The sequence below is a fragment of the Podarcis filfolensis genome, assembly GCF_964270895.1.
Source record: "Podarcis filfolensis genome assembly, chromosome: 2".
Classification (NCBI taxonomy): Eukaryota; Metazoa; Chordata; class Lepidosauria; order Squamata; family Lacertidae; genus Podarcis; species Podarcis filfolensis.
In genome coordinates this window covers 16,650,639-16,719,522 of record NC_139605.1, presented here as the reverse complement: position 1 = coordinate 16,719,522, position 68,884 = coordinate 16,650,639, and the positions used below count along the sequence as shown (strand labels likewise).

The following is a 68,884-nucleotide window of genomic DNA, read 5'->3' as shown; positions in this document are numbered from 1 at the left end:
ATTTGAAGAGCCTCTCCAGAATGCACAGGCTAAGCCATGCTGCCTAGGGATGCATGACTGACATCAGCATAAAGGAGTCCTATAGGCCATCTGTCATGGATGCTTTAGCTGAGACTCCTTCATTGCAGAGGGTTGGACTAGATGACCCTTGGGCCCCTCCCAACTCTGATTCTATTATTCTATACAGGTGGCTGCCTCCTTGGGGATGGAAAGCCTAAATGAGCCCATGTCTTCTGCAGATCCCATTCATGCACTCAGTTGCCCAGAGTACCAAAATGCCTGAGTGGGATTTACATTTTCATCAACTGCCTATCACACCATTTATTTTTTTCTTCAGTCAGTTTTGTCCCAATGAACAGCTACGTTGTGAATAGTTGTGTTAAGGAGCAGGCCTAGCTGAAACTGTTTCTAAGGCATGATTTTCCCCATTTCAGAGCTTCCCTTTTCACTTGCTGCAAGATATTTCCTTTTCTGCCTTTCTAAGTTTCTGTCGCACTGTTCACATCTTTCTCCAAAATAGATGAAGCAGGAACTTCTGGAGATTTTTCTGCGAAAGACAAAGGTGGGACAGAGGGAAAGAACGGATAAGCAGAAGGTCAAACAACTATGCATGCAGAAGATTGCTCAGTCTCCTGACTTTTGTTTTTAAGCAAAAGCAGAATCCCCACATTTTTATGGTACCCTTCATGCCCCACTGAAGATGGGGTCTTAAGCTGCTTCAGGGGCAAAGCTCTCAGAGGTGGCTGAGGGGAACAGGTGTTCCTTTCCCCCCCTCACTTTACCAATTTATTTTTTTAAAAAAAAAAACCCATTACCGCTACTCCTACAATGACAATAACAAGGTTTCCTTTTCCACAGCATGCAGCCATCATGTCTCCTGTACCAGAATGCTGTGGAAACTGATGAGGCCTTTTTTAAAAAGCAGAGGATGGGGAACCTGTGGCCCTCCAGATGTTGTTGGCCTGTGGTGATCATCCCTGACCTGTAGCCACTAAAGATAGACAAATCTGCCAATTTTGGTTCTCCCAGTTTCTCATTTCTTCATTCTTAAATTCAGTTCCTCATATTCCTGCAGCTGCCGGCAATTTAGGTGGAAAAGGACTCATGAAAATATGTGTGGAAGATCATTTATCTATTCGTGTCGTTTTGTTAGGTTGTTTAATGTTCTTGCTGTTTTAATATGTTTCATTGGCCAGTCGCCTGGGAAAACAAGGAAAAGAATTGAATTGTAAGCAAGTGAAGGCTGAGGGTTTAGGGCAGCCTTGGCACCTGTTGCTAAGGGATTTGTGGTGTTGGGAGAATGACCTTTGGAGGGTGGTTAAGCCAGTGAGGGGAGAGGAGAAGAGGAACCTTGGAGTACTGAGGGAACAATACTGTTGTGGGGGGTTTGTGGAGAACCTTTGATAAAAGAAAACCTTCCTCAATTTCTTGAAGTGGCCATGAAGAGAACTGAACAGGACCGTGATGTGAGAAAGAACAGCTAGATGATGATCCGCTTTCAGCATTGGTGCCTGGTATGCTGAGGCAACTCTTTCTTAGAAAGGGACATATTTGGGCCTTGTTCTAGAACATTCTGGGCTCACAGAAGATAGCACTGGTTCCAAGTTTCGGAGGGCCCTTGAACAAAGCACACGTCATGAGGCCCCTTCTCTTACCAAGTCAACTGCCACTCTGGCATTTTCACCGGCTGGTATTATTCACCTTTCTCCTCATTGCTACCACCGGCTTGTTTGCCAGATGGAGAGGCAAGCAGACAGGGACATCCACTGCTTTGCCTTTTCACCCACCCACCCATTGTCTGAGCCAGGGTGACAGGCAGGTGTACAAGCAGGTTGCAACGGTGAAGAAGAGAAGCAGGTGGGGAGGGATCCTGTCCGTGATCCCTCTCCTGGGGTGTGGGCCCAGAACATATGCCCCACAATGCCACCTCTTTGTGCAGCCCTCACAGAAGTATTGCCTACTTTCAGTGATATCCCTTCTCGTAGTGGTTGCACTGGGGGCATGGTTCTGATCACGCCAAGGCCACGTCTCATTCCCTCATTCCCTCACGAGCCACCTGCCTATTCCTCTATTGCAGGGGCTTGCACTAAATGATCCTTGGGGTTTGTTCCAGCTCTACGATTCTGTGATTCTGTTCTGTGATTCTAATCCAGAGCCGGGAACTGCATATGGTTCCTTTCCAAAAAGGGCCCTGATCACACCTGTTTGTGTGGCCTTAGAACGCAAGGAGCTCAGGAAATCGCATTGTGGGCTAGGCGACATCCGTTTGAGCTGGGCTGCCACATCTGTGCCAATGTGGAAGAACTTCTGCTCTGCGGCATCGTAGACAGGCCACTGTGCCTCATCTCCCATGGACCCAGTGGGATTCCTGTAGAGGAAACAAAGAAATCAGAGCCATATCTCAGCTTCGCATTGGCTTGCAGGGTGAAGCTTCCAGTGTTGTATAATGTATAATAAACAGAATAAACACCAGAATTTAAATGCTGTCTAAACCCTGCTCCCAGTGCTGCCGGGAGTGCTGTGCCACAAATAAAAGTTGCCCCATAGCCAACATCAGAAGTGGGCAGCTGTGCAAGGATTCCAGTTGCTGACAGCAATCCTGTATATGGGCAACAGATTCTCATTAGGAAAAATGACTGTGTTTCTCAAAATGGTGCCCTCCAACCCAGGATCACACATGCTGTGGTAGAAGCTTACTCACAGGTGCAGTCAGGCATTGTCCATGATAACTACAGCAGAGGTGGAGTACGCCATTCAGAGCAGGGGCCAAATTACCTCATACATAAGCTTTAGGGAGCCAAAAGTGGGCTGGTCAATGGATGGGACTCTTGCCTTGTACAATACGCTACATTCCTGCCATGAAAACATCAATCTCTCCATCGAGGCATGCAAGAAATATTACCTCACTTTAACGACATATTCCAGTCTGGGAAAAGCCCTCAGGGATGACACAGATCCCAGCAGGTGAGAGAGGTGCACTGGGGAGGGAGACGCCCAATGACTGGACAGAAAGAATCCCACCCGTCCTCCACAAAATGGAAGCTTTTTAGCAAAGGAAACATGCTGGGAGGTGGACAACCCACAACATTCAAGCTGAACCACATTCACAACCTGTGCAAAGGTGCCATCAATGACACAGATGATCTGAACAAAAAAAAATTTTTTTTCTTCCAGTAGCACCTTAAAGACCAACTAAGTTAGTTCTTGGTATGAGCTTTCGTGTGCATGCACACTTCTTCAAGTGTGCATGCACACCTCTTTCAGATACAGATGATCTGAAAGTGTTTGATTAATGCCTTACCCACTTCTGGCAAATTCTGCCCAGTATCGCATCACTTGGCGGCTCAATTCGGCTTCAGCGGCCTTCACCTCCGACCGGTTTGTTTGCAACACTAATTCCACGCTTCCAAACAAGTAAGGTACCTCAGCTCCATGAGGTGTCCCCGCCCATTCAGGCCAAATAGAGTCGGGATTGCGGTGGTCGAAGGAGTAAACATAAACTTGGTTCTTATCTTTCCCCACCTTCTCAGCAAACTCAAGCAGAGGGCACACAAAGAAGTAATCTCCCATATAATGACTCATGGCCAAACGATATTGTTCCGACCCATGGCTACCTTCAGTGTACTTCTGTAGCACATCCTGGTCAACATTTTGTTTGGTTCCTCCTTTGAAAGTTCCATTGACTGCTTTAAGGGCCTGCTCCCGGGTCAGTATTGCATCCTTCAATGTCATGTTAGGAAACATAAAAAATACCATAGTTGACCCTTCATCAGCAGTGACGCCAGTGAGAATGGGTTTGCCATGAACAAGGCCACTCTCCAGCAGCTTTGGGGGATCATCTGGGAGGAACTCCCCATCCGTTGTCAATGAGAAGAAAGTTTGCAAGGCATCAAACATTTTGCTGTTCATTTCCAACCCCTGTAGGCAGCTTATCATAGCACTGTGGTTAGCTTTAGGGCACCCCACGAGGCCACTCACCATCGCTGAATCTCTTAGGGCATTTTCAGGATTCTTCCAACCCCAGGGGGCATTGGGAACTCCACTCTGAAGCACAGCACGGGCAAAAAGGGGTTGGCTTGCCGGTGAAAGCAGGTGGAAACCAACTGCGGCTCCTCCAGCACTTTCGCCAAAGAGAGTTATCCGAGCTGCATCACCGCCAAACACAGCTGCGTTCTCACTCACCCACTTCAGAGCCAGATGTTGGTCCCACAAGCCAACATTTCCTGGGGCATCTGGCGGCATGTACAAGAAACCCAGGGTCCCCACGCGGTAATTCATGGAGGCCACAATGACATTCTCTGTAGCTGCTAACAAGGCCCCATTGTACATATCCAAAGAGGCTGTGCCAATGATGAAACCCCCACCGTAGATCCAAAGGAGGATGGGCACTGGTGTGGCTGGCCGTGGATGGGGCACCCAGATGTTGAGGAAGAGGCAGTCCTCTGAAAGTGGTGTGTTAGCAGCAAATAGCTCTGCAAATGGCATTTTTTCAATGTTTACCTGAAGGCAAGAATTGCCAAAGCTGGTGGCCTCCAAGACCTGGCTCCACGGCTGATGTGGAACTGGCTTCTGGAAACGCAGTTTGCCTATGGGGGGCTCAGCATAGGGGATGCCCAGGTAGGCGGTCACAGAGCCAGGGCCAGCCGGGAGTCTTTTGCCTTTAATGGGACCGCTGCTGGTGACCACCACCGTATCATCTTCAGAGGCAGAGCTTGAAGCCAGGAGGAAGAGGAGGAGGCACAAGGAGGAGGGTGACGTCCAGAAACGAGGCATAGTAGCTGTAGCTGAATGAATCAGAAATAGGAGTGGCATGGGAAACACAACATAAATATTCTATTTTTCTTCTTGGGGTGCCTACTCTAAGACAACCATGTAAAACAAGATTGGGAACCTGTGGCCCTCCAGGTGTTGTTGGACTTCACTTCTCACCAGCTTCAGCTAACATAACCTACAGGCATGTGAGGAATACAACTGGGCCTTGAAGATGGAAAGCAGGGACCAAGGCCAGTTCTTTTTTTCTAGAAATAATGTTCAGGAGTACTCAAATTCCACACTGCTTCACACATTAAACGCTCGCTTCCGTCTGAGACTCAGGAAATACCATGACAGGAAATGAGGCCGCCATAGCAACAGAACTGACAATTCACTGTACTAGTGAAGAAACTAATTTAAAGAAAAATAAATAGTTTCTTCTCCCATTAGATTAACAAAGCTGCACATAGCGGCTGCAGCTGAACGAATCAGAAATAAGGGTGGGGTGGGAAACAATAGAATATGGGACATTTGAATAATGCAACCAAGCCTGAATTCAAGAAGAAACCCAAATGGAAAGCTCAGTATCAAACAAATCTGCTTTTTGTATGTCCCTTCCTACAAAAGAACACAATAAAACACACAATAAAAACTCTTTAAGGTGCACATCTGTCCATGATAAGGTGTAGCTACAGTACACCTTAAATGGAGACACTGAGAAGTATCTTCACCTTGCTCAAATCTCCTGGGGAATCAACACCTGGATACTCAAAGCATCTCCAAACTGTACTTCAGCTATTCCACAAATAAGGTTTCTCCAGATCTATTGTTGTACAGTTTGACAGAAGGGGTTATCACTGAAATTGCCAAAGACAAACCCAACCCAGAAAAAGGTAAAAACAGCAACAACATTGACACCGCTAGAACTCAAGTTTCTGATTTCCTTTCCTATGGCAGGTCTTCTACCTGTTCTACAGAGAACATTTCCCCATTTTGTCAGGAAAGCATTATATAATGTCTGGATTAGGTACAAAGATCTGCTGGAGAACAAAACTCCCAGGTGGTTGTCCCCAATGGAGGCAAAGGCGGTGAAAAAACTTAATATGGAGACTAAATGGCCGAAATACTGGGAAATTTTGGAACAAGAAGGGGATGTAATGAAATTGCAGAGTTATGAGAAATTGAAAGATAAAGTGAGAGATTGACTCCACTACTACCAAATAATGGAGGTCTATAAGTTAGACAGGAAAATTGGCTTTCAGGTGGAAAAATCAAAATTGGAGACAGAACTATTAGAATCCAAAACTAAGAATTTGTCAAAAATGTATAACTTGCTGCTGGAATGGAATACACAGGACGAAATAGTTAAATCAGCTATGATCAAGTGGGCACAAGATATTGGTCATAACATTATGTTTGAGGACTGGGAACGGTTGTGGACCACCGGTATGAAATTTACGGCATGTAATGCCTTAAAAGAGAATATTATGAAAATGATTTATAGGTGGTACATGACTCCAGTCAAGCTTGCAAAAATTTACCACTTGTCTAATAATAAGTGCTGAAAATGTAAAGAGACTGAAGGTACATTCTTTCACCTTTGGTGGACGTGCCCAAGGATTAAGGCTTTCTGGGAAATGATTTATAACGAAATGAAAAAGGTATTTAAATATACCTTCCTGAAGAAACCAGAGGCCTTTCTCCTGGGTATGGTCGGCCAATTGGTGCCAAAGAAGGATAGAACTTTTTTTATGTATGCAACAACAGCAGCAAGAATACTCGTCGCAAAGTATTGGAAGACACAAGATCTACCCACCTTGGAAGAATGGCAGATGAAAGTGATAGACTATATGGGACTGGCAGAAATGACCGGCAGAATCCGAGACCAGGGAAAAGAGACAGCGGAAGAAGATTGGAAGAAATTTAGGGACTATCTTAAGAAACATTGTAAAATTAGTGAAGGCTAGAACGATGTTGATTCAGAAACTAAGGAGTTAAAAGCTGTAATGATTATGTGATTAAGAAAAGAAAGGTAAAAAAGTACATAGAAATTAGGGAAAGGATTTGCTGAATTGACTTAACTAGAGAATAGAATACAGAAAGGGGAGGTATGAGGAGGTCGGGAAAGTAAGTTTTATGAATATAAGGGAAGGAAATTATACCTGTTTTGTATGTATGTTTTTTCTTTTTTTGGATGGTATGTATTGTTATTGTTTTTGTTTTATTGTTTTGTTTATTCTGTTTTATATAAATCCCGAAACTTTTAATAAATATATTATAAAAAAAAGAACATTTCCCCATTCTCATCCATTTTAAGAGACACTCTGATTTGTGATCTAGAGTTGCTGTGGTTCCAGTTTTTGGTAATGTTCTGAGTTAACCCCCATGGCCAGCTCACATCGCATTTCTGTTCCTTACAGACTCACCCTGATGGGGTTCTCCTGCTCCTCAGTATCCCCTGCAGCTCACTCTGAAGAAGAAAGTTAGGTACTGCTGAGGATCCAGAGACTCTTATGAAAAACACCTGGGTGTGGTAGCATCTGCCCATCTGTACGTAAGCAAAAGTCAATGACCAACTGGCTTTGCTCACCCAGTGGGAGGAGGCTACATCTTGGCAGGATCCGAATGTATGTCAGGGGTCAGAGAGACTTTGCTTTTACATAAATTGGGGGAAGGTCAGGGGGAAAGACAAAGGGCTGCCTCCAAAATAAGTCATACTCAGAGGAGACCCACTACAATTAAAGGACATGACTATGATAGGACCATTGATTTCCATGTGTCCACTCTGAGTAGAACTTAAAAGGATTCAGCCCAAAGTTATTTCAATCCTTCTGTCCTTTGGCCATGGAGTGATGCAAATGTCCACAAATACAGGGAAAGAGCGACCTGGAACTCCAATTTGGATTTTTCAGAAGCAGCTTTCCAAGAATATACACCCATTCCTAAGGCATGTGCAGGCAATGAGATTTATTCCACTAACAACTAGTGGATCAGCAACAGATTAAGAAAATAGGGATTAATACACAAATAGATTCTAATCTAGAATGCTCCAGCTTCTCCAGAGGTCCAGATGCGCCAATGGCAGCCTGTCCCATCAGGCTTTTTTCACAGTCAGTTTGGTGATGCAAACAATGAGTAAGGCCCTTCTAGATCCATAATTTGATAGCAGTTTAGCAAGGAACTCCAACCAGCAGGTGGCAGCAGAGATGTTGCAATAGCAACTGGGGTGCATTGCAAGAGGGAGCTCCAGCTAGGGTTGCCAAACTTCAAAAAGTAAAATTCATGACACCTGGGAGTTCCTAACAGCTTTTTGAGCTGTTACCACTGCTTTGCCCATCTGATGCCATTTTTAAACCCGAAAACCAGGACATGTCAGGAATTTTCCTGACGTATGGCAAGCCTAGAATTGCAACACTGGGAGAGGTTTACTGCAGTGCCCAGAATTGTTTAAGCGAAGAAATGTGCTTTGAATGTGCTTCAGATGAATATTTTATGCGCACCTTGACTGTGTGTATGAGTCCCTATCCTGAACTTCCTGGGTCTGCCAGGAACCTTGACTCTCTTTTTTTCCATACAATTTTTATTATTTTCATTAATAAAATAAAAACATGAAATATAACAACATTATAATAGCCATTTCTAAAACATTTGCTCCACCGAGCTCATGACTTCCCTCCCTCCCTTCAACTGGTTTCTAATTTCCTGATAAATTATATACACATTTCTGCTGTCAGTTTCTGTCCTTCAATATATCTCAAGTCCTTCTATTATCCATGGTCAGATACTATTTTTATTTTATGTGGCAAGATTCATATCAATCCTGCTAGTGTCTTCACATTTTTGCAATAGTCTCTTGGGTACTCAATAAATTTACTCCAAACAGTCTCTAGAATTTCTGATCGACTTGGTGGGTTACAGATCCTCACAGTCAGTTTGGCTAACTCCGCATAGTCCATCATCTTCATCTGCCACTCCCCGATCATTGGTAATTCTTGTGATTTCCACCTTTAGGCTAAAAAAATTCTTGCCGCAGTTACCGACAAAAGAAGAATGGAGGATGAAACTGATGGACTATGCAGAATTAGATAAATTAACAGGAAGAATTTGAAACCTGCGGGACCAGAGATTCACAGAAGACTGGTGTAAATTTATGGACTATTTGAAAAGTAACTGTGATGATCAGATTACGCTAGTAGGTTTGCAAGAAGTTTTGTAAGGTGAACTATTTGAAATATTGCAAAAAAAGGTAATGAGGAGAATTGTTAGTTAAGATAATTAAAGGCAATATGAATATAAGAAATGCAGAAGTGATAAGAATGGAGGATCATCAGAGGTGCTGATGGAAGTCCAAAAAGACTGTATAAGAAGTGAAGTTCTATTGTATGATTGACAATCAATATGTTGAAATTAATAAAAATTATTATTAAAAAAAGAATTCTTGCTGCAGTGGTGGCATACATAAACAGTCTTTGGTCTGCTTTTGTAATCTCTTCTCCCATCAACCCAAGCAAAAACACTTCCGGTTTTGGGGGGAAGGTATATTTTTAACTTGACTCTTGCATTGAACCTGAACTCTTGCTGGAGACTGAATCACCATCTGAATGTGACCACCCTCTGGAAGATAATAGCCACTGTGCATTTGAGAAGGACAGTTAATGCCTTACCGGGCAAACTCCGCTCAATATCGCATCACTCTGCCATATATGTTTGTTTATAAATGCTCTACTAAATAAATAAGTAAAGCAGGCAGTGTTCCACTAAAAAATAATAATTATCTAGTACATATCAGTAGAGCATGAAACTCTTGATCTCAAGGTTGTGGGTTCGAACCTCACATTGGGTGGAAGAATCCTGCACTGTAGGGGGTTGGACTAGATGATCCTCATGCTCCTTTCCAACTCTATGATTCTGTTCTATGACTCTCTCTCTCTCTCTCTCTCTCTCTCTCTCTCACACACACACACACACACACACCAGCTTAAGCAAAAAAAAATTTTTTCCTTCCAGTAGCACCTTAAAGACCAACTAAGTTAGTTCTTGGTATGAGCTTTCGTGTGCATGCACACTTCTTCAGATACACTGAAACAGAAGTTGCCAGATCCTTCTATATAGTGAGAAGGTGGGGAGGGGTATTACTCAGAAGGGTGGTGGGAATGGGTGGTGGGCAGATAGCTGTGATAAGCCTGTTGACGACTCTTAACGACTGCAATAGGTCTTACAGGAAAAAGCAAGGGGTGAGAAGGTGAAAAATGGCTTTGTCATGTATAATGAGATAAGAATCCAATGTCTTTGTTCAGACCAGGTCTCTCCATGGTTTTAAGTTTGGTAATGAGTTGCAATTCAGCAGCTTCTCTTTCCAGTCGTTTTCTTGCATATTCAGTGGGATACGTGGATTGTAGAGGGTTCTTAATTCTAAGACCCTTGGGTATAATGTCCAGGTTCTTGCATTTAGTAAGAAAGAAGATATCAGTCTGTACCTGTGCAAGTTTCTTGGTGAGGTTGATGGACTTCCATTTCATGCGGCTCAATGTGGTGCCTTCCATAGTTCCAGTTACACCAGCTTAAATAAATGTTCTTGCACCACACCGCCAAATTGTGTGGCACACATATTTGTCTATAACATAGCAACCACATTTATTATAAACTTCCCCTTTTTCAGTTAAGGGCACAGTAGGAGGGTGCTGTTCCCTTGGCCTCTCTCCACTGCCCAACAATTCCCAAAAGAGATTTTTTAAAAAGCTGTTCTGCTAACCAGCACGAAGAGTACAGCTCTCTTTGCTGACCTTGGGGTTCTTTCAGCAAACAAGCTACAGTCATTCACCTTCGGGACCCTGGCTTTGAACACGTTCTGTTTTCTCGGAAAATGTGAGTTGCTGATTGTTTGTTTTTAGGTTCCCTCCCCGGTACGGCCCAGTTCTTTCGCACATCTGCCTCAAGGATAGGGAAACCAGCCAAGCTGGATCCATAAAGGACTGTAGGTGGGGCTAAGGTAAAGGTAAAGGGACCCTTGACCATTAGGTCCAGTCGTGGCCGACTCTGGGGTTGTGGCGCTCATCTCGCTTTATTGGCCGAGGGAGCCGGCGTGGCCAGCATGACTAAGCCGCTTCTGGCAAACCAGAGCAGCGCACGGAAACGCCGTTTACCTTCCCACCAGAGCGGTACCTATTGATCTACTTGCACTTTGTTGTGCTTTCGAACTGCTAGGCTGGCAGGAGCAGGGACTGAGCAACGGGAGCTAACCTTTGTCACGGGGATTCAAACTGCCGACGATCGGCAAGTCCTAGGCTCTGTGGTTTAACCCACAGCGCCACCCGCGTCCCTGTAGGTGAGGCTACCCAACTCTTAATCACCTGACATCAGACATCATGGTGGTGGATGTGAAGTGTTTTCCTTTGCCTGCAACCACATGTCTTCTATGCAGACTCCCAATATTAAGCCCAAAAGGATTTCAAGATCTTTTTGCTAGAGTTATGGCATGAATATGTGTTAACCTTTTCCCCACAAGAAAACTCATACACAAGAGGAGCAAAGAAAGACTGGTTTATTGCATGAAATGAAAGTTTCAGAATATATGGATGCCGCTTCAGACAGCAAAATTACCCTATAGGCAAGCAGCAGCTCTTGCCACACCAACACACCTTGATTTAAAGAGTAAAAGAATCCCTAACTATTCCCAAAAGTCTGCAGAAAATGTGTGTGACAATATTGCCACAGAACTGACACTGAAAGTAAAGTAAGAAAGGGAAGAAGAGGGGCATCTGTGTCCTGAAGCAAAGCACGCTTTGGTTCCTTGAGGGTATTGAGTTTATTACTGGAGTTTGGAGAGCTAGCTAACCATTGAAAATCAAGTGGCTTTGTAATCATTTTAGCCAATGCATCCTAAAGGAGAGGAAAGAGGTTGAGCAATTTCTTATAACACCGACATGGATTTGTTCTATTGTCTCTTTCCCACAAGTTCCTTTCTGTTTCCTATCTCATTTACTTTGTTCCGTTGGTTGGTGAAAGAATATAACCCTAGTGAGAAATGGCTAAACTTGTGATCTTTGTTTCCTGAAGCCTGAAGGTTATCTTACTGTGAAAGAGGCATGGCATTGTGGTATGTATTATGATTATTATTTGGGGGGAACAGGTGGAAGAATGAAGTTGTTAGCTTTGAACTACAGGAATCAAACTATCACTCATCAGGACCAAAGCAAAAGTAACTTTAACTTTGCTAATATCAAAAGGAAATGTATATTAGATGTTTCAGGAATATACATCTGCCAAAGATATTGAAACCCACTTCTCAAAACGGCAGAACAGTTACTTTGCTAGAAGTTCAAAATTTCGCAGACACATAAAAGGTGTGTTTTCAATTGGTTGTGAGCATGTTAAGATCGCAGGAAGCAGTGGGTCTTTATCAGCATGGAAGTCCCAGAATATCTTGTCAGGTTGTCTTCCAGGTCACTTGGTATTGATGCTTTATACTTGAGGGACACAGAGTCAAGCAACACCTGTTGAAAAGATGAGTGTGGTTTGGTCAGAATGCAGTATAGGCATGAATGAGAGAAATGCATTTAGCCAAAAAAAATGTGTGTGTTAGGCAAAACTGCAGACAAAAAAAAGTGTATTAGAATAAATTAGCACTATAATGCAGATGAATTTTCATGAGGAGATTATATATATATATATATATATATATATATATATATATATATATATTGCAAATTGATGTGTAAATGTATGGCAAAGGCAAAGGTAAAGGTAAAGGACCCCTGGATGGTTAAGTCCTGTCAAATCAGACTATCGGGTGTGGCGCTCATCTCCGCTTTCAGGCCAAGGGAACCGGCATTTGTCCACAGAAAGCTTTTCTGGATCCTATGGCCAGCAGGACTAAACCACTTCTGGCACAACGGGACACCGTGACGGAAAGCAGAGCACACAGAAACACTGTTTACCTTCCCGCCACAGCAGTACCTATTTATCTACTTGCACTAGCATGCTTTTGAACTACTAAATTGGCAGGAGCTGGGACAGAGCAATGGGAGCTCACTCTGTTGTGGGGATTCAAACTGCCGACCTTCTGATCGGCAAGCCCAAGAGGCTTGGTGGTTTAGACCACAGCACCACCCACATCTCAGCATGTGGAAATGTGGAGAGCTGAGGAAGAGGGTAACAGGAGAAAGCACTCGTCTACTTCAGCTCCCTTTGGGCTGCAGCACAAAGCCTTCCTGATGTGGGGAAATGGACAGATGTTCATGTTCGCATTTAAAACATGGTTCCAGGCACAGGTTGCAGAAGAAGGCATTTTAGCTGTGGGCCATGCAAACCATTAAGCTGGATGACAGAGAGGGGAGAAAATGTCCTCCTCTCAACTGCTCAGTATTGTCTACCCATTCATTCTCTGTTCATTCATTCATCTCTCTATACTCCCCAGCTCCAACATTTCCTCTGTAGTCCTAATGACCTTTCATGGAGATGCCCTCTATTGGGTTGTGGATTCCTTTTTCCCGTCCTCCTCCTTGTGTGAAGCAGCAGAATCCTCTTTCAATTTGTCTGTAGAAGAAGGAAGAAGAAGAAGAGGAGTTTGGATTTGATATCCTGCTATATCACTACCCGAAGGAGTCTCAAAGCGGCTACCATTCTCCTTTCCCTTCCTCCCCCACAACAAACACTGTGAGGTGAGTGAGGCTGAGAGACTTCAGAGAAGTGTGACCGGCCCAAGGTCACCCAGCAGCTGCATGTGGAGGAGCAGGGAATCGAACCCGGTTCACCAGATTACGAGTCTACCGCTCTTAACCACTAGACCACACTGGAAATGAGATGTTGAAGACTCTAGAACCCAGCTCTGGTTTCTTCTCATAGAAGTGAGAGAGGAAGTGGGAAAGAGTCTCAATCTTCCAGCTTCCTCCTTCAGTTCTTGGCTTTTCACAGGACAATAGGTAACCTCACTTACCATCTTATGGCCAAAGGATGGAGGGGTAGAGAGTACAGCCATGGGTACCCACACCATTGCATCCATGGTCATCACATTGGCAATCCCTGTTCTAGAAGCCCAGGGCCAGTAGCATCTCATTTCAGCTGTAGGTGATGCCAGCTACAGTACAGTCATTAGAAGCATTTGTCTTATGAGGTCTTAGCCCCCACCACAGTCCACTCACACCCATACTGCAAGGCAAAGAACAGAGCTCACTTATCAGTGTATTGAAGAAAGTGCAGTGTTGCACAGGTGACCTGTCCACAACCTGGGTTGACTCAGTGCTTAGGTGGAAGAAGTTCTGCTGTGTGGCATTGTAGAGCGGCCACTCTACCTCGCCGGCAGCTGACCCCGTTGGTTTCCTGCAGAGGGTGTAAAACAAATATATAGCTCTAAACACCAATATACTGCTCTCCATCTTCCATCCAGGCAAAAGGCATTATCAGAGTTTGGGGATATATCCCAGTCAGGCAAAAAAACACTTGAGGAACAAAACAGAGCCAGTGAGAGCTGGAGAATTCTGAAGGCCAGATATTCACAGGAACACATTTGGACCTCATCAGATTTGCAGATGACACCAAACCAGGAGGGTTAGCTAATGCCACAGAAGACATGATCAGAATTCAAAATGAGCTTGACAGATTGGAGAACTGGGCCCAAGCCTACAAAATGAATTTCAGCAGGGAGAAATGTAAGGTTCTGCACTTAGGCAGGAAGAACCAGATGCGCAAATATAAGATGGGGGACACCTGGCTTACTAGCAGTGCATGTGAAAAGGATCTAGGGGTCTTAGTGGACCGCAAGCTCAACATGAGTCAACAGCAGCACACAAAGAAAGGCTAATGCTATTCTAGGCTACATAAACACAAGTATAGCGTCCAGCTCAAGGGAAGAAATAGTACCAATAGTATCTTAGTCTGACCACACCTGGGATACTGTGTCTAATTCTGGGCACCACAATTTACGAAGCTGAGGTGTATGAAGAGGAGGGCAACCAAGATGATCAAGGGTTAGGAAGTCAAGTTTTATGAGGACCAGTTGAAAGAGCTGGGTATGTTTAGCCTAGAAAAGAGGAGACTGAGAGGAGAGATGATAGCAAGCTCTCTTTTTTCTTTCTTTTTTCTTTTGTTATTGATACACCAAAAAAGAAAAAAGAAAACCAAGACAAGAAATACAAACTAAACCACGATATAGACAATATTAGTTAGAAATCAATAAAACAAAAAGCGGTCCTTTGACTATAGACCCGACCTTCCGTCCATTCCTTATTTCAATTATCTATTATCTGTTGCCAATACACGTTTTTGTCTTAAATTAACTAATTATTGATTTATCTAAGGTTTCATATCTTTCTTAAATCTACTACTAAAGTTATTCAAAGGCTGCAACAGAGTTTAAGCTTCTGTAATTGTTTTTCAAATGAACTTTATAGACTTCCCATTTTGAGATGAAGATAGCAAGCTCTTGTAAAGCGAGGCAGGGCTGGCTCAGGGAGAGTGGTGGGAGATGTGCCACCCCCCCAAAAAAAAAAATGTGCCTGAAGCGATTGCCCCAGCAACCACAACCACATACAACGCCTCTGCTTGGGAGGTTCTGGTCTCTCTTTCCTTGGAGGCTGCTAAACAGTGGTTGTGTGGCCATCTGTCATGGATACTTTAGCTGAGATTCCTGCATTGCAGGGGGTTGAACGACCCTTAGGGTTGCTTCCAACTCTACAGTTCTATGATTCTATGATCTCATTGTACACTTCCCAAACCTGGTGATCTCCAAATGTTCTCAGTTACAACTCCCACCGGCTCCATGTTCAATAGGCATAATAGGAATGGCAGTCAAAAACATATTGGAGGGTATCAGGCTGGGGAAGGTAGCTTTTGTGGGAATGTTCTGGGGTGCAGGAGAGGATATATTGTGAGATTATATCCTAATCCAACTTGTGCTAACAAGTTCCCAAAATATCAGCAGAGTTTATAGACATCCCCCTTTAAGTTCGCAACAGTAACGTCTGCACAGGTTCGCTAGAACCTCTACAATAATTACTCTGGTAGTTTCCCCTTCGTTCCCTCTTAAAATACAAGACACGACACAGCCTTTATAAAAGTATAAAAGAGTTTACTCACGTTCTGTTCACAATATGATCCCAGAAGGCAGACAGCTTTAAAAAGGTAAAATATACTCAGAATCTATCTTATAGCAAGATAGTCCTTTCCTAGGGCACGCTTAGATGTTTCCTCATTGAAGGAAGATGGCAGAGAGAGGCAAGAGAGACAAGAGAGAGAATGGCTGCCTGCCCTGTGCCACACCCACCTCTGGTCACATGCGGAGGAAGTCCGTCCCCAGGAAGTTTACCTGCTTGCGGGACAGACATCCCTCCCCATGTTCTAACATGTACACTCTAGGAATGTTGTCATTGACTGCTCCTGTGTTTTACATCCCACAGCTTTAAGGGTTGAAAGGGCTTGCCTTCTGTATAAAGGTGAAGGGCAAGCGAGGAAAAGGTAATGCCTTACCCACTTCTGGAAAACTCTGCCCAGTATCGCATGACCCTGCGGCTCAGATCAGCCTCAGCTTCTGTGTAAGTTTGATTGGCGGCCAAAGCTTTCTCGAGGGTTCCAAACAAGTAAGGCAGCTCCGCATCATGGGGCGCCCCAACCCACTCAGGCCAAAAAGAGCCTGAGGTGTGGTGCTTGAAGTAGTAAGCGTACACAGGACTCCCAACTTCTTCCAGCTTCTTAGAGAATTCATCCATTGGGCACGAAAAGAAGTAATCGCGAAAGGACTGTGACAAGGCCCTGTAGTACTGAACTGGATCCTGGCCTTCCTTGCTGTACTCCAGGGCCACAGCCTGGACAGCTTCTTCCGTTGCATTTCGTATTGCCATCCGTATCCCTTTCAGAAGTAGCTCGTGAGTGAACTGCTGGCGCTCGATGCCAGGAAAACTAAACGGCATAAAGGTGTTCCCTTCGTCGGAGGTAAAACCAATGAGAACTGGCTTGAGTTTGATGTGCCCAGGCTCCAGAAGTTTCTGAGGGTCATCAGGCAGGAAATCTCCATCTGTTGTTGGTATCACAGGAAGATCGATAAGATATTTGCTTTTCTCAAAGAAGAGCATTTCCTGTGGAGAGAATTCTGCGGCATCTTTCGCCTGTAGGCAGCTCAGCACAGCGCTGTCATCTCCATCAGCACAGCCCACCAGCTGGGCGATAGCGAGGGATTTTTGCTTGGCTTCCTCAGGACTCCCCCAAGCCCAGATGGCACTGGGAGATCCACTCTGAATCACAGCTTGGGCAAAAAGGGGCTGGCTGCCTGGTGAAAGGAGGTGGAAACCCACTGCTGCTGCTCCAGCGCTGTGGCCAAATATGGTCACCCGAGTCGGATCTCCTCCAAAGGCAGCGGCATTCTCATGGACCCATCTCAGAGCCAGCTGTTGGTCTAGCAAGCCCAAATTTCCTGGAGCTGCTGGTGGCATGGAGAGGAAGCCTAGCATCCCCAGGCGATAATTCAGGTTGACAACTATCACTCTCTCGGTAGAGGCTAAGGATTCCCCTTTGTACACATCCAGGGAAGATGTCCCACTGAAAAATCCCCCTCCGTGAATGAAAACAAGGACAGCGGTTGGTGTAGAGGGACGCGGGTGGGGAACCCAGATGTTGAGAAAGAGGCAGTCTTCTGACAGTGGCGTATTGGGTGCCCACACGTCTGCATCAGGGATGCCAGAAAGAATAGACTGGTGGCAAGAGTTGCCATAGCTGGTGGCTTCCAAGACTTGGCTCCATGGCTGATGTGGAAGGGCCTTCTGGAAACGCAATTTCCCCACAGGGGGCTCAGCATAGGGGATACCCAGGTAAGCCGTCACAGAGCCGGAGCCAGCTGAAACATGCTTGCCCTTGATGGGGCCACTTTTGGTGACCACCACAGTGTCATCGCCAGGGGCAGAGCCAGAGGCAGGTGAAAAGAGGAGGAGAATGTAGATGTAGGGGAGCGAAGAGAGGATACCAGGCATTGCAGCAGCTAGAAGGAGATTTTAAAAGTTACATTCAATAAAAGGCAGGTCATTTCTCTCTCAATGATCCGCTGCTCTGGCCTGCTCACATCAAGCCCTGCTCTGCGGTTCTTGCCCAAGGTGCCACAAGGGCAACACAGATCATGGACCTTGGATGCCTTCTGCAAACAAGCCATGAGCTCCCTCACTTAGCAACCTGGGCTGACTCAGCACCGGGCTCCGTTTACATTGTTAGAAAGGTGGAAAATCAAACAAATTTAACACATTTTCTCCAGGTTTATGTGTTCCAATGCTCAGCTATTCAGGAGGTTTGGGAGACCAGTTACTCTAGCCATTTCCTGCCCTATAGTCCATTTTTCTGTCTAGGAATCAAATTTAACCACCCATTTCTACATTCTTTATGTATGTCGATGTTCCTATTTCCCCCCTAAATTGCAGCAGGGATGCAAATATGCTTGGAAGTGCATCAGGTGAGGGTCATTAATTTAATCCTTTCACTGCAGATCAAGAGACCAATGAATATTGCAAGGTTTCAACTCCCCCTTTGGAAATGTCCTTTGGATTCCATAACTCTTAATATAACTTGTTTATATTGATAAAAGCTCCATTGAACGCAGTGAAACTTATCTCTGAGTAAGCATGCACAGGGATTGCCTTGTACATCTATCCACAAGTTTGAGTTCTGACTCTGTGTGTTCCCTTGATGCAGTTGCTGTTTTGCTTTCTCCAGTGTTCCCAATGTTTCTTAAAGCAACAATTATTTTTCCAGAACAAGGCTCTTTCCAGAAATAGAGGCTGATGGTGGGTAGGTAATAGAGAGCCTTCATTAACATTTTTCATCCAGGACTTATGTCACAGGGACATACTAGGCTGTCTGATGGCAAAATGCCCCCGGAAACTCAGCTGGACTTTTGAGTAAACATACATAGATGAAAGCTGTACCTGTGCATAAGCCACATTAATTCAGTAGGACTTACTCCTGACTAGACATGGTTAGGATTGCAGCCTTTGCCATATCACAGGGATGTTGTTGGGACCCATTTCTTAGGAATGGAGGAGAAATTCTGTCTATCCAGTATGCATTTAAAGTTGAAACACAGCTATTCTGAATTTTGTGTCTGAATTTTGTGATACAGTTATCTAACCCAACAATGCTTACATAAATGGATGTATTAATGGAAAGTGGAAGGAAGAGTGAGGATCTTAGTGAAAATAGCATAAAAATGCATTATATTAGGCAAATTGTTTCCCCCAAAAAATGCTAATCAGTCAAAACTGCTTATAAATATATGTATATATATATATTATGAGAAATTCTTACTATGCTGCTACTTAATTTCCGTGGCAATGTCTTTATAAACGCAAATGGATGCAAAATGTGGAGAGCCGAATTTATGGTTGGAAAAATGAGAACCAGAGAGAGACTGATATGGACAGACTCACCATCCCTATTCAGAAGTAAGATCTTCTGGGATTGATGGCACTTCCTTCCTACTAAGTGTGATTGGGAGTGCAACCTAAATAACCCACCTGAAGCAAAATAATTCAAGACCAGGTCACTAGACCTTTGGAAAACCTGCAAAGAGGGGAGGACTTCTGGGTCCTAAATGACAGAATGGGCATCACATCCCTCTTTCCCCTCTTTCTCACACCCACACCCCAAAGGCTTCGGTTAAAGCTATGTGTAGCTGTTGTAGTTCAGAAAAATAGCAGTCCAAGGAAAAGATCAGCCAGGGTTGCCTTAAATACAGGAATTGCATAGATTCCTGCAATAGACTTGAACAGTCAACCATTCACATTGTTTCAGAATTAGATGCATGCAGACCTAAATCCAAATCAATTCTTCAAAAGCAAATGGGTTTTCCTAATTGTAAGGACTCACCTCCCGTCTCCTTCATGAGTTGTTTTCCACTCCTGATCCCAGCTCAGGCCAAAGGGGAGAACAAATTGCAGAAGGGATCAGTGTGTTCCCTGCAATGTTCACAAACAACCACCAGCGACAGAGGGTAACTGTGCTAACTGAAAAGAGCATTGACCTCTTGGGCTCTGTCCAAAGAGTGGGAGGATGCTATAGATTGACAAGGTGGAAGTTCATGTCTTGGATCAAGCATATGGGGAAATGGAGGCTTTGCTTTGCTACGGAGTGATAGAGCAGATTCCCAATCCTTGATATGCAACCTTGTGGCTTTGGGAGAAGAAGAGTCCCTGTCTAAGGCTATCAGGGGAATGGTGACTATGCTGTCCCCCACATACACACACTAATGGGGGCAGTGGGACTCTGAATACCAGGTGGGGGGAGCATTATTGTGCTCAGGTCCTACTTCGGGGCAACTGGTTGGCCACAGTGAGAACAGGATGCTGGACTAGATGGGCCTGGGGCTTGATCTGGAAGACTCGTGTGTTCATAAGAGTGTGTCTTAATTTATTCTAAATATTGTGGCATGCCACCCCACTCTTGAAGCAGTGCAACATTCCAGGGGTTTCAGGCACCGACCCAGAGTTTGTGTTTCCTTTCAGAAATGAGGTCAAGCAGAGACTGTGGTGTCTTTATGATGTATGGTTTATTTACATGTACAGTGGTACCTCGGGTTAAGAACTTAATTCCTTCCAGAGGTCCATTCTTAACCTGAAACGGTTCTTAACCTGAGGCATGCTTTCGCTAATGGGGCCTCCTGCTGCCGCTGCACCGTTGGCGCACAATTTCTGTTCTTATCCTGAGGCAAAGTTCTTAACCTGGATCAACCACTTCCTGGTTAGCGGAGTTTGTAACCCGAAGCATCTGTAACCTGAGGTACCACCGTATCATTAGAATCTTAGAATCATAGAACTGGAGAGTTAGAAGGGACACAACCTGAGCCTACGATGGAGGGGTTCACAGCATCAGCAGCCCAAAGCAGTCTTGATTCTCCCGTATCCACAGCCTTGCACTGACAAGGTGGAAATCCAGTGCTAGGATCAAAGGCGTTGGGAAACAGAGACTTAATTTGATGTGGAGTTTGAAGGGAGATCTGCAACCTCACAGCGCTCAGTAGAGAAGGGTTCCTGAACATATTTTGGTTCTTTACTTTAAATATTTTTATTCCACCTTTCCTATTGGCTTTTGGCGGTGTGTTAAGTAACATTAAAGCAAGCAATTGGCTGCTGGCCCCTAGGCTTGCTGGCCTTCCACCAAGTTGTGTCACAAGTTTATTTGTACTTACACTCTCACTTCTAAGAAAAAGAAGCAATGAGACCTGGGTAAATAAATGCTACTGCCCTGCTATCCATTGGATAGCTCAGTTGGTTATAGCGTGGTGCTGATAACGCCAAGGTCGCAGGTTCGATCCCCGCATGGGACAATTGCGTATTCCTGCATTGCAGGGGGTGGGACTAAGGTGATCCTCAGGCTCCCTTCCAACTCTGCAATTCCATGATTCTATGAATCTGGGAAAGGCAATGATGGAGCTGCAGGAAGCCTCACTTCTGGTAACTCCATGGCACACAGCGAGAATTGATGGGAGGAAATAGGGTTACCGTGGTACCTCCGGTTAAGTTCTTAATTCGTTCCGGAGGTCCGTACTTAACCTGAAACTGTTCTTAACCTGAAGCACCACTTTAGCTAATGGGCCCTCCTGCTGCGGCCGCACCGCCGCAGCACAATTTCTGTTCTCATCCTGAAGCAAAGTTCTTAACCTGAAGCACTATTTCTGGGTTAGTGGAGTGTGTAACCTGAAGCATATGTAACCTGAAGCGTATGTAACCTGAGGTACCACTGTATATCTGATTCAAGAGAGAGAAGCAGCTGAGGGAGGCTTGGCAGGAATTGCTCAGGGGGGACCAGGCAGTGCCTGGGTGCAAGAAGAATTCTGACACAGCCCTGATTGGCTGAATGATCTAAAGGCGTCATGTGAAGTAAGAGGGAGAGTCCCCCAGCAGAGAGCAGGAGGAAATCCAAGCTGAGGAACAGGGAAGCAAGAGGCAGAAGTATTTGCAGAGAGTGAGTGAAGGGCAGGAGAAATCCCTGCATGAATCGGAGTGAAGATGTGGCCTGTAAATGGAGGGTTGTTTGTTTTGGAGTGTCTGTCTGAAAGAGGAACCGAGAAACAGGAAGAGCAGGTGCAGGAATTGTAACTTCACTTCGCAATTTACTTTTTTTCCCTTTTTAACTGGAAAAATTGTTGGTGGATGGATAATAAAAAGGAAAATAATCACCAGACTCCAAAAGTTCTCAAAAGTTGCTGCTGGCTTCTTTTATTTGTTTGTGGCTGTGGAATCTTAGAGCAAAGGCTGAAATCATATTTTAAAGCTGCTGTTAATGACTGAATGCATCTGAAAACACTTCTTTCTCTCTCGTTTGTCTTTGAAAAGTGAGATCCTCAAGATATTCACACACAAAGTAAAATCGACCTGCCACATTGCTTGGCTGAGATTCGGGATAGTTGAAGAACGAGGATAGTTGCATTTTTAAGGGAAATCTACATCATCCATTTCCAGATACTTTTACCAATCAGAGTCACTTTCTTCATCCATCAGCTCAGAGTCTGGAAAACAGGAAGGCATGTTTGGGTAAAGGAAGCTGCAGTAGGAAAAATGCTGGGGTTGCAAATCATATTCCCATTTGCATTGCAGGGCCAGTTATTCCTGATATAGAACCATTCTGAAACTAATGGAAAATTGGGGGGCACCTCTCCCCATACCAACCCTGAGATGGATAGGAGGGGGCGGGCTCTGCTTGTGCCTCCACCAATGAATGTTGTTCATTCTGCAGGGATAAAAATGAGAGTCTTTTCTGTGGTGGCACCTTAGTTATGGACACGCACACCCTCCCCTTGGAAGCATAACAACACTAACAGGTTTCTTGCGTTTGGTGAAACCCCATTTCTGACCTCTCTACTTGGAGGACCTAAGAGGTTGTCTTAGGCTGTGTACATAGACCTACAATGTCAGGAAGTCTGCCCCAATAGGAGGTGACCTTAGAAAGCACCATCTGCATATGCAGGCAGGCAGAAATGAGGATGATATTTATATGCCGCCCATCTGACTGAGTTGCCCCAGCCACTCTGGGCGGCTCCCAGAAAAATATTAAAAACACAATAAAACATCAACCATCAAAAACTTCCCTGAACAGGGATGCCTTCAGGTGTCTTCTAAAAGTCAAATAGTTGTTTATTTCCTTGACATCAGTTGGGATAGCATTTCATAGGGTGGGTGCCACTACCAAGAAGGCCCTCTGTCTGGTTCCCTGTAACCTCACTTCTCGCAATGAGGGAACCGCCAGAAGGCCCTCGGAGCTGGACTGAGGTCCAGTGTTTGGGCTGAACCATGGGGGTGGAGACGCTCCTTCAAGTATACTGGGCTGAGGTCGTTGAGGGCTTTAAAGGTCAGCACCAACACTTGTTGTGCTTGGAAGCGCAGCCTCGTCATAAAACAGATTATAACTTTTCCAGAAGAATACGCTTTAGATCGGCAAATAAGACAGGGGTGGCATATGGGATGTAAAGGTAAAGGTAAAGGGACCGCTGACCATTAGGTCCAGTCATGACCGACTCTGGGGTTGCGGCGCTCATCTCGCTTTATTGGCCGAGGGAGCCGGCGTACAGCTTCCGGGTCACGTGGCCAGCATGACTAAGCCACTTCTGGCAAACCAGAGCAGCACGTTAGGATATTTCCGTTCCACCTTAAAAGGGAGCAGGCTTTGTGAGTCACAGAGTCTGCGTATTTCCTGTCTCACAGGATGTTTCTGTTGTGTCGTCGCTTTCGTTTCCTTGTTGTTGCCTGATCAGACCGGAGCAGGCGGTCATGGTTTCTTTGTTCTGACCAACGCTGAATAAACTGTAAATATGCTCTCCTGCTGTGCATCTTTCGCTGTGTGAATTCTGCTGATAGAGTGTGCACCAGCCTAAGAATGTGGCAATCTATTCTGAGGCTTCGTGTCGCTAAGAGCTGATACTGCGTGTCTACGGGAGATCGATGGATCGTCCGGCAGGAGCTTGGGGGCTCAGATGGACTTTGTCTCCCTGGCAGTATCCCAACAACAAGGTTTCGGGCCCAGATTCACGGCACTTACAGGAGAGTAAGACTGCGACAGACTGCTGAAACGTATGTGTTGGAAAAGCGAAAGCAGAGGCTTTTCTGAATGCCGTGAAAGAGTCTTTGAACTCCGGCTGGCTAATTGGCCTGGGAGCACAGCCAGAGGCATCGTGATTAATGGGCTGCCGAGATAAGACGTCTTTGAAGGCATAAAGGCTCACGGCTCAAGTAAAAAGCTGGAATGGAGTTTTTCCAAGCTTCTGAGGCCACTGAGTGCCCAAAGTTAAATCGGCACAATTATGAGACCTGGGCAAAATGGTGTGAGAGTTTGCTGCATCAGTTTGGAGTGTGGCATACTGTGTCTGAAGCCGCTCCAGTTCCTCTGACAGAGAAATGGAGAGCCCAGAATTTGAGGGCCATAGACGTAATAGTCTTGTCCGTCTCTCTGGAGGAATTAAACACGCTTGCTGGCAGCGTGACGGCACGTAAGATGTGGAATGCTTTGAAAAAAGCCCATCTGCCAATCATCCCAGCCCAGAGTTTGAATGCATCGGAGGTCCTGGCTGTTTCCCAGAATGCGAGTGAATGCAGGGATGCTGAGGGCACCGGTTGCAAGCTGCAGGGGGAGCAGACTGTCACGTCATCCCAGGCAGCATTACAGCCTCCAGGGGGAGCCAAGGAGTCGGCAGCTGAGAGCCCTGTTTCTCGTGGGAACCAAGGTCATACTCAGAAGTTTTGTCCAAAGACTGAAAATAAACAAAGGAAAAAGCCTGCAGATGGCCAGAAGCAGAGGGAGGGTGAAGAGTCCACGCCAGTGGAAAACAAGGCTTTGTTTGCTGGCACAGCTTCACCAAAGGCTAAAGGCAAGCTGCAAAAGCCCACGCCGTTGGAAAACAAGGTTTTGCTTGCTGGAAAGTCTGCTTCAAAGGCTAAGGCCAGGTTTGTTATGGACTCTGGTGCCAGTCGCCATGTTTCAAAGGACCGCCATCTGTTTATCTCCTTCACACCTCAAGATGGTGAGATCCACCTGGCTGATGGAAGGACTTTGCAAATTGCAGGAGTTGGGACTGTGAAACTTGCAAGTCTGCATACTACCATCAGAGATGTTCTTTTTGTTCCAGGTGCTGCGGACAATTTGCTTAGTGTCCCACAGCTGACTGGGCGTGGTTTTGAGATATCCTTCAAGAGGAGCGTCTGTGTCATCAGGAAAGGCAAAGAGGACATTTTGCATGCAAAGTTTATGGATGGTTTATTCTGTATAACTTATGATGACAATGCTGTTGCTGTCTCAAATGCTGATTCTTGTTGTGTTGCACAAACTAACAAGGTTCTTCATGCAGGATGTATTCATGATGCACATCGAAGATTTTGTCACCTGTCTTGGCAAGCGCTGGCCAAGATGCCTGGGTTGGTTGAAGGTTTGAACATCAAACCCTGTAAGTTTCACATGAAATGTGTATCTTGTGCAGAGAACAAGGTGAAGGTTGCTCCAAAAGGCAAGGAGTCTAGCAGGCAGGCTTCCAAACCCTACCAGCTAGTGCACGCAGACCTGGTTGGTCCTCTTGCACCCTCTTTGGGAGGAGCAAGGTACTTCATGGTTCTAATTGATTCTTTTTCCAGGTACATTCATGTGTTTATGCTCGAGCAGAAATCGCAAGCATTTCCTAGGTTCAAGGCATTCTGTGCTTGGTTGGAGAATGCTCACGGTAAACGTATCGGCTGTCTGTTTACTGATCGAGGCGGGGAGTTCACTTCTCAGCAGTTTGAAGCTTTCCCGACTGAGAAGGGAATCCAGCATGACTTCTCAACGCCTAGATCGCCATGGATGAATGGGCTTGCGGAGCGAGCAAATCAAACGTTGCTGCAAGGAATGAAAACCTTGTTGCATGATGCCAATCTCCCTGAGAAGTTTTGGGGGGAGGCTCTCGAATTTTGTTTACACTTTTAACAGGAGGCTGTCATCATCAAGCACATGAGAATCTTTGGTTCTGACATGTGGGTACACACCCCACAAAGCAACAAGCTTGGGAAGCGTGGGGCACATGGTTTGTTCATGGGGTACGAAAAAGGTGCATACAGAGTATGGATGACTAACTCTAAGTCCATTAAGTTCACAAGGAGTGTTGAGTACAATCCTAAGTGGGGGGGAAATGTGGGAATTTTCCAGAGTTACCCAGAGGAGGATGAAGGTGATGTGAAGAAAGCAGATCATGCTGAGAAAGCTGAGGAAACTGAGGATGATGATGATGATGATGATGATGATGATGTTGATCAGAGTTCGGATTCCAGTTCAGTGGGCGGCGCTGCTTCTGGTGTCAGCGACAGTGATGACACAGCAGACTACAAGAGCGCAAAGGCCTCAGTCAGACCATCTGATGCGTCTGACAATGAACTGGAAGAACCACTGTTCACCATTGGTCACTTTTCTCCTAAGAAGGAGGAGATGAGTCCAGAAGACTTGCGTCTGGTTCGCAGGTCTGAAAGGGCGACCAAAGGCAAACCTCCAAAGAGATTTGCTGATGAGTTTGCTAAGACGGCAACTGCTGTTCTTAGTAGCTCAGAGAAGGTGTGGGAACCTTCAAGCTTCAAAGAGGTTCAGGAGTTAACCTCTAAAGATGCTGAGCCTTGGCTAAATGCCATGAAGGCTGAAGTTGATTCCTTGAACAGGAACCAAACTTGGGAGCTGGTACCGGAAGTCCCAGGGATGAGACTGGTTGGCAGCAAATGGGTCTTCAAGGCCAAGACAGACCAGAATGGCAAGGTTGTCAGACACAAAGCCAGATTGGTTGCCAGAGGTTTTTCACAGGTACCAGGACAGGATTACCACGAGACCTTCTCGCCCACCATCAAATATGAGAGCATTCGGAAGACGCAAGACCTACCCACACTGGAAGAATGGCAGATGAAGGTGATGGACTACATGGGTTTGGCAGAAATGACGAGCAGAATCCGAAACCAGGGAAGAGAAGCAGCGCAAAAAGAATGGAAAAAGTTTAAGGACTATTTAAAGAAATACTATAAAATTAATGAAAGCTAGAATGATGTTGGACTGGAAGTTAAGTGGTTGCTATTAGTAAAGGTTAAGACAAGGAGAATAAGGAAGATTAGATCAAATGTAATTGAAAATAAGGGAAGATTTGCTGTGTAATTGATAAGAATTTGGAATACAGAAATGGGAGGCATGAGGAAGTCGGGGAAGAAAGGTATAAGAAATTAGGATATGAAATGGTACATGTTTTTTGTTTTGTTTATGTCTTTGTGTGTTTATGTATGTTATGTTTGTTTAAAAAAAAACTCTTTAATATAAAAAAAAAAACAAATATGAGAGCATTCGGCTGATGCTCAAGATCGCTGCGGAGGAGAAACTGCATGTTTCCCATCATGACATTAATACAGCTTTTTTGTACGGGGTTTTGGGGGAGGAGCTGTACATGCTTCCACCTGACGGGATGCAGATACAGAAGGGAATGGTCTGTAAACTGCGGAAATCCTTATATGGTCTCAAGCAGAGTGCCAGGTGTTGGAATACAAAACTCACTGAGACGTTGCTTTCTCTAGGTTTTCACCAGGGCAAAGCTGATCCATGTGTGTTTGTCAAGGAGGAGGGGCAAAACAAACTGTATTGTTTACGTTTTGTTGATGATCTTCTGATGTTTTGGAAGAATCAGGCTTTCTACCAAAGCACCCTAGCTCAGCTGAAGGAGCACTTTGACATGAAGGATCTTGGTGAGGTATCCAACTATCTTTCTCTGCAGGTGGAGAGGGACCAAGCAGGTAATTTTCTGGTACACCAGACACAGAAAATTGCTGATGTATTAACCAGGTTGAATTTGGTTGATGCAAACCCAGCAGATACACCAATGGTGACAGGTTACCAGGTAGATAGTACTGCTGAAGCGTTTTCTGACACTACGCTGTACAGATGTATTCTAGGCAAGTTGAATTTCATTGCTAGATGTTCAAGACCTGACATTGCTGTAAGCACTAACCTGCTTAGCAGACATGCTAACAATCCTACTGTTCAGGATTGGAAAGCTCTGAAGCGCATAGCCCGGTATTTGAAAGGGACTGTGCACTACAGGCTGAGGTTCACCAGTCAGAAGACTGGAGGTCTTGAAATCTTTGCAGATGCGAGTTTTGGAAGTGACACCACAGATGGTACAAGCACTTCTGGAGTATGCTACATGTACAACCACTGCCTGTTTGACTGGTTGTGCAAAAAGCAGCCTAAGTTCCTGTGAAGCAGAACTCAATGCTCTGTCATTTTCACTCATGGATTGTGAATGGTTGATGCAACTGTTTAAGGACATCGGGATTTCTGTGAAATGTCCTATACAAGTGTATCAAGACAATAGATCTTGTTTGGCTTTGCTGAACTCGGAGAGTTGCAAGCAAAGAACCAAGTACTTGCAGATTAAGGTACATCGTGCAAGAGAGTGTATTCAGAAAGGACTCATTCAGGTGTCCTACATGCCAGGAAATGAAATTCCTGCTGATCTGTTGTCTAAGGTTGTTAACCAAGAACAATTTAAGGTATACGTACAAAGGTTGCAATTGGGTTGAACCACAGGTACTACAGGTTACACGGAAAGGGGGAGGATGTTAGGATATTTCCGTTCCACCTTAAAAGGGAGCAGGCTTTGTGAGTCACAGAGTCTGCGTATTTCCTGTCTCACAGGATGTTTCTGTTGTGTCGTCGCTTTCGTTTCCTTGTTGTTGCCTGATCAGACCGGAGCAGGCGGTCATGGTTTCTTTGTTCTGACCAACGCTGAATAAACTGTAAATATGCTCTCCTGCTGTGCATCTTTCGCTGTGTGAATTCTGCTGATAGAGTGTGCACCAGCCTAAGAATGTGGCAATCTATTCTGAGGCTTCGTGTCGCTAAGAGCTGATACTGCGTGTCTACGGGAGATCGATGGATCGTCCGGCAGGAGCTTGGGGGCTCAGATGGACTTTGTCTCCCTGGCAGTATCCCAACAGCACACAGAAACGCCGTTTACCTTCCCGCCAAAGCGGTACCTATTTATCTACTTGCACTTTGACGTGCTTTCAAACTGCTAGGTTGGCAGGAGCAGGGACCAAGCAATGGGAGCTCACCCCGTCGCGGGGATTCGAACCACCAACCTTCTGATCGGCAAGTCCTAGGCTCTGTGGTTTAACCCACAGCGCCACCCGCGTCCCTCATCATGGATGAGGCCATGTGTACAGCACCCCAAAGCAGCACTTGCACCCAACACTTGGTGCACATTATCACGGAGTGTGCTGGTGCCTATCAAGTGACCGGCTGGCATGGGCGGGGCAAGACAGTGTCACAGACAGATCCTCCCGAATTACATTGAACAGAAGGGTTATCTGACTGGGCTGTGGTATCTTCCAACTCCCCCCACCCACCGGCCCGAAACCGTGCTCTTCCTGACCCTTAAATCCTTCCGTGGCTAGCCACACCCAGAAACCACAGTAATGGGTGGGTGACACCTCCTCGGCTTGAGCTGGCTCTGTGGTAATGCGGAAGAAATTCTCTCCTGTGTAGACAGGCCATGCTCCATCATCAGGAGACCTGTGAGGGGAAGCAAACATCGCCAATCAATAAAAGGAATAAGAATGAGATAAAAATCAAGTGCAGAAATGTAATAAAATTCCACTAGTTAAGCGGCACAATCAGCACAGCCATGGAAGTTGCTCTGTGACAAAGTGCAAATGGGCGGGTCTTTCCTCAATCCCCTGTCACTCAGCTGCCGGGTAGGACAACGGTAGCCAGAGTTGTGTTTGAGGAGGTTGGAAGCAGACTGGAAGCTGTAGACACAGGACTCAGCTACACAGCTGCAAATATAACATTTTAAGTGTGTTTCAAGCGCATTATACAAATATGCCACTAGATGGCAATGGTGAGCTTTATGCAAATGCCATATATTTTTCAAGACGCCTTTTTAAAAAAGGTATTTTCACAGCGTTTTTTATAAGTATCTAGAGTCCACCACCAAGTCATGCTTGCTCTGTGCCTGCGAAGAAAGGAGAAGCTTGACCTTTTGAGGGGTGAATGCTGCAAGCCCCTCCATCTTGTGCTCAGGTTGTATAGGTTTATCCTAAAAACGCCACAGTAGCCGCTGACCTTCACTCAAGGAAACTGAACGCCACCATCTAAATCAACATGCACTGCTGCTCAAAAGCAAGGCCATGTTTAACTTTTTGCCAGTTTGCTTTTCCTGGCCTTGATAAGATAACATGGGATGTTTTGAAGAACATAACCAAACCCATTTACGATCCTGCGATACTCTCAATACAACAACTCACAATAGTAAGCTCAGAGCTTTTTCAAAAATACATAAATAAAACGATGACCCTTCCTTCCTCCTTATTTTCTGTTTTTAGAAGAAATGCTGATTCCCCCCCACACACACACACTTCTTTACTGTTGTAAGCTACTTTGGGTAAGCTTTGCCTGGAAAAGTGGCATATAAAATGTGGGGAGGGGGAAGGAAAGATTGTTGCTGTTCTGCCAATTCAGGCAATCACTGGTTATGATAAGCAAAGCCAAGAAATTTGGACTGCATGCACACTCTACATTTAGAGCACATCTCCTCCCCCACCTGGGAACTCTAGTTTGTTCAAGGTGCTGAGAATTGGAGCTTAAGTGAAGAGTAATCTGCGGCTCCCAGGATTCCTTCTGGGGAGGTGCTTTGAATGTTCAGTGCGTACGAAGTCTTGTTCTCAAAATGAAGAAGAGTGCCCAAAAGGGAAGCTTGCTATTCAAAGAGAACAAGGACCAGCTCTTCTGTTGGCGGTGCTAAAGACTGGAGGGATCACTTACCCAGTCCTTATAAACTGTCCCCAGTAGCTCATAACCCTTTGGCTCAGGGTCCCCTCAGCCTCTGTGTATCCTGACGTAGACAGTGGGTCACCAAACAGAAAGGGCAGCTCAGCACAATGGGGCACTCCAACCCAGTCGGAGACGGTTACAAAGGAGGGCTGGTGAGTGAAGGCGTAGGCAAATGCTAGACTTTGGGCTTCTGCCATACGGGTGGCCGCCACAGCCACAGGGCACAAGAAAAAGTAGTCTCCAGAAGCTTTGATCAAGGCGTTCCGATATCGTTCTTCCCCCTGCTCCTCCTGACTGTAGATGGTTGCTGCGGCTTTGATGATAACCTCAGGTGCCTCTGGGACCATCAGACGGAGGCCTTCCAAGAGTTGCTCGTAGTTAATCAGGCTGTCGTTGTATAGGCTGAAACCAGGGGCATTTCCTGCGAGGAAGATGGTGCTTTCATCATGGGTGAAGCCAGTCAGGATGGGTTTGTCCAAGAATTGCCCAGCTTCCAGAAGTTTAGAGGGATCATCTGGAAGGAATTCCCCATCGGTCGTGGGCACGAAAGGGAAACTCAACAAGGTTTTATGACTGAGGATAGGCCAGTCCTTCATCATCTCCCCTGGGTCTTTCTTCCGCAGGCATCGCACCACAGCCCTGTCATCACCCTCGGTGCAGCCCAAAAACCGGCCCAGGGTTCGCCCTCTGTTCACAGCCTCCTCAGGCATCACCCAAGCCCAGGGGGAAATCGCGGCGCCACTTTGTAAAGTGGCCTGGTCGAATAGAGCCTGACTCGCCGGTGAGAGAAGGTGGAAACCAACTGAGGCGGCCCCGGCACTCTGACCGCCCAGGGTGAGCCGGGTTGGATCCCCTCCAAAGGCGGCCATGTTTTCCCTCAGCCAACTCAACGCCAGGTGTTGGTCCCACAAACCAGCGTTCCCCGGAGCCTCTGGGGGTAGCAAGAGGAATCCCAAGGCACCTAGGCGGTAGTTCATAGAAGCCACGATGATATTCTCAGTGGCAGCTAGGAAGCTCCTATCGACGGAGCCAGACCCATTGAGAAAACCCCCTCCATGGATCCAGACGAAGGCAGGAGCTGGCGCAGAGGGTCGGGGATGAGGCACCCAGACATTGAGGAAGAGGCAGTCTTCAGAGAGGGTGGATTCCGAGTTTTGTTCCGCACGATAGCCGGGAAGTTCTATACTCCCTTGGTGGCAGGTATTGCCAAAGCTGGTGGCGCTCAGGGTGTGGTTCCAAGGCTGGTGAGGACGGGGTTTTTGAAAACGCAGCTTCCCCACAGGAGGTTCAGCATAGGGGATTCCCAAGAAAGCTGTCACCGCGCCAGAATCTGTCATGAGGCGTTTACCACGGATGGGACCGCTGCTTGTGATCACCAGAACATCTTCCTCAGAGGCGGAACTGAGGCCCAGCAAAAACAGGCATGAAAATACTCGGCACAACATCATGGCAACTGAAAGGAATTAGTTTTTTATGTAACTTTTTTTTTTATGACTGCTTTAGACTGTTAATAATAATAATAATAAAATAATAATAATAATAATAATAATATATAATATAATAATAATAATAATAATAATAATAATAATAATAATAATAATTTATTTATACCCCGCCCATCTGGCTGGGCTTCCCCAGCCACTCTGGGCAGCTTCCAAAAAAATATTAAAATACTATAACACATCAAACATTAAAAGCTTCCCAGCTTAACAGCTTAGAGGCCTTTTGTTCTAGTAAGGAGTACAGTGGTACCTCAGGTTACATACGCTTCAGGTTACAGACTCCGCTAACCCAGAAATAGTGCTTCAGGTTAAGAACTTTGCTTCAGGATGAGAACAGAAATCGCGCCACAGTGGCACGGCGGCAGCAGGAGGCCCCATTAGCTAAAGTGGTGCTTCAGGTTAAGAATAGTTTCAGGTTAAGAATGGACCTCTGGAACGAATTAAGTACTTAACCCAAGGTACCACTGTATATAACTCATATATTTTTATTTGGACATGAAAAGCAACAATAACATACAGTGGCACCTTGGTTCTCAAACTTAATCCATTCCAAAAGTCTGTTCCAAATCAAAGTGAGCTTTCCCATAGAAAGTAATGCAAAATGGATTAATCCATTCCACACTTTTAAAAACAACCCCTAAAACATCAATTTAACATGAATTTTACTATCTAACGAGACCACTGATCCATAAAATGAAAGCAATAAGCAATGTTCTGCAGTCAAACAATCAATCAGTAACTGAACTGGGTTCCACACAGTCACACACACACACACACACAAAAAAGAGCTGCAAAAAGAAAAATGCAAAATAAATAGCAAAAACAGACATACCCAGCGTAACACTCCAAACAGAAGTGTGGCACTCAAAACAGAGCACATTCGACTTCCAAAAATTTAGCAAATCAGAACACTTACTTCTGGGTTTGCAGTGTTTGGGTTCCAACTTGTTTGAGTACTGAGAACTAAGGTACCACTGTATTGCAGGAAAATAACTTGCATCGAAGCAACAGACACAAACCAGCAAGGAGGCCGTTTGAAGAAACACAGAACAAGGAGCAGAAAAGGAACCAGATTATGCATCTTGAGAGCCATAAAGACAAGAAGGCATGAAGAGCTTAAATGCAGAGCTGGCAGCGGGCAAAAGGAACGTCTGTGAGAAAATTAATGAATATTTCCAAATGAAACAAGGATAGCCAGATTGGTGGAGCATGTGACTCTGAATCTCAGAGTCCTGGGTTCGAGCCCCACATTGGGCAAAAGATTCCAGCTTTGCTGGGGGTTGGATTAGATGACCCTCATGGTCCCTTCTAATTCTACAAGTCTATCTTTTCTATGAAGTCCCACTTAACTGGAATGAGGACTGTACCGTAGCCTCCAATGTTACTTAATCCTTTTGCCAGCAGGTGGCAGCAAAGTCCATCTGTTTAGCAGTACAGAGGGTGAGCTTTCTCAGGAGGGTGCTGGCATCTGTCTCTCCTCTCCTCTAAAGATAAAGGTAAAGGGACCCCTGAGCATTAGGTCCAGTCGTGGCCGACTCTGGGGTTGCGATGCTCATCTCGCTTTATTGGCCGAGGGAGCCGGCGTACAGCTTCCGGGTCACGTGGCCAGCATGACTAAGCCGCTGCTGGCGAACCAGAGCAGTGCACGGAAATGCCATTTACCTTCCCGCCGGAGCGTTACCTATTTATCTACTTGCACTTCATGCTTTTGAACTGCTGGGTTAGCAGGAGCAGGGACCGAGCAACAGGAGCTCACCGCGTCACAGGGATTCGAACCACCGACCTTCTGATCGGCAAGTCCTAGGCTCTGTGGTTTAACCCACAGCGCCACCCACGTCCCTCCTCTCCTCTAAAGGACTGCCCAAATGTTACATGCTGAAAGCACATAGCAGTTGCCTTGGCTCCCTGCCCCTACCTACCCCAGTACCTCCAACTTTTAAAAACACATTCTTGGTGCATGCAAACCATCTATTCTGTTCAGAAGTTCGGCTGAAGGAGAGAGCTGGTGTTGTGTTGTGATTAGAGAGTCAGACAAGGACCTGGGAGACCAGGGTTCAAATCCCTACCTGGCTATGAAACTCACTGGGTGACCTTGGGCCAGTCACAGTCTCCCAGCCTAAATGGCCTCACAGGGTTGTGGAGGGGATAGAAAGCACTGAGGAAAGACGTTGCGCTCCATAGAGCTGCTATTTCATAGAATCATAGAATCATAGAATTTGCCCCAAGGACCAAAAAAATTAAAACAAAATAAAATAAATCCCTAAATAACCTTTTTTTTTCAGCTGCCAGAGTGGGCGAGAAAAACTATTGCAGGAGTGAGGGTTAATTCCCCCACTTCCTGAGTGGCTGCACGGAGCCTTTAAAACAGGAGATCCAGTGATGGAGATCCAGTCATGGATCTCCATCATCACCTCCCTTGTTTGGCCCTCAGCATTTAACCCTTCCTTGGGTGGTGGAGCAGAGCAGAGACTCACCTCTTTGAGCCATGATGAAGTTGTGGGTTTGTGGTTCTGAGCCGAATTCCCGGTTCGGTTTGGAAGCAGCCGGATTAGCGACAGGTCGGCTATTGTTGACTCGGGAACAAGCGGGAAGTCTGTGGTTATGATCCTGGTGTCTCTTTGCCTCTTAGCCAGATGGCATATCTCTGTGGAGATACCATATCAGCTGTGCCCCAGTGGAACCCCAGAACGAAGGTCAAAAGCTTAGGAAAACATGCACCTCCTCTGATTAAAGTCTCTGGCAATATCTTGAGATGAAAGATCTTCATCTGACCTATGATCGCTGCACGCACACGGCACGCCGAAAGCACATCATTTCCCCCAAAGAATCCTGGGGATCTCACGCAGCTACAATTCCCAGCACCCTTAGAAAACTACAGTTCCCAAGATTCTTTGGGAGAAACAATGTGCTTTAAATATATGGTAATTGCCCCATTATTAGGCTGCTAACACTGAGCACAAAGGCCCGTATAGTTAAAGCTATGGTTTTCCCAGTAGTGATGTATGGAAGTGAGAGCTGGACCACAAAGAAGGCTGATCGCCGAAGAATTGATGCTTTTGAATTATGGTGCTGGAGGAGACTCTTGAGAGTCCCATGGATTGCAAGAAGATCAAACCTATCCATTCTGAAGGAAATCAGCCCTGAGTGCTCACTAGAAGGACAGATCCTGAAGCTGAGGCTCCAATACTTTGGCCAGCTCATGAGAAGAGAAGACTCCCTGGAAAAGACACTGATGTTGGGAAAGATGGAGGGCACAAGGAGAAGGGGACGACAGAGGACGAGATGGTTGGACAGTATTCTCGAAGCTACCAGCATGAGTTTGACCAAACTGCGGGAGGCAGTGGAAGACAAGAGTGCCTGGCGTGCTCTGGTCCATGGGGTCACGAAGAGTCGGACACGACTAAACGACTAAACAACACCAACACTGAGCACAGAGTGTGTTCCTCAGAACACATTGGAGTTTGGTTTGGTGTCCTTAGGTATGGAGCTTGCTTGATAGTAAGGGACAATTGTCCTATGGGGGCGGGTTCTGTACATCTTTTGAAGTTGCTTTGCAACTTTTCTGGTCCAATGTTTACAACATTAACATCTGGAGGGCCCTGGCTCCAATAGTCGGAGTTCTCAGACAGCGATCGAATTGCGGCATCCTTTTCAGGGGGACGTCACTTGAGCCTGGCTTAGCCATCCCACCTGCTTCTTCCTCCCACTCTGAAACCATTCCCTCCCATTTTGGCACTGGATTATGACGGCGTTCCTTGTCAGGATTCCCGAAGATCCGGGGGGGGGTGCGGATAAACCACATCTGGCTTTGTCCTGAATCCATCCATCACCCGATATTGTCCCACTTCAAGAATACTTCCCATGGGAAAGTCTCTGAGCAGCGTCCCTTAGCTGTTTAAAACTTTTCAATGGTGCCTGCTGTTTCTGAGGGACCCTGTGCACACCTGGCGCCTCGACTCCCATTTGGTGCTTCGATGTTTCTTTGCATTAATCCACACTAGACTGAGAGCGGACTACATTTCCCAGATGCCTTTGCTGCATCAAACCAGGAAGAGGATGCACGCGGACGGCTTGATTGGAGAAAGCGATTGATTCGGAGGTGCCTCTTTGCGTAAGTTGTGCTGATGGGGTAATAATCTGGGGGTGCAAAAGGTAGGATCTTTTAGGGTAAGTCCAGGAGAGAGAGAGCAGATTTCCATATAAAGGGGATTTAATGGATTAGCACGCTGCGGGAGAGCCCTTGTATCTTATGCATGTTTATCTGGATCTAACTCACTCTACGTTTCATGGCGCTTCCTGCAATTTATTTGCAGCACGGCTCAGTCTTGCCATCTATTTTCATTGCCAGGGAATTTCCCTTGCACGTTGTGGAATCGAGAAAGAACTTGTTTTAAAATAAGAGCAGGGTGATTTTCCTTAACTGCTTGCTTTAAATAATAAGAATGCAGAAATAAATATACTCGCATTTCTCCGAGTGTTTTCCACATTCACCACTCATATTTTTTATTTTTATTTTTACACATTTTCTCAGGTTACAATAAAGTATATTGGGTTCACAGTTTCACCCATTGATGCGATTGTTTTTATTTTTGGCCTACGATGAAATAGAATATACAATTAAGATCCAGCAAAAATAGAAGCTGAAGACATTGGAATAGCCCTGTGAGATTGCATGACGTAGGTTGCTGTTTGCTACAACTGCTGCCTGTTTTTTTAAAAAAATAAATAAATCCCTGTTTACTGCAGGCTTCTCTTCTCTTGTGTCAGCACCATCACTAAAAAAAAATATTGGAACAATTCCCTGTGTCAGCCATGATAAAAGACAAAGAAGCATTTCAGAGGCTCAGCTTCCTCTACCAGGTAAGGGAGAGTGTTCCTTGTACACCAGTCGTATTTGCTAACTACCACGTTGTTCACAAAATACTGTACTTGCAGAATCCTTACCCTAAACTGGCTTTCTTGTGCTTGGCCTTTTGGCTTCACTTTTATGATTTCCCCGCCTGCCTCTATACCTTTTGCATCACTGGCGGAGGAAGAGGCGTGCGGGGGGAGGACACTGCCCCCAGCAGTGCGATCCCCATGGCCCCCCCCCGGCCTGCGCTAGGTGCCACGCCCCTATGGGTGACACCACGCCCCCAGGATGTGTGCCACGCCCCTACGGGCGGCACACCACGCCCCCAGGACACGCACCGGCCCCGCCCTGCCTGATCCCGCCCCCCGGTGCCGGAGAATGAAGCTCCGCCACTGTTTTGCATGTGTGTGTCTGGCTCTGTACTTAAAAAACAACACCCCGTTTTGCAGCACTTGCAAAGGCAGAGTGATGTATAAATGGCATAAAGTGTTCAGTATTCCGTCTGAGCAGATCCATGGTTATCCTCAGCTGGCAAGTACGGTAATAGACACAGTGGGTGCAAGTGGTGGTGGGAACAGTGAGCGGAGTTTATATAATAACAAAATACAAACAGTGTACAGTGGTGCCCCGCAAGACGAACGCCTCGCAAGACGAAAAACCCGCTAGACGAAAGGGTTTTCCGTTTTTCGATGCGCTTCGCAAGACGAATTTCCCTATGGGCTTCCTTCGCAAGACGAAAGCCCATAGGGAAATCTCCAGGACAGCGGGGAAGCGCAGTGCGTCTTCCCCACTGTCCTCAGACCTCCTCCGAAGGCTGGCGGTGGGGTGTAGAGACCTCCTCCCGCCGCCAGCCTTCAGAAGGCTCCTCCGAAGGCTGGCGGTGGGGCGTAGAGACCTTCTCCCGCCGCCAGCCTTCAGAAGGCTGCTCCGAAGGCTGGCAGTGGGGCGGAGAGACCTTCTCCCTGCGCCAGCCTTCGGATGGCTGTCCTGAAGACTTGCGGTGGGAGGAGGGTTTTCCTTCCCACCGCCAACATTCAGAATGCTGTTCTGAATGTTGGCGGTGGGGAGGAAAAACCCTCCTCCCACCGCAAGCCCCGGGAACAGAGGAGAAGCGCTGCGCGCCTTCCCCTCTGTTCCCGGACCTGTCCTGAAAGCTTGCGGTGGGGAGAAAGAGCCCTTCTCCGCACCACCAGCCTGGCAAGCGGTCTCCATAGGAACACATTAATTGATTTTCAATGCATTCCTATGGGAAACCGTGCTTCGCAAGACGAAAAACTCACAAGAAGAAAAAACTTGCGGAACGAATTAATTTCGTCTTGCGAGGCACCACTGTAGTTTGCAATGATTCAGTTAATTCTCAAATGTATGCCAGACAAGCGCAGTGCCCATCAATAACCGCTGCAGTCAGTGAAAATAGCACTATAGTTTTCACATAGCTAAGTAAATTAAAACCTGGAGTGGGACAAACTGCCTAACTATTTTATCCTTCTGCCACTGTAAGCTCTGGTCCATAGAAGCTTATGCTATGGTATGTTTGGCCTATAAACCGCTGCAGGACTGTACTGTTTTTTCCATAAGAGACTTAATAAGTTATGGGTGCTGCCACTGGCAAGGACCTGTTGTGCAGGAAAACCGTGCATTTATGGAATCTGTATGGCCCCGAGTTCCTCAGTGGGGTGGGGGTGGGGGGTGATGCCAAGGATGTTCAACTTACTTCCATTCCCCTGCAACAGGCAGCGCACTGCGTCCTTCGGCAGAACCCAGAGAACCAGGAACTGGCTCGCTTTTATTGCCACACGCAGAACAGCATCAGCCGGCGGCTCGTGTTAAGACAGTGAGTACCCATAAGCCCAAGCCACTGGCATTCACAGACATCCTGCTTCTGATACAGGGACGCGGGTGGCGCTGTGGTCTGAACCGCTGAGCCTCTTGGGCTTGCCAATCAGAAGGCCAGCGATTCGAATCCCCGTGACAGGGTGAGCTCCCGTTGCTCCGTCCCAGGTCCTGCCAACCTAGCAGTTCGAAAGCACGCCAGTGCAAGTAGATAAATAGGTACCACTGTGGCGGGAAGGTAAATGGTGTTTCCGTGCACTCTGGCTTCCGTCACAGTGTCCTGTTGCGCCAGAAGCGGTTTAGTCATACTGGCCACATGACCCGGAAAGCTGTCTGCGGACAAACGCTGGCTCTCTCAGCCTGAAAGCGAGATGAGCACCGCAACCCCATAGTCACCTTTGACTGGACTTAACCACCCAGGGGTCCTTTACCTTTACTCAGTTGTCTGACACGTTTGCTACTTAACCTTCATTTCCCTTTGTCTTGCAGGGATCCATCTGTGAAAAGAACCATCTGCAAATCTTGCTTCTCACCTCTTGTCCCTGGAGTCAGCTCCACTGTGCGCCAGAGAAGTGAGTGGCCCTGTCTCTTCTTCCTCCTCCTCCTCTGTGGGTCTACGTGGGCTGTTACTCTGTGCTCTGGAACGGCCCCTGGGTCTGGTGCAGAGGTTCCCCTCTTCACCAACGAAGCCGAGAATGGGCTACACCAAGTTGGGAAGGCAGGAAGGACAAAACAAGGGAGTCTTTCCCCTTGAAAGATGTACGGGTGGCACTGTCTACAAACTGAATTACCCTGAGCATTCCCCCAGAATGGTGGCGGACCAGTTCACACATTCCTACTTGCAAGTGTAGCATGGCCTCCCCCTGGGAATGTGGATCATATGCTGCATAGGGGCTAGGTGCCCATGTCTTTGGCTGGCCAGACAAAAGCACCCGAGGGGGTGTGGTAGCAGGGTTGGTAAGGGGCGGAGCCTAGGGATAATCACGAGGGCCTGATGGAGATTTGTGGAGGGCCAAATTCAGCCCCCAAGACTTGGGTTCCCAATAGCTGCTCTACAGGGAACCAGTGACCCTCCAGATGTGGCTGAGGTCCATCTTCCATTATCCCTGTCCATTGGCCATGTCAACTGGGACTGGTGGGATTCAACAACATCTGCAGGGTTCCTCATCCCTGCTTTTTTGGGATCCTCCTTTATTTCTTCTTCGGAGGAAGTAGAGACCACTGGAGAATTAATATTTCTTCCTAACTTCCCTTTATGTACAGATTATTAGATTGAGAGATGGATTGTTGGGGTTGTGAGCACAGAAACAAGTGAGGCTGGGCAAAGAAAAAGTGAGGGAACTGATGATATAGCTGAAAGTTTGGGAGGAAAGCTGGAAATAGCAGGGCAGGGAAGAAGAAGAAGAGTTTGGATTTGATATCCCGCTTTATCACTACCCTAGGGAGTCTCAAAGTGGCTAACAATCTCCTTTCCCTTCCTCTCCCACAACAAACACTCTGTGAGGTGAGTGGGGCTGAGAGACTTCAGAGAAGTGTGACTAGCCCAAGGTCACCCAGCGGGGAAGCGAACCCGGTTCACCAGATTACAATTCTACCACTCTGAACCACTACAGAAGGAGTCTGACCCACTGTTTTCCAGGCTTCTCTGACTCATTTGCTCCTCGCCTCTCTCACCAGAGCGCCGTCATCAGCGGTGGACCATTGTGCGTTGTCTCACCTGTGGCCTCACCAAGCGTTTCCTCAGCAACCCCAACTACAAGTTGTGGTCGGAGCAACCTGAGGCGTTGCTGGAGAAGCAGACGCCCCCTAGTGAAGGAGCAAAAGGTGAGTGAAGATGTTAAGTGTTTTTAATATAATCAGTGGTATAATTATATATATATATATATATATATATATATATATATATATATATATACACACACACACGTTCCTCCCCTTCGAGCTAAAGATTTCCAGGGTGGTAGACAACGTTTCATCAAATAATAGTACAGTTTGTTCTAATACAAGACAGTAGTTGCCATAACATTTTATAACCGGCAGGCATTGTCGTATTATTAAAACAGTAAGTAACAAAACATGATAAGGAAGAGCAAAACAACCAATCGTTTAATCTGCCCTTTTCTGAAAGCTGTTCCTTGGGGAGGGAGGGGTCAGCTGTATCTCCAGTGGCAGGGAGTTCCATATCCAGGGCGCCATGGCAAAGAAGGCCCTGCCTTGGGCTGTCATAAAGTGAAATGCACCTGTTGATGGAAGTATAGTACAGTGGTACCTCGCAAGACGAATGCCTCGTAAGACGAAAAACTCGCAAGACGAAAGAGTTTTTCGTTTTTTGAGTTACTTCGCAAGACGAATTTCCCTATGGGCTTGCTTCGCAAGACGAAAACGTCTTGCGAATTTGTTTCCTTTTTCTTAAAACCGGGCGCATTGCTTGAAGAGGTGCAGTTCCGTGCTTCGCAAGACGAAAAATTCGCAAGACGAAAAAACTCGCAGAACGAATTAATTTCGTCTTGCGAGGTACCACTGTAAACACTTTTCCAGTTGAACTTAAGCCAGTGCTTAAGCCCCAATGCCTTGAATAAAGGGCTTGAGTTGTTGGGAAAATATGATAGGGAAACGTTTGGATAGTTTTCATACAAAGGGAAGGAACTTTGCACAGACAAAGAGGGGCAATTGTTGCAGTGGCGGCCATTTTAAGGGTCTTGGGAAAGTTGAAGGGGAGTAAAGGTGTGGGCAGCAAAGGTTTGGAGGCCCAAACTAGGTGTGGAGAACGTAGCTGTGGAAAACATTTTTAGGAAGAAGCTTCAACAGGCTGTTTTTCTTTTCTTGTGTCCAGCTTCAGGCCAGACCCCCAGCTCAGTGCAACAGCCCCCCAAGGCCTCCGGAGCAGAAAAGGCAACACCACCTGCAAGTTCTGGACCTCACAGCCGTGCCTCTGAGGAGACGACAGCAGGCACCAAATCTAAAGGGAAGAAGGGGCAACGAACTCTTCCCAGTCAGGCAGGCAACTGTGGCTTGGTAGCAAACACATAAGCCCCAAGTCGGGGCAGAAGAGTCAAATGTGGTTAATACGATTATTGGCTGTGGAGAAAGGACCCTGGATTGTTTGGAAACCAAAACCTAACTGGCTAACCTGTGGGGCTTGAATGGCTCAGGTGATTTGAGTTCAGTGATAATGGCCCTCTTTTATAGCGCAACTCGCTTTGAGGCACCAGTAAGAGAGGGGCGGCAGCCCATAGCGGCCTAGTGAATACTACGGCCTGCATTTCTTTTCTCCCACCATCTCCATAGCTTGAGGTTCATTTTCCACCTGGAGGGGTGTCTCCACTTAGGAGCTGTTGGAGACCAGGAGATTTTGTTGAACTCTTTCCTATTGGAACTTGAGGTGAAGCGATGATGGGGAAATAGCTTCCCATCCGATCTCATGTACAACGCTACGTAAAAACGTGGAAATAAAATTTTGTTTCAACAGGATCATTCTTGTGTTGTGTTCTGAGTCATGCAGAGTAATAGAGCAGCTTCACCCTCAAATACCTAGTGATGAAGTAAGACTTTGAAGGTGGCTCTTTAATTGTTGTTTTTGTTTAGTCGTTTAGTCGTGTCCGACTCTTTGTGACCCCATGGACCAGAGCACGCCAGGCACTCCTGTCTTCCACTGCCTCCCGCTGTTTGGTCAAACTCATGTTTGTAGCTTCGAGAACACTGTCCAACCATCTCGTCCTCTGTCGTCCCCTTCTCCTTGTGCCCTCCATCTTTCCCAACATCAGGGTCTTTTCCAGGGAGTCTTCTCTTCTCATGAGGTGGCCAAAGTTTTGCAGTCTCAGCTTCAGGATCTGTCCTTCCAGTGAGCACTCAGGGCTGATTTCCTTAAGAATGGAGAGGTTTGATCTTCTTGCAGTCCATGGGATTCTCAAGAGTCTTCTCCAGCACCATAATTCAAAATCCCTTCATGGATCACAGCCTTGCCGTGGCGAAGGGGCTTGAATAACTCAGAGAAGCTATGAACTATGCCGAGCAGGGCACCCAAGATGAACAGGTCATAGTGGAGAGTTTTGACCAAACGTGATCCACATGGAGGAGGAACCGGCAAGCCACTCCAGTATCCCTGCCAAGAAAACTGCATGGACAAAGACAACAGGCTCTTTAATTGCAGGATGACAACTATGACCAGCAGTATCATACATACACAGTGGTACCTCGGGTTAAGTACTTAATTCGTTCCGGAGGTCCGTTCTTAACCTGAAACTGTTCTTAACCTGAAGCACCACTCCTGCTGCCGCTGTGCCGCCACTGCGCGGTTTCTGTTCTCATCCTGAAGCAAAGTTCTTAACTCAAGGTACTATTTCTGGGTTAGCGGAGTCTTTAACCTGAAGCGTATGTAACCCGAGGTACCACTCTATATATTAAGTCCAGTGCAATGTGTTTCACTCTCTTGAGCCCAAGAGAGGGTCTTCTTGCTTCTAAAACTGCTTTGAAGCAGCCCATAAATGATACCATTGACCATGGTATCCTTCTGGAGCGACTCTCTGAACTAGGGGTGGGTGGCACCGCTTTGCGGTGGTTCCAGTCCTACTTGGATTATCGTTCCTAGAGGGTATTGCTTGGGGAATGCTTTTCAGCCCCATGGAACCTTCAATTTGGGGTTCCGCAGGGCTCAATCCTATCCCCCCATGTTGTTTAACATCTACATGACACCACTGGGTGGGGTTATCCGGAGGTTTGGAGTAGGTTGTCAGCAGTATGCTGATGACAGCCAGCTCATATTTCTCCTTTACATCTGCAGATGAGGTAGTGGAAGTACTGGACCAGTGTCTTGCCTCGGTAATGGACTGGATGAGAGCCAACAAACTGAAGCTCAATCCAGATAAGAGTGAGGCACTGTTAGTGGGTGGTTCCCTAGACCAGATGGGTGGGAGATCGCCTGCTCGTGATGGGGTTACACTTCCTCTGAAGGAGCAGGTTTGTAGCCTGGGGGTCCCCCTGGATCCTTTGCTGTTGCTCGAGGCTCAGGTGGCCTCAGTAGCCTGGAGTGCCTTCCTTCAGCTTTGGATCATAGCTGTCAACGTTTCCCTTTTTTTTAAAGGGAAATCCCCTTATTCTGAATAGGATTCCTCGCAAGAAAAGGGAAAAGTTGACAGCTATGCTTCAGATGGTGGCCCAGCTACACCCTTATCTGGACAGGGATAGCCTAACTACTGCCTCTGAAGACTGTTCAGAAACTTCAGCCGATGCAGAATTCAGCGGCCAGGTTGCTCACCAGAGCAAGATGGCTTGAGCATATTACACCGATCCTGGTCCAACTGCACTGGCTACCAATTAGTTTCCGGGCCCAATTCAAAGTGCTGGTTTTGACCTATAAATGGCTCAGGACTGCAATACCTCAAGGATCACCTTTTTCCATATGAACCTACCCGGATCAACTTCTGAGGCCGTTCTCTGTGTTGCTCCTCCTCGAGAGGTCCGGAGGATGGCAAGAGGAGAACAGGGCCTTCTCTGCAGTGGCTCCCCGTCTGTGGAATGCTCTCCCCAGCGAAGTTAACCTGATACCTTCGTTATATACCTTTAGGTGCCAGGCAGAAACTTTCCTTCTTAACCACACTTTTGGTTGATTTGATTGACATCCTATGCCCTTTGAAAATGTGGTGGGTGTTTTTTGGGGGGGTTGGGGGGTTGTTTATATTTTGATTATGTATTCTGTGGTTTTATATTTTGATTTTATTTTGTGAACCGCCCTGAGACCTCCGGGTATAGGGCAGTATATCTGTTGTTGTTGTTTAGTCGTTTAGTCGTGTCCGACTCTTCATGACCCCATGGACCAGAGCACGCCAGGCACTCCTGTCTTCCACTGCCTTCCGCAGTTTGGTCAGACTCATGCTGGCAGCTTCGAGAACACTGTCCAACCATCTTGTCCTCTGTCTTCCCCTTCTCCTTGTGCCCTCCATCTTTCCCAACATCAGGGTCTTTTCCAGGGAGTCTTCTCTTCTCATGAGGTGGCCAAAGTATTGGAGCCTCAGCTTCACGATCTGTCCTTCCAGTGAGCACTCAGGGCTGATTTCCTTGAGAATGGAGAGGTTTGATCTTCTTGCAGTCCATGGGACTCTCAAGAGTCTCCTCCAGCACCAGAATTCAAAAGCATCAATTCTTCGGCGATCAGCCTTCTTTATGGTAGGGCAGTATATAAATTCAATAAATAAATAAACTAGAGTCCACCTCTCTGCCATCTGCTCTACTGGTCCCAGTTTTGGGGGCTTTCTGTTGACATTGCTAACCATCCTCTACAGTTTTCTTTGCATTTGAGTTGGGAGATTTTCATTTAAATTCGGAGTCTTCAAGCTGGCGTTCAACTTAACTGCTTTGCAGAATCAATGAACCCAAGTTAATTAGGTCTATTAATTTCAATAGGTTTACTCAGAGTAGAATTAGCATTGACTACTGCCCCCACTTATGCCAGAATATTTCGTCTGTTGATAATTGGGGGGAAGGAGAAATAATTCTGGAGAAATGGTAGGGTGTGTGTGTGTGTGTTGCTCAATGTTTCTGCTGTTCTCTCCCTTTGCACAATCTCCCTTTCCTTGGAAAGAGACGTTTTTACCCAAAATCATCATCATCATTGTGGTCATCTTTGTAGTAGCGAGGATTAGGATTGCAGCCTAAATGTGTGTTTGTTGCTCAATTCCCCATTTACCATATTTTTCTGTGTACAGTGGTACCTTGGGTTACATACACTTCAGATTACAGACTCCGCTAACCCAGAAATATTACCTCGGGTTAAGAACTTTGTTTCAGGATGAGAACAGAACTTGCGCAGCGGCAGCAGTGGGAGGCCCCATTAGCTAAAGTGGTGCTTCAGGTTAAGAACGGTTTCAGGTTAAGAACGGACCTCCGGAACGAATTAAGTACGTAACCAGATGTACCACTGTATTAGACACCCCCATGTATAAGATAAACCCCTATTTTGGGGGACTAAAAATTAAGAAAATGGGGGGAGATTGCCAAGAGTCTTCTTTGGGAGACAGTTAGCAAAAAAAACACCCTACAGAGCACCACTTTCAATCGCACGTGTCACTAAAGCAACCTACCGTCTGCCCGATCAGCAAAAGCAGACACAAGGCACTCCCGATTGACGCAACACCAGCCAATACACAGCAGACGTTGCCGCAATCACCTGTCACCTGCCCAATCACCACTGACACTCTCCTGCTCGCTGCAACAACCAATCGCACATCAAAAAAAAAGGCACTACCCATGTATAAGGCAACCCCCCCATTTTATACTTTATTTTTGGGTAAAAATGGTTGTCTTATACACAGAAAAGTACGGTAATTCGGAGCAGGTGGTGTTAGCAACAACATCACCATCATCGTAGTAGAAGCAGTGGAATTAATATTGCAACCTGTGCGTGTTGCTGGATGCTTTTGTTGCTGCATCATCATCACCCTAGCACGATATCGTCCTCTTTCAACTCAGCGTTGTCGAATGAACGTGTTGTTATCATTATCATCATTCTTCTTATGATCACAGCACAGTCTAGGTCACCTATTGAAACTAATGGCCCTAACTTAGCCATGGGTCTTAACTCTGAACAAAATTTACTTGAATACCACCCTTAAACGTGCATGTGGGTTTTTATTTACAGTGGTACCTCGGGTTAAGTACATAATTCATTCCAGAGGTCAGTTCTTAATCAAAAACTGTTCTTAACCTGAAGCACCACTTTAGCTAATGGGGCCTCCTGCTGCTGCCGCGCCACCAGAGCACGATTTCTGTTCTCATCCTGAAGCAAAGTTCTTAACCCGAAGTAATATTTCTGGGTTAGCGGAGTCTGTAACCTGAAGCGTATGTAACCTGAGGTACCACTGTATTTCATAGCTATTGTCATAGCACCAGGATAGGACAGAATCCCAGCAGAAGCGCTGACAGAAGGCCTCAATTCCTCCCTCAAAACACACCTGCACAGCCTCCTCTTCCGGTGTCGGGAACAAGAATCTGTGCCACAAGGCATGTGCAACCCCAGCTTTGTGACTTTCTACCAGAACTAAGGTGACTGCCATGACTGACAACCAGTGTTCAAAACTCCCATTATTCTAGGTGTGTTTTGCGACAGGGAATTTCATTAGCACGAGCAGTTTCTGAGCTCTGGGCACAGTACTGCGCCTAAGAATTCAGATTAAAACGGTAGAGTGGAAGGAAGGGAGGGCCTTTTTCTGCCTCCCCACTTCCAGCTACTCTCTGAAAACTGGAGAAGAAACCCTCTTAAAGGGGGGTGGGGCAGGGGAAGGACTAGACCATGTGAAAAATGAACATAATAGCTGCAGTTCAATTTCAGCTTTGTATTCTTGTTATTTAAAAAGCGTGCCTAGACATTCTGTTCTTGCTCCCATAACCTCTATGGTGCCATTTAGCTCCTAGCTTTCAAATCTCAGTTTCTAACACTGCTGAGATCTCCCTGTTGAGCACTGTAAGGGAAAGCCTTTGCCTGTGTAGTTCTCAACAGACTACAGTCACTGACAGCATCTGTTCTAAGCCACAGTGTGGCTTTAGAGCTGGGAGGTCAAGAATCAACATGATTTTCTCACCGTGCCAGCTGCAGGAGAAATGTTGAGAGCAGAGACAATCCTGGTACATCACCTTCCTGGACCTTACAAAGGCCTTTGATCTTGTCAGCTGAAAAGGACTCTTGTGTTCTCGCCTCATCTCTCTTTGGCACATTCTTCTCCCTATTGCTCTCAGATGCCTTCGGCTCAACTGAAGATGGTGTGTTCATCCATTCAAGGAGTGATGGGAGTCTGCCCAACCTGGCACGTCTCCACTCCAAGACCAAGGTGTGGCAGGTCCTCATCTGAGAGAGGTTGTTGGCAGAAGACGCAGCCTTGACAGCGCACACCGAGGAAACTCTACAGAGACTCATCGGCCGTTTTGTCCAAGCCTGCAGGGAGTTCGGCCTACCACCAGGCTGGTGAAGACCAACATTCTGAGTCAGGACATCGCCAGCATCACCACTGGTGATCATATGCTGGAGGTGGTAGATGATTTTGTCTACCTGGGTTCCACCATAACCAGCAATCTCTCCCTTGAGGCTGAACTGGACAAGCCTATTGGCAAGGCAGCTATGGCAATGGCTCACCTCTCCAAAAGGGTTTGGGGGAATGTGATGCTAACATCCAACACCAAGAAGAAGCTCTGCCAGGCTTGTGTGCTGAGCACGTTGCTCTATGGAAGTGAGTCATGAACTTATAACCATCAGGAGTGACACTTCAGTGCCTTCCACATGCGCTGCGTCAGGAAGATTTTGAATTGTCGCTGGACAGGAAATAATAATAATAATAATTTTTATTTATACCCCGCCCTCCCCAGCCAAGACCGGGCTCAGGGCAGCTAACACCAGATATAAAAACAATTGATTAAAATACAACATTAAAATGCAGCCTCGTTTCAGTAGAAACTCAAATCAAAAACTTTTTTGGTGATGAAAACGTCAAGTCTTCACCAAGGCTAACTATCCCGACTGGTCCTACATGGGCCAGAAAAAAACCAGGAAAGTCCCCAAATAGGAGTTCCATCACAGAAGGAGAAAGGAAAAAAAGAAAAAGGGCTAGGGGATCAAGTTGATTCCAAGCCAAAGGCCAGTTGGAACAACTCTGTCTTACAGGCCCTGGGGAAAGAAATCAGATCCTGCAGGGCCCTGGTCTCATGAGACAGAGCATTCCACCAGGCCGGCACTAGTGTAGAAAAGGCCCTGGCTCTGGTTGAGGCTAATCTGACTTCCTTAGGGCCCGGGACCTCTAGGGTGTTGCTATTTATGGACCTTAAGGTCGTCCGCGGGGCATACCAGGAGAGGCAGTCCCGTAGGTCCGTGGATCCTACCAGGAAAGAGTTTCAAACAAACGTGCTCTCCCAGGCCCACATTCCCAGCACGTTTGCACTCCTGTGTCAGCAATGTCTACGCTGGCTTGGTCATGGCCATACAATGGAAGATGGCAGGATCCCCAAGGATATGCTCTATGGGGCTTCAGGTACCAGGACCATTGGCAGACCGACTGCGTTACAAAGATGTCTGCAAATGGCAACATCAACCCTGACATGTGGGAATCCCTTGCAGATGACCACAGTGCTTGGAGGCAGACAGGCAGGTCATTTATTCATAGCAATGGCCAGAGGAGAATGACCTCTGGGAGGAGGGCAGAGAGAAGAAAGGCCATGTGCATCTGCAGGAGCATAACTGGACGCCTTCGTCTTTTCCAGCTGCAACAAATGTGTATCTCTCGTATTGGTCTCTGCAGCCACAGTAGGTGCTCCAACCTTCCAACAGTTTGACTTCACCCCAGAGGCTCACTCCTCCATCATCTCCTGAGACTGACAGGTGCCAATTTAGTGCATCATGGATCCTACCCATCTGGATACACAGGAGTAAGTGGGTAAGTACTGGCAGCAACTACCAGAGAGTAAGACACAGTGGCAGCCCTGCAGGGCTCTTGTATTGCACTTGGGCAACAAAGCGGTATAAGAGGCTCTCCTGGGCTTCTCCCCGTCCTTCGTTCCAGGGTGGACCTAACAATGGCAGCAGTTCAAATGTTGTGAAAGAGGCAGTTCTTAACTGAAAACAGTATGGAATAAAAGCAGCTTATGCACTCCCATCAAATCTGGCATGGTGCTCAGTAATTATCATCATCTCCCCTCTGGTCAGTTCCAACACATATAAAAACACAATAAAACACCAGAGGAATGGCTTATGAAACCGATGGACTATGTTGAAATGGCTAAATTAATTGCCAAACTAAGAACTGCCAAACTACATGTATCACCCATACATGTAGTTGCAGGCAGGATTTGAAATATAAGCAGTTACTGGAAGATTTAATGATAATGAAGTTTAGATAATAAATACATATGAATTGTAAAACAGCTAATAAAAAGTAGTAAAGTACAAACTTCAGGAAAGGAGAGATAAATATCGCCAGATAGGAATATCGCCAGACAGGACACACACACACTAAAACATCAAACATTAAAAACTTCCCAATACACTCTTGCATCTTGCGTACAAAAGGATCTCATGCCTTGTGGCAGAGAACTCTTGCACATGAATTATTATTATTATTATTAGTAGTAGTAGTAGTAGTAGTAGTAGTAGTAGTACACCACCCATCTGGCTGGGTTTCCCCAGCCACTCTGGGTGGCTTCCAAGAAAGATTAAAAATACATTAAAACCCCTTTCTAACATTTCATTTGTTCTGTAGTCTCCTCCCACTCTGTATATATAACTTGATGAATCACTGTTCTTGGAATCTTTGCAACCAGTCTCTCGAATCCCTTTCCAAGGGAGCAAGGGAGACACCGAACAAGCTGAGAAGGATAAAAAAATAAAACCCACCAGGAAAAAGAGAGAGAGGTGAGTCTGTGCTGTCTTGGGAGATGCACACCTGCCTCAGGTGAGATATCTCACCTAGAGGATGTGGCACGGTTGGTCCATTTAGCTTAGTCTTGCCTAAGCTACATTGACAGGCAACAGCTGCCCAGGGTCTCTAACAGGAGTCCTTCCCAGGTCTACCTGAAGATGCTGGCGATTGAACCTTGGACCTCCTGCATGCAAAGCAGATGCTCTTATCATTGAGCTACAGCCCTTCCCTTAGTGTGGGTGGCAAGGTGAGGAAGCAGGGTTGGGGAGAAATAAAAGGGGATTGCAGAAAGGGAGATGGAGAGACACCCTGCTTACTTTTGGCTCCAGCCCTGATCACTGCTGGTGGCCCCTAGAAGATTAAGGTAAAGGGGAACCCTGACCATTAGGTCCAGTCATGACTGACTTTGGGGTTGTGGCGCTCATCTCACTAAATTTATTGGCCGAGGGAGCTGGCATACAGCTTCCAGGTCATGTGGCCAGCATGACTAAGCCGCTTCTGGCGAACCAGAGCAGTGCACGGAAATGCCGTTTACCTTCCCGCCGGAGCGGTACCTATTTATCTACTTGCACTTTGACGTGCTTTCAAACTGCTAGGTTGGCAGGAGCAGGGACTGAGCCACGGGAGCTCACCCCATCGCGGGGATTTGAACCGCCGACCTTCTGATCGGCAAGTCCTAGGCTCTATGGTTTAACCCACAGCACCACCTGTGTCCGCCCTAGAAGATTACCACTGAGGGAACGCGCCCCTCCAGAGGAAGAATAGGTTACAACTCCCCTGCTCTTAACTTTCGAGCTAGCTGTCCTTCAAAACCAAAACTAGGCTTTAAAATAAGAAATTCTACCTCGGCTATTCAGAGGTGTTATGGGAACCACAAGAAGGAAGAGTGCTGTTGTGCTCATGTTCTGTTTTTGAGCTTCCCGTGGGCATCCTGATCTAGATGGGCCAATCGACTGATCCAACAGGACTCTTCTTCTGAAATAGCATGTTCTGTGTATTCTGCAATTTCTGGGATGTTTCCCTTTCAGCTGCTGCAATGGCCCCCCATCTCCTTCCTTGGTTCTTGTGCCTCATCCTTTCGCTGGTGGGACCCAGTTCAACTGCTGAAGATGACTTGTTGGTGGTGACCAGCAGTGGCTCAGTCCGGGGGAAGCGTCTCACGTCTGGCTTTGGCAACGTCACGGCCTTTTTAGGCATCCCCTATGCTGAGCCCCCTGTAGGCAAGCTGCGCTTCCAGAAGCCCGTTCCTCATCAGCCATGGAGCCAGGTCTTGGAGGCCACCAACTTCAGCAATTCCTGCCCCCAGATAGTTATTTCTGGCCCTCCGGATGCCGAAACATGGATGGCCAACACGCCCCTCTCAGAGGACTGTCTCTACCTCAACATCTGGGTGCCCCATCCTCGGCCCTCCAAGCCAGCCGCGGTCCTTGTCTGGATCTATGGCGGGGCCTATTTTATTGGCACAAGCTCCCTAGTGATATACAATGCGGAATTCCTAGCTGCTGCAGAGAATGTCATTGTGGTCTCCATGAATTACCGCCTGGGGCCTCTAGGTTTCCTTTCGTTGCCACCAGCTGTCCCAGGGAACATGGGCCTGATGGACCAGCAACTTGCCATGTCTTGGGTGAAGCAAAATGCAGCTGCCTTCGGTGGAGACCCTACTCGGATAACCATTTTTGGCGTGAGTGCAGGAGGAGCCTCTGTTGCATTTCACCTCCTCTCACCAGGGAGCCAGCCTCTTTTCCATCGTGCTGTGCTAGAGAGTGGAGCTTCCGTCGCGGCCTGGGCTTGGCTGAATCCTGAGGAGGCCAGGAGAAGAAGTCAGAAGCTGGCCAAGAAGATGGGCTGTGCTCAAGAAGAGGTCCCTGCTTTGGTGAGTTGCTTGCAGGGAAAGAACGCATCAGAGTTCCAAACCGCCCAGTTCCTTGTTGTGGACCCCACGGTGGTTCTGAATCCACCCTTTGCACCGACAACGGATGGGGAGTTCCTCACCGATGAGCCGCGGAAACTTCTAGAATCCAAGAACTTCACGGCTAAGCCTATCGTGATCGGTACCACCTCCGACGAAGGGTCTGTCTTCGTATTATATGCAAGCCTCTTTTTGAACACAACCAAAGACTGCCTTTTGACCCAGGAGCAACTGTTGAAGGGGCTGCAAATACTGGTCCGCAACGCAACCAGCGACTTCATCAAAGCTGCAGCTGAGAGATACAGTCAGGCAGAACCTGAAGGCCCAGCAAGGTACCGTTCAGCCATGGTGAAAGCCTGCGGCGATTACCTTTTCGTCTGCCCAGTCACGGATGTCGCCACAGCAGTGACAGAGGCTGGAAGCCCCGTATACGTCTATACTTTCCGCCACCGCAGCACTGGCTCTGTTTGGCCTGAATGGCTGGGGGCCAACCACGGAGCTGAGGTCCCGTATGTTTTCGGAACTTTGACGCTGTTGAAAGGAACCAAGGAAAAGCACACAAAGGCAGAGTTGGAGCTTATCTCCCGTGTCATGCGGTACTGGGCGGAGTTTGCCCGAAGCGGGTAAGAGAACTTTTTGGTTTCTCCTTTCAGTCACCCTTGCCTCAACAGCACAAAAACAGTCACTTCTCTATGAGTACGACAACTTAGCCAAAAGACTTGTTTATTGCTTTGAGATTGAAAACATGAAACTTATGGGTAACCCACAACTTGTGCGCATTCCATACCCTCCAACATTTCTCCGATGAAAAGAGGGGCTTCCTATTCCATAATAATAATTTTATTATTTAGATCCCGCCCATCTGACTGGGTTGCCCCAGACACTCTGGCGGGCTTCCAACATACAGTGGTACCTCGGGTTAAGTACTTAATTCATTCCGGAGGTCCATTCTTAACCTGAAACTGTTCTTAGCCTGAAGCACCACTTTAGCTAATGGGGCCTCCCGCTGCTGCCTCGCCGCTGCAGCATGATTTCTGTTCTCATCCTGAAGCAAAGTTCCTAATCCGAGGTAATATTTCTGAGTTAGCGGAGTCTGTAACCTGAAGCGTATGTAACCCGAGGTACCACTGTATATTAAAAAACGTAGTAAACCATTAAGCATTTAAAATCTTCCCTACGCAGGGCTGCCTTCAGATGTCGTCTAAAGGTTGTATAGTTCAGGGGTCAGCAACCTTTTTCAGCCGTGGGCCAGTCCACCGTCCCTCAGACCATGTGGCGGGCCGGACTATATTTTGAAGGGGGGAAATGAACAAATTCCTATGCCCCACAAATAACCCAGAAATGCATTTTAAATAAAAGCACACATTCTACTCATGAAAAAACACCAGGCAGGCCCCACAAATAACCCAGAGATGCATTTTAAATAAAAGGACACATTCTACTCATGTAAAAACACGCTGATTCCCAGACCATCCGCGGGCTGGATTGAGAAAGCGATTGGGCCAGATCCAGCCTCCGGTCCTTAGGTTGCCTACCCCTGGTATAGTTACTTATCTCCTTGGCTTGAGAGGTGACATAACTCCACACCCTCCAAAATTTCTCCCATGAAAATAAGGACGTCGTAAGAAAAAGCAGGACATTATGGGGTCACATCAGAAACTGGGACGGCTTCTGTAAATCCGGGACTCTCCCTGGAAAATAGAGACACTAATGCCAGAGAGTCTCACATTCAGCTTTACACGTTTGGCAAAAAAAACCCCCAAAATTAAAAGGGGGTGGAAAATGGGTGGGTGTCCAGGACAAAAGACTTTGTCAATCCCGCCCGCCACTGAACCCAGTATGTTTTGGCTATGGTTTTGGCAATGGTAAGTTGAGGGTGGCCTGTATAAAAGCCAAGCTCAAACTAAGATAAGGAAGCATTTCTGATATTCTCAGTGTTCAAAATTTTAGCTGATATCATAATTTGTGTGCATGCTAATTATAAATAATGTCATTATCTCAACCTCTCTGGATCTAGCTTGCATTTCTCTATACTAAGGTAGCTATTCTACTTATTCTATAACACCACACTTCTTTCTCCTGTGGGTTAAGGCAGGTGATCGCTAATAGCTAATCACGATGAGCAGGCAAAACCGCAGAAAGCTGCTATGCACTGATAACACTGATTGCAAGAAGGGTTGTTTGTTCAAGTGCAGAGTTGCACAATTAACAGGCACTGCATTGCGTTTTTGTTGGGGATAGTTAGCAACCAATTAGTGTGAAAGCAGAGTGTTTCGAAATTTTGTACAAAGTACACGCGCGTGCACACACAAGTTAGCTATAATGCAATTGCATTACAGTGGTACCTCAGTTTTCGAACAGCTTAGTTCACGAACAACTTGGAATGCAAACCCTGCAAAACTGGAAGTAGGTGTTCCGGTTTTCGAACTTTTTTTTTGAAGCCAAATGTGCTCTGTTTTGACTCCCCCTGTGTCTCCTGTTGCATTGCTAATTTGCATCCCCCCATTGTAATTCAAGCCTTCAGTTTCCAATTGCAGTGTTCTGAGGTGATATTTGGAGATTGAGACTTTTTCAGTTAATTTGTTTTTGTGACTGTGTGGATCCCAGTTCAGCTACTGATTGATTGATTGATTGATTGATTGACTGATTGACTGATTGATTGTGTGACTGTGAAAATGGATAAAAGCCCCCCATCCAAACAATGACTATTATCAGTGCAGGTAAGAAAAAAAATTATTTTTTATTTTTATCGTTTACAATACTGTTTTATTTATTTTATAGTACAGTACATTGTTTATTACTTTCATCTTATGGATCAATGGTCTCGTAAGATAGTAAAATTTATGTTAAATTGCTGTTTTAGGGATTGTTTTTAAAAGTCTGGAACAGATTAATCTGTTTTGCATTACTTTCTATGGGAAAATGCGCCTTGGTTTAGGAACGCTTTGGTTTGGGAACAGACTTTCCAGAACGGATTAAGTTTGAGAACCAAGGTACCACTGTATACTTTTGAGATCTGGTTCTCACAAATCTGGAAATTAATATTTTAATGGACAAGCTGACAACTCGTGTACGAGAGAGTCAAACGGACAAGAAAATCACTACTTCTCAATCTACCAGGCAAAGTTTTATTACATACGTAACATTGACAGAACATAGTTACAGGCGTCCAAAACCACATGGCGATTGGTGGGAACTTTGTTTAACTGAAATGACTAAAAAGTTAAATTTAATTAAATAGACATTTGGTGCATTGCAGGGACGGGGGTGGGGGGGAAAAACAGCTGTATGATCCACTGTTTATGACTGCAAATAAAGAAAAACAATGAGGGGGGAATGCATGCAAGTCCATGAAATAAGACTGCAATAAAGAAAATTCACCTTGAAAGAAACAAAATAGTATATGTTACATTATAGTAATTTAACACATTTAATTACTGCCTGGTCAGTCTAAAATAAATTTTAAAAAAGGAGATTAGATTAACAGAATCAGAAATAGCACTCCCATCTAGTATCAAAAATAGCCAATATTTTGGACTTTCTGAAGTATTAGGAATGCCATTCCATCTTGAGTTTCACAGCATACTCTTTGTATATACCAGATTTCTCAGAAAGTGCACAAATCTGTCTCTTATTATGGAATCACAGATCCATTGGTTTCTGGGGTCTGTAAAAAGGAAACGGTTGCTCTTTTAACTGGAAATTATCTTTCTTCCTCCTCTACATGCTTTTGTGAAATCACAGCCTTGTTAGTCTTTGGCTCAATGAGCTCTAACCCAAGTTTAGAATATATAGCTGGCGATAATGAAAATGGGAGGCACGTTATCCCTCCCCAAAAAAAGGGCAACATTACACTAGCTTAATTATGAACATGAGTCAAGTATTTCACTGATACTCAACATGGTTGTTTCGGAAACTCTGTCAGATGGGCAGGGTACAAGTAATAAATTATATTATTATTATTATTATTATCATCATCATCATCATCATCATTATTATTATTATTATTATTAGCACTCCACACATGTCTAACACTGTTTTAAGAAAGCAGAGTGGTGTATCGTGTGCCTCACACAGGACCAGTGCTATTTGAACAATGATTTATTTGCTTCCCACTCAGCAATCCGACTCCTTCCCATGTCAACGAAACAAAATGGCCCGTCTACGACCCAGCACAGCAGAACTTCTTCGTCCTCAGCACGGACCCACCCTGTGTGATGGAGCCATCGCCGGCTCAGCAGTGCAGTTTTTGGAAAACACTCCCATCAGGGGCATCAAAGCCAGGTAAGTGGAAAGGGGGAACAGACAGGGCCAAATGCTTTCCTTGCAATGGTCACCTGTCATGGATTCTTTAGCTGAGATTCCTGCATTGCAGAGGGTTGGACTAGATGACCCTCGGGTCTCTTCCAACTCTGTAATATGAATAAATGTCCCCCACCACCATTCAGGCATGGCTGTTTCCAGTTAAAACACAGTGATTTGGGTTTTACATAAACAAATTTCTCACTCGCGCACATATTCGCTTGGGGAGCTCATTCTCACCTCAGATATCTCTTGAAGGTCTTTTGTTTATGCTGACAGGCTTATTCAATTGCTTGCTGTCGTTTGTATATTTATTTTGCATTGCTTTATGTGCATTTTATTGTATTTCATCATCATCATCATCATCATTTATACCCCACCCATCTGGCTGGGTTTCCCCAGCCACTCTGGGTGTCTTCCAACAAAATATTAAAAATAGGATAAAACATCAGACATTAAAAACTTCCCTAAACAGGGCTTCCTTCAGATGTCTTCTAAAAGTCAGAGAGTTGTTTATTTCCTTGACATCTGATGGGAGGACGTTCCACAGGCTGGGCGCCACTACCGAGAAGGCCCTCTGCCTGGTTCCCTGTAACCTCACTTCTCGCAGTGAGGGAACCGCCAGAAGGCCCTCGGAGCTGGACCTCACTGTCTGAACTCATATGGGTGAGTGGAATGTAAATATTTTTGTAAATAAAATAAAAAATAGATCAGAAGTTCAGTTTGGTTGTGGTAGCCCAGGAGAAGGGAAATTCTCTGAGGCAGCCCTAGGTTGTGGAATTACCTTCCCACAGAAGTGTGTTTGCACCTGGCACCTTCATTACCTAGTTTTTGGTCATGTGCTGAAGACGTAACTTTTTACGCTGGTCTTAGACACCTGGGAGATATGTTCTTATGTTCTTATTTTTAGCATCCACCATATACTTACGACCTTAATCGTTGAAAGCAGTTTTTTTTAATATATATTTTTCATTGCTGTAACCCACCCTGGGATCTCACAGGGAAGGGTGGATAAGAAATCAAAATACTACTACTAATAATAATAAGTTCATTTCCTCCTTCATTTGCCATTAAAATCCAAGACGATGTCTTATCCACACAGGAACATGAAAGGAAGGAGGAGCTGTGAATTAAGAGAAAGGCTTTTTTTTCACAGGTAAGTATCAGTAAGGATGGAGAGAAAGAAAGGATCTGGTTGGGAGTTGGGAGAAAGTAGTCCAATGGGACCAGTATAATTTTTTTGGTGGAATACAATTTTCTCCAGCCAAAATTAAGTGTTTAAAAGATCCATTTGATAAGATTTGATTGGGGAGCAATTTAAGCATCTGCTCCTGGAAATAATGGGGATTAAAAAGTGGTTAATTTGGGTTGGATTGTGGTTTATATTTACTTCAGTTTATGCCACCACACTGTCCCATTTGATTCAAGGGACTCGATACTATTTTTACATTGGCAGTTAGTTCTACGCAGAGAAGACCTGTTGAAATGAATGGAAATTACTAACTTAGGTTCCTTAAACTTCAACGGGCCTACCCGGAGGAAGACTTGGTTGAATGCAACTAAGTCAACATAACAGCGCCTACACCCTCCCAGTCCTTACGGAAGACGGGTTACTGCACCGCTAGCACCTGGGCACCCCTTGGAGACGACAGGCAGGTTATAAATGTGAAATAATCACAATACATTGTGAACTGAAATAGGAGTGTAGCGCAAAGGAGAACATTTTTCCTCCATAATTCTTTTTTTATATATATGGAGAAATCGTCATTTTCTTGACTGAAAATATTTGGACCGTCTCAGTCACCAGGATTTCCTCTTTTCAAACATTATAAAAATATGAAATCGTTGATATGAAACACACCAACATTTAAACCTAGGATGGAGAACATGTGACCTGTTACCCCCAGTGAGCATAGTCAACAGTCAGGATTGACTCTATTTCAGCAACATCTGGACGGCCACATGTTCCCCACCCCTGCTTTAGGCCCCATCTGTGGTCTAAACCACTGAGCTTAGGGCTTGCCGATCGGAAGGTTGGCGGTTCAAATCCCCGCGACGGGGTGAGCTCCCATTGTTCGGTCCCAGCTCCTGCCAACCTAGCAGTTCTAAAGCACGTCAAAGTGCAAGTAGATAAATAGGTACCACTCCGGCGGGAAGGTAAATGGCGTATCCATGCGCTGCTCTTGTTTCGCCAGAAGTGGCTTAGTCATGCTGACCACATGACCCGGAAAAACTCTGTGGACAAACATCGGCTCCATCGGCCAGTAAAGCGAGATGAGCGCCGCAACCCCAGAGTCGTTCGCGACTGGACTTAACTGTCAGGGGTCCTTTACCTTTAAACAAGACATGTAATGCAGTATCTGATACCACTTCAAACAGCCATGGCTCCCCCCCCCCAAAGAATCCTGGGCGATGTAGTTTGCTAAGGACGTTGAGAGTTATTAAGAGACCCCTATTCCCCTCTCAGAGCTACACTTCCCAGAGTTCCCTGGGAAGGGAGCAGGATTGTTAAATGACTTTGAGAAGTGTAGCCCTGTGAGGGAATATGGGGTCTCCTCTCACAACCCGTACAGGATTCTCTGTATATCCATGACTGTATAAAGTGGTACGATCCTGCTTTCAGTGTATATTGCAGATGAGGCCTTATGCAGATAAAAGAGTCGGCAGTTTTGTTGAGGAACAAAACTTAGGAAAATATCCCGTTGATAGCTAAAGGGGAGGAGAAACCCACTTTTCCAGTTGTTCATGTAAAATCTCCAAGGGAACTGGCAACTACAGTGGTACCTCGGGTTACATACGCCTCAGGTTACATACGCTTCAGGTTACAGACTCCGCTAACCCAGAAATAGTGCATCAGGTTTAGAACTTTGCTTCAGGATGAGAACAGAAATCGTGCTCCGGCGGCGCGGCATCAGCAGGAGGTCCCATTAGCTAAAGTGGTGCTTCAGGTTAAGAACAGTTTCAGGTTAAGAACGGACCTCCGGAACGAATTAAGTACTTAACCCGAGGTACCACTGTATAAACAAGGGAGAGAGTTCTAGACATGAGGCACCCTGACTAAAAAGGCACTGTCTCTTGTTGGCTTGCCACCCACTTTCGAAGGTAGGGACATTGAACGGAGCCTGTGAAGAAGGCTTTAACAATAACTGGGCAGGTACGTATGGAAGCAGGCCATCAGGAACCCAGTTCCAAGTTGTTTAAGCAGGGGTCAGCAAACTTTTTCAGCAGGGGGCCGGTCCACTGTCCCTCAGAACTTGTGGGGTGCCGGACTATATTTTGAAGGGGGGGAAATGAACGAATTCCTATGCCCTACAAATAACCCAGAGATGCATTTGAAATAAAAGGACACATTCTACTCATGTAAAAACACCAGGCAAGCCCCACAAATAACCCAGAGATGCATTTTAAATAAAAGGGCACCTTCTACTCATGTAAAAACATGCTGATTCCCGGACCGTCCGTGGGCCGAATTTAGAAGGCAATTGGGCCGGATCCAGCCCCCGAGCCTTAGTTTGCCTACCCATGTGTTTAGGCCAGGGGTAGAAAACCTATGGCCCTCAAGATGTTGCTGAATTACAGGTCCCATAAACTCTGACCATTGGCCATGTTGGCTGAGGCTCATGGGAGTTTTGTAGTCCAACAACCTCAGGAGAGCCACAGGTTCTCAACCACTAGTTGGCAGGGTAAGATCAAAACCAGTACACCCTCAGAAATGTCATGGCTTGCACATGTGGTTTCGGGGAGGGTCTCCCAGGACACCCATTCGCAACCACACTGAGCTATCCTCCGCCTGTAAAAAGAGCTGCCGCTAACACCAAATGCTTTGTGTCCCGCAGAGATGTCTGAAAAGATGCAGAATAACCTATTATGTGGAATTATAAAGCTTCGTTTTCACAGAAAGGGCTTGCTACTGCCTTGCAAAGACCTGCCTGAAAGCCAAGGTTGATTCTCCAAGGGCCGCAACTCTTCAAGATGAAGCAGAAGTATAGTGATAATTGATACCTCTGTTTTCTTTTTGTGAACTACTAGGCATCCCCAAACTCAGCCCTCCAGATGTTTTGGGACTACAACTTCCATCATCCCTAGCTAACAGGACCAGTGGTCAGGGATGATGGGAATTGTAGTCCAAAAACATCTGGAGGGCCGAGTTTGTGGGTACCTGACTTAGAGGCTTGCTTGCTTTTTTTACAGTCAAGTGGGATGTAACTTTTATGCAATAAATAAATCTTTGGAAAGCATTTTCCCAGCTTCGTATCCTTGCCTCTGCATTACAGCAACAAAGGTCAGCAATATAAATTGAAATTTTGTATGGAAATGGGTGTGAAAAGTTTAGCTTTAGTGGGGATATTCACGTTCTGCACAAAGGCCAAAGTTCAGAACCTCATATAGAGTTCGAGCTCAACAACACCTGGAGGGCCATACAGTCCCCTTTCCACATTTATAATTACATTTTTACCAGCTAGATTTATTATTACATTTATATCCCGTTTTCCGCCAAAAATTTCAAAGTGATGTGCATGGTTCTCCCCTTCTGCATATTTTCCCCTTAACAACCCTGTGAGGCTGAGAAGTAGTGACTGGCCCAAGGTCACTCAGTAAGCTTTATGGCTGAGTGGGGTCTTGAACTCTGGCCTACTGGGTCTTGGATTGCATTAAATGCAGCCAGTACAAGCATGGTATGTGTCAGTTATTTGGTTATTATAAAAGAAGAATTCATTGGATCCCTAAAAGAGAGCCCCAGCAGAAGTTTCGAAACACAAAACATGCAGCAAAGAAAAGTGTGGGAATATGGGCTACTAAATATCCTGTTTTAAGTTGTTTACAACACTTCCCCTTTCTACCCTCTTAGCATAGAATAGACCACAGAGTTGGGTATGTTAAAATGGTTTTTACTTACAAACTTTCCAAAGGTCAGATTCATGCATTTTTCCATGCCACAGCAAGAAAACACAGGCAGACATTTTGGGTTACAAAATATAGTAAAACATTTCTGAACAAGTGGTCTGAGCTTGGAGCGATCAAGCTCACACACATCCTATCTGGACAAGTTCACATGTTGGAAGAAGACAAACAGTAGAAAGAAAGCGAACAAAGAACCTTCCTAACCGTTTGCCACCAGAGGTGAGGGGGCAGAACCTGGTTGAGTCTACCGAAAAAGCTTACTCTATGGTCTTAGCCCTTTCATCCATTAACTAGAGCTAAGCATGCTGTTTTATATGAGGCTGTAATTATATCCCACAGCTTTAGTAAGAGAGGCCAGGGGCAAGCGATCAGCAATATTCTCTCCTTCAAAATGAATGGGGTGGTATGAGAGCAGTACCACAGCCTTGAGTGTGCACACTTATCCCAGTATTGTCCATGCTCAGAATTTTTGTAGAGTTTGTTTTAAAAAAAGTGGGACAAACTGAAGTGCGGAGTACAGTGGTACCTTGGTTCTCAAATTTAATTCATTCCTGAAGTCTGTTCCCAAACCAAAGCGTTCCAAAACCAAGGCATGCTTTCCCATTGAAAGTAATGCAAAATGGATTAATCCATCCCAGACTTTTAAAAACAACCCCTAAAACAGCAATTTAACATGAATTTTACTATCTAACGAGACCATTGATCCATAAAATGAAAGCAATAAATGTACTGCAGTCACACAATCAATCAATCAATCAGCAGCTGAACTGGATTCCACACAGTCACAAAAACAAAACAAAAAGAGCCGCAAAAACAAAAATGCAAAAACAAAATAGCAAAAACAGACAGACCTCAGTGTAACACTCAAAATGGAAGTGTGGCACTCAAAACGCAGCACGTTCGGCTTCCCAAAAAAGTTTGCAAACCAGAACACTTACTTCCGGGTTTGTAGTGTTTGGGTTCCAAGTTGTTTGATTACCAAGGCGTTTGAGAACCAAGACACCACTGTACCTGAAATAGTCTCCTATCACACCAAACCCTCTTTGCAAAGGAATCCCGAGGAGGCAGTAATATTGGGCAGACACTAGGTGGCACCATAATGCTAAGCATCAAGAGCAGAGACTTTTAACCCCAAATGTTTGGTGTATGGGAGCCTCCAATGAAATATCTGGCCACAAAGATAGGTATACTGACACCCTGCAGCTGGTGTGTATATTTCCCTCTGAAGTTAGTACAGTAAGAAGTTGTTCTTGTCAGGAAGAAGAAAGAGTATTCTGGCACCTTAAAAAATAAACAGATTTTTTATTCTGTGAGCTAGAGGAGCTTGTTCATGCCAGTGTATTGTCTGTAGCAGACAGTTACACACAACACTGGGGCCAAAAGGCAGCACTGGGTCTTTGGAAACCAGAGTCATAGAAGAGGCTTGTTCACACAACACACTCTACACAGGTATACGGGTGCAAGTGCTTATGTGAAAAAGGTATACTCTTGTTGATTTGTACACCTCAACTATTGTCTGCACAGACTGTACACATGTGAAGCTCTGCGTGTACGGTAAATAACTATGAGTGTACAGCTATTTGTGTACACAGACACACAGATTTTACACTTGCTGAATGGAATGGGTGAACACCCTTAAGAAAACTCCAGCTCCAGCTCTCGATGGCAATTTGTTGTTGTTGTTTAGTCATTTAGTCGTGTCCGACTCTTCGTGACCCCATGGACCAGAGCACGCCAGGCACTCCTGTCTTCCACTGCCTCCCGCAGTTTGGTCAAACTCATGCTGGTAGCTTCGACAATACTGTCCAACCATCTCGTCCTCTGTCGTCCCCTTCTCCTTGTGCCCTCCATCTTTCCCAACATCAGGGTCTTTTCCAGGGAGTCTTCTCTTCTCATGAGGTGGCCAAAGTATTGGAGCCTCAGTTTCAGGATCTGTCCTTCCAGTGAGCACTCAGGGCTGGTTTCCTTCAGAATGGAGAGGTTTGATCTTCTTGCAGTCCATGGGACTCTCAAGAGTCTCCTCCAGCACCAAAATTCAAAAGCACCAATACTTCAGCGATCAGCCTTCTTTATGGTCCAGCTCTCACTTCCATACATCACTGCTGGGAAAACCATGGCTTTAACTATACGGACCTTTGTTGGCAAGGTGATGTCTCTGCTTTTTAAGATGCTGTCTAGGTTTGTCATTGCAAAAACAAACATGTGAAGTGTGAAAGCTCATTTTGCGGTCACGTGCCTAAAATCACAGCTTGCTTTGTAGCTCTGCTACAACAAACAAAAACATGGATCCAAAGCATGGGTCCTCACAATTTTAATCAACCAAGCTCCCACATTTATCATGTAAACCAGGATTAATCTACTGGAAGGAAAAGGATTAATCTACTGGAAGGAAAAAATTTTTTTTTGTTTTGACTATGGCAGACCAACACGGCTACCTATCTGTAACATGTAAACCAGGGGTGCCCAAACTTTTCTCAAAGAGGGCCAGATTTGATGTAGTGAACACACGTGAGGGCTGACCAAAGTTGTTGCACTTTTTTAAGGCTTTTACCCCAGGACATATACTGCCGTGGGGGCTGGATTAAATCACCCGGCAGCCCGGACTAGGCCCCAATACGGACTTTGGACATGCCTGATGTAAACCTACCTCACCATCCATGCGTAGGACAGCACCATGTGTTGCAAAAGCATAAGTTGAAGGAACGCAGGCTCATGATCCATGCACTGGAACCTCAAGACTAGACTACTGCAATGCATTCTGTGTGGGGCTACCCTTTGGCTTGGTGCACAGGCTGCAGCTGGTGCAAAACACTGCAGGTAGACGGTTTATTATCATCAGCCCACAACTCCAGTGCTCATAAGTCTGCATTGCCTGACTTGACAGCTGTTAAGTTGTGGGTGAACATATCAGACGACACAGCGATTCTTCAAACAGCTCTTGTTTATTCACAGGCCAGGACAGAACTGAACTGAAGGGTTCAGTCAGCCTGCTTATATAGAGCTCCACTAGAACGCAACAGTAACCATTTTCTGTAACTATCCAATCACTGAACGTCACTTTTGATCCCTTATTTGCATAACTATCTACAGTATCCCCCTGCTGGCCCAGGGTGAGAACTTCAGTACATAACAACAGCTACTGGGCCAGGTTCAAGGTTCCTGTATTAATTTACAAGGCCCTTAATAATTTGGTCCTTGAGGATACCTCAAGGACCACCTAATGCCTTATATCCCAGCCCGATTACTGAGGTATTTGTAACTGTTAGCGGCCCCCAATGTCTGGGATGCATGGCTCATATTCTCCCCGAGCTGTGGGTGCAGTACTGTGTCCCCAAATTCATGAAACTCCCAGCTGAGGTCAGACAGGCCGCCAACCCGTTGAACATCTGGCACCTACTCAATACTTTTTTAAAAAAATTCCAGCAGGCATGTTAATTGAAGCTTGGTTTTATAATTTTAACTGATTTTTACTTTTTTGTATTGTATCTTTGTAAACCGCGCGCTTAGGGACCGTGGTAGTTGAGCAGTATATAAATTCCTTAAAACATAAATTAATAAACAAATGGTGCTTTCTGCAGGGCTATGCCATTGTTTCCCAAATTCGGCCCTCCAGCTGTTTTCGGACTACAATTCCCATCATCCCTGACCATTGGTCTTGCTAGCTAGGGATGATGGGAGTTGTAGTCTGAAAACAGCTGGGAAACGCTGACCTACGCAGATGAGTTAACTCACAGCTGCCCCACAGGCTTAAACTCTGCACCCATCAGCTATGGGGCCGTGACTTCAACTCTGCCTTCTCCAGGGGCTGGCTGCACGAGGGAGTTATCTGGATCCAGTCCAGCAACATCTGTGCCTGACACACACCTGACAGCTGTGGGGTATGTGGGCACCATTTGCAGAAAGAACTTTGCAGGCCTAACTTGGGACCCGAATCTAACCCACAAGCTGGAGGTTCCCTACTGGTTACAAGCAGTTTATTATTATTATTATTATTATTATTATTATTATTATTATTATTATTTTATTTGTACCCCACCACTCTGTGTGGCTTCCAACAACAGATTAAAAATACATTAAAATGTCAGACATTAAAAACTTCCCTAAACAGGGCTGCCTTCAGATGTCTAAAAGTCAGATATTTGTTTATCTCTTTGACGTCTGACGGGAGGGTGTTCCACAGGGTGGGCGCCACTACCGAGAAGGCCCTCTGCCTGGTTCCCTGTAACCTCACTTCTCGCAGTGAGGGAACTGCCAGAAGGCCCTCGGCGCTGGACCTCAGTGTCCGGGCTGAACGATGGTGGCGGAGACGCTACTTCAGGTATACTGGACCGAAACCACTTAGGGCTTTAAAGGTCAGCACCAACACTTTGAATTGTGCTCGGAAACGTACTGGGAGCCAATGTAGGTCTTTCAAGACTGGCGTTACGTGGTCTCGGCGGCAGCTGACGGACTGCACCGTGTAACAGGTGTCTGGCCCAGCAACCTAAGGCGGACAAGCCACTGAAACAGGCATTCAGAATCCATTCATTTCATAAACCCTGCAGGGCTCAATCTCTGTGTTTGTGTATGTGTGTTTTTCTGTTTTGCCCAAGGGTCTGGGAGTGGGAGAGCTCTTTAGCATGATGCTTTTAAAATAATTAGATTATCAACAAACAAACCTGATGCTACGAATAGCAATGTCAGGTGCTGCCCGGGGGGGGGCGGTCTACTCGGGAGTAAATACTGCGTCCAGGCGCAATTAGCGCCGATTTAAGGAGCACCAGGCTGCCCAAAAACCTCACCAAAGATATGCAACGGATCGCTTCGTTGCAGAGGGAAGAGTTAGTGCACCGTGGAGGCTGGAAGGCTTCTATTCTACATGCGGGGGGAGGGGGCGAGGAAAATGTGCTTCGTGGGGGGGGCGGCGAAGGCAAGGAAAGGAGCTGAGCTCTAACTATAGGCTCCCACGCTTGAGCAGGCCCGACTCGGTGGGGCGGACCACCCTCTCTTCTGGAGGAGGAGGAGGAGGTTCCCATCCACGGCGTGGCCTCCCGCGCTCCTGAACGGGAAATCTCTGCAGCCCAAGACTCTCCGCGAGGCAGCTCCTCCCTTCCTGCCTTGAGCCGCCGCCAGCCGCGCCCCCCTCCCCAGTTATCTGCTGCCTGCCAAGCCCCGCCCCTCTTCATTGTCCTCCCCTTTCTGTTTATACACAAAGACCCCCATCTTCTTCCCCCTTCCCCTTCCTCCATCCCTCGCTTTTTTCCTCTCTTTCCTTTTTTTTTTTTTAAAAAAAATCTTTTCTCTTCCCCTTCTTTTTTTCCACCCTTTCTTTTTTCTCTTTCTCCCCCCCCCCCATCCCCGCCCTCCTGCCTTTCTGGGTTAAAGGATTTGAGCAATGGGTCTGGAGGTGGAGCTCGTCGGAGGATTAGAAGAAGCGGATGTGAGAAGAGATTGAGAGGGATTTCTCTCTCTCTCTCTCTCTTCTCTGCCTCGCTCTGTCGCTCCGATCCCGAAAACTTCTCGGAAAGAAGCAGAGGGAGGAGGAAAGAGGAGGGTTTGTTTTTTTCAAAAAAGGGAACTAACCAAACCCCCTTCCTCCTCCCCACCCAGCAACAATCCTGACTCAGACCCGCTTGGATCTGCCCTCCCTTCCCCTCGACTTGGGGAAAGGAGGAAAAAGAGATCTGCTGCTGAAATCTACCGCCAAGCAGAGGACCAGCTCCGCCCGCGCCCAGCCACGCTCCCGGGGATCATGGGCCAAGCGACGGATCCAGCCTGCCGCCTGCCCCACGCCTCCAGGACCTAGCTGGATTAAGACTCTCCTCGCGTGTTTTTGCGTATCGTCGGAATACGCTTTCCCCTCCGGCTCCTCTGAGCACTGGAGGTGGCTTTTTTCCCCCTCTTGGCGTCTTGAGGACAAGCCGCCGCTCCGGATCTGGGTTCTGATTTCGGAGCGGACGACCCTCCTGACTTCTCGGACGCCTGGGTTCTAAGGGAGCCGTGAAGAAATTCCACAGAAGGTGGAGCGGGGGAGAAGAAGAAGAAAGGATTCTTTTGATCTCGAAATTCACTGCTTTTCCCCTTCCAATTCTCGGGCACTTTGATTCTCTCCAGATACTGAAATACATTATCTCTACCGTTGGCTAAAAAAAAGGGGGGGGGGCTCCTTTGATCTCTTGGTTCCTCTCCGGACTCCTGGGTTCTGTCGACTTATTGGAACGCTCCACCATTTTAATTATTTATTTTTGATGTCTATAATCCTCTTTCCTCCCGAGCTCCCGGACTGCTGAATTCTCGGGATTTTCTGAATATTAACAAATTCTTGTTCTACAGACATCCAGCCACCTCTCTCCATCCTTTTGGGTTTCCAGCTTGAGATTTGAGCCCATCTCTCCCCCCCCCCACCGCCTTGGGCTTTGTGCTGATTTCCTCATCAGGGATCCTGGCTTCCTGACCCAGTTAAGAACTTTTAAGAGGAGGAGTTAGGTACCAAAGTCAACTCGGCACCTCCATCGTTGCTGGATTTAAACTCCTGGAATCGCTTGAAATTCTCGCATTCGGACTCTGGTAATTTTGATATTTAATTTTACCTCATTTGCACGCGGCCTCTTGCAGCCCCACAAACCCACTTTTCCTTTTCAGTCATCCACTGGGGGGCATCCTGATCAGTTTCTGCCAACAGGCAGGAGAAATCGGAGGCGTTCGGGATTTATTTTATCCCAGTTATTTAATTACAGCTTACTTCCTGTCAATAATATTAATCTCCCCCCTACCCCCCCATTGCCAATCGCTTGGGTCCTTGGTGACCTTCTGAACCCGAACCATTCCCCTCCTCAGGTTCAGATGAAAATAATTCCTTCCCCCACCCCCAATTTGTGAGCCAAAAAAATTGCCCCCCAAACTATAACCCTGTTATCTGAGATTATTTGCCACTACTTGGTACCAAGACCTGCATGTTTTAATTTAGATCAAGTAAGGAAGATGGCCTGTCAGCCCCTTAGCCTGTGCACACACTTGCCTCTTCAGATTAGTCTGTGCCACTGTTCCAATCTGGATTAAACAGCCTGGAATAATTTCACCACCCCTGGTTTATTACTCCCTGTCACCAATAAGAATTAAAAAGCACACCTGCAGCATGAATAGCCATTGAGTGGGTTTTCAGAACAGTGGTACATAGGGAGCTACCTTATTATGAATCAGGCTCTCCAGGGTGGAGATCCTCTTCCCCATCTCTTTGACCACTCTGGCCTCGTCTACATAACTATGGCTGCAGCATGCCACACTGCCCACCCCCTTTCTCCTTCCTTCAGTGGTGTGGCGCCTGAGCTCCTTGCGTGAAGATCCACGTGGAGAGCTGTCACCGCCCCAAGGCAGGGGAGGCAGCATATGGTGTGGGGTGTGTGTCTGGGTGTGAGCCGGAAAAAAGATGAGTGGATTGCGTGCAGGGAAAGAAGGCAACTCCCAGGTGGAGCTCCTCGAAAGAGGGCTTTTCATCTCCACGCCCCTTCCTGAACGGACCCTCACAGTTATCTTTCCTTCCCAAGTTCCTCCATTTTCTTCTTCATCGTCTTCTTTCCCTGAATCTGTCTTGCTCCCCCTTCCTTCTTTCCCAACCCTCTTTCCTCACCGCAATTCCAACTCCTTCCTGCCTAGCTAACCCCTTTCCCTTCATGCCTTC

At 46.2% G+C, this 68,884-nt stretch overlaps 6 protein-coding genes across 16 annotated transcripts in view; 3 read left to right on the top strand and 3 right to left on the bottom strand.

The window, feature by feature from the left end:
• Positions 1 to 7,325, bottom strand: part of LOC310756772 (cholinesterase-like) — a 7,722-nt gene extending 397 nt beyond the window's left edge. Inside the window, exons 1-4 of the mRNA XM_083601483.1 lie at positions 7,179 to 7,325; positions 3,302 to 4,784; positions 2,202 to 2,368; positions 1 to 547 (exon numbers count right to left, since the gene is read on the bottom strand). The exon at positions 1 to 547 is cut by the window's left edge and continues 397 nt beyond it. Coding sequence (XP_083457609.1) covers positions 480 to 547; positions 2,202 to 2,368; positions 3,302 to 4,773 — 1,707 coding nt within the window. The 5' untranslated portion in view covers positions 4,774 to 4,784; positions 7,179 to 7,325 and the 3' untranslated portion in view covers positions 1 to 479. The remainder of the gene's footprint in view (positions 548 to 2,201; positions 2,369 to 3,301; positions 4,785 to 7,178) is intronic.
• Positions 7,326 to 11,277: 3,952 nt separating this feature from the next.
• Positions 11,278 to 19,743, bottom strand: LOC310756736 (cholinesterase-like). Of its 3 annotated transcripts, none has more exons than XR_014544971.1 (5): positions 19,591 to 19,743; positions 15,855 to 17,716; positions 13,925 to 14,563; positions 13,199 to 13,287; positions 11,278 to 12,245 (listed from the first exon to the last, which is right to left on the bottom strand). XR_014544971.1 is itself a non-coding variant. In XM_083601374.1 (5 exons), the coding sequence occupies exons 1-4, from the start codon at positions 19,604 to 19,606 to the stop codon at positions 13,217 to 13,219; spliced, it is 1,734 nt and encodes a 577-aa protein (XP_083457500.1). In that variant the 5' UTR covers positions 19,607 to 19,743; the 3' UTR covers positions 11,278 to 12,245; positions 13,199 to 13,216. The 3 variants fall into 3 exon arrangements, 1 of the variants encoding a protein (XP_083457500.1); XR_014544972.1 differs by having other exon boundaries at positions 13,199 to 13,332; positions 13,545 to 14,070; positions 16,216 to 17,716; XM_083601374.1 differs by having other exon boundaries at positions 13,925 to 14,070; positions 16,216 to 17,716.
• Positions 19,744 to 21,912: 2,169 nt separating this feature from the next.
• Positions 21,913 to 34,660, bottom strand: LOC310756793 (acetylcholinesterase-like). The gene is made up of 4 exons (XM_083601572.1): positions 34,511 to 34,660; positions 30,526 to 31,987; positions 29,135 to 29,274; positions 21,913 to 22,228 (listed from the first exon to the last, which is right to left on the bottom strand). Exons 1-4 carry the CDS (start codon positions 34,521 to 34,523, stop codon positions 22,188 to 22,190), a joined length of 1,656 nt encoding a protein of 551 aa, XP_083457698.1. The 5' UTR covers positions 34,524 to 34,660; the 3' UTR covers positions 21,913 to 22,187.
• A 1,406-nt stretch (positions 34,661 to 36,066) lies between these two features.
• RPP21 (ribonuclease P subunit p21) lies at positions 36,067 to 42,192 on the top strand. Of its 4 annotated transcripts, none has more exons than XM_083602530.1 (6): positions 36,067 to 36,188; positions 36,783 to 36,896; positions 38,622 to 38,722; positions 39,211 to 39,293; positions 40,361 to 40,545; positions 41,555 to 42,192. In XM_083602530.1, the coding sequence occupies exons 2-6, from the start codon at positions 36,849 to 36,851 to the stop codon at positions 41,738 to 41,740; spliced, it is 603 nt and encodes a 200-aa protein (XP_083458656.1). In that variant the 5' UTR covers positions 36,067 to 36,188; positions 36,783 to 36,848; the 3' UTR covers positions 41,741 to 42,192. The 4 variants fall into 4 exon arrangements, with proteins under 4 accessions (XP_083458656.1, XP_083458659.1, XP_083458657.1 ...); XM_083602533.1 differs by having other exon boundaries at positions 36,068 to 36,188; positions 40,399 to 40,545; XM_083602531.1 differs by having other exon boundaries at positions 36,072 to 36,203.
• Positions 42,193 to 49,959: 7,767 nt separating this feature from the next.
• Positions 49,960 to 60,563, top strand: LOC310756740 (cholinesterase-like). 6 transcript variants are annotated; one of them, XM_083601387.1, is made up of 5 exons: positions 49,960 to 50,107; positions 51,143 to 52,646; positions 56,144 to 56,307; positions 57,428 to 57,481; positions 60,162 to 60,563. In XM_083601387.1, exons 2-4 carry the CDS (start codon positions 51,151 to 51,153, stop codon positions 57,433 to 57,435), a joined length of 1,668 nt encoding a protein of 555 aa, XP_083457513.1. In that variant the 5' UTR covers positions 49,960 to 50,107; positions 51,143 to 51,150; the 3' UTR covers positions 57,436 to 57,481; positions 60,162 to 60,563. The 6 variants fall into 6 exon arrangements, with proteins under 6 accessions (XP_083457513.1, XP_083457511.1, XP_083457509.1 ...); XM_083601385.1 differs by having other exon boundaries at positions 57,411 to 57,481; XM_083601383.1 differs by having other exon boundaries at positions 57,408 to 57,481.
• Positions 60,564 to 65,373: 4,810 nt separating this feature from the next.
• The window catches only part of PPP1R18 (protein phosphatase 1 regulatory subunit 18), a 42,616-nt gene continuing 39,105 nt past the window's right edge, over positions 65,374 to 68,884 (top strand). Inside the window, exon 1 of the mRNA XM_083601323.1 lies at positions 65,374 to 67,773. The gene's annotated coding sequence lies outside the window, so the exon portion shown is untranslated. The remainder of the gene's footprint in view (positions 67,774 to 68,884) is intronic.

Coding starts and splice junctions, on each gene's coding strand:
- LOC310756736 (XM_083601374.1), bottom strand. Junction 14,071..16,215: donor GCAGAGTTTTCCAGAAGTGG/GTAAGGCATTAC, acceptor CACCCTCTGCAG/GAAACCAACGGGGTCAGCTG. Junction 13,288..13,924: donor TTTCTTCAATACACTGATAA/GTGAGCTCTGTT, acceptor CTTCTTCTACAG/ACAAATTGAAAGAGGATTCT.
- LOC310756793 (XM_083601572.1), bottom strand. Junction 29,275..30,525: donor GGACAGTTTATAAGGACTGG/GTAAGTGATCCC, acceptor TTCCCCTCACAG/GTCTCCTGATGATGGAGCAT. Junction 22,229..29,134: donor AGCCACGGAAGGATTTAAGG/GTCAGGAAGAGC, acceptor CCTGTTTTCCAG/ACTCTGAGCTGATGGATGAA.
- RPP21 (XM_083602530.1), top strand. CDS start 36,849: ATGATAAAAGACAAAGAAGCATTTCAGAGGCTCAGCTTCCTCTACCAG. Junction 36,897..38,621: donor GGCTCAGCTTCCTCTACCAG/GTAAGGGAGAGT, acceptor CCCCTGCAACAG/GCAGCGCACTGCGTCCTTCG. Junction 40,546..41,554: donor CCCTAGTGAAGGAGCAAAAG/GTGAGTGAAGAT, acceptor TCTTGTGTCCAG/CTTCAGGCCAGACCCCCAGC.
- LOC310756740 (XM_083601382.1), top strand. CDS start 51,151: ATGGCCCCCCATCTCCTTCCTTGGTTCTTGTGCCTCATCCTTTCGCTG. Junction 52,647..56,143: donor GCGGAGTTTGCCCGAAGCGG/GTAAGAGAACTT, acceptor CTTCCCACTCAG/CAATCCGACTCCTTCCCATG. Junction 56,308..60,161: donor ATCAGGGGCATCAAAGCCAG/GTAAGTGGAAAG, acceptor TGTGTCCCGCAG/AGATGTCTGAAAAGATGCAG.